The sequence below is a fragment of the Anabrus simplex genome, chromosome X (assembly GCF_040414725.1).
Source record: "Anabrus simplex isolate iqAnaSimp1 chromosome X, ASM4041472v1, whole genome shotgun sequence".
In the NCBI taxonomy this organism is placed as follows: domain Eukaryota; kingdom Metazoa; phylum Arthropoda; class Insecta; order Orthoptera; family Tettigoniidae; genus Anabrus; species Anabrus simplex.
In genome coordinates, this window is record NC_090279.1 from 11,612,722 (window position 1) to 11,684,810 (window position 72,089).

At 42.2% G+C, this 72,089-nt stretch overlaps 2 protein-coding genes across 3 annotated transcripts; one reads left to right on the plus strand and one right to left on the minus strand.

Moving 5' to 3' along the window:
• The first annotated feature begins 13,638 nt into the window (after positions 1-13,638).
• Positions 13,639-38,083, plus strand: LOC136886670 (zinc finger protein ZFP2-like). The gene is made up of 3 exons (XM_068230648.1): positions 13,639-14,158; positions 14,243-14,356; positions 37,914-38,083. The coding sequence occupies exons 1-3, from the start codon at positions 13,639-13,641 to the stop codon at positions 38,081-38,083; spliced, it is 804 nt and encodes a 267-aa protein (XP_068086749.1).
• Positions 38,084-50,720: 12,637 nt separating this feature from the next.
• LOC137503121 (snaclec coagulation factor IX/factor X-binding protein subunit A-like) lies at positions 50,721-70,141 on the minus strand. 2 transcript variants are annotated; one of them, XM_068230581.1, is made up of 6 exons: positions 70,113-70,141; positions 65,819-65,944; positions 64,083-64,218; positions 61,450-61,680; positions 57,236-57,460; positions 50,721-50,894 (listed from the first exon to the last, which is right to left on the minus strand). In XM_068230581.1, exons 1-6 carry the CDS (start codon positions 70,125-70,127, stop codon positions 50,749-50,751), a joined length of 879 nt encoding a protein of 292 aa, XP_068086682.1. In that variant the 5' UTR covers positions 70,128-70,141; the 3' UTR covers positions 50,721-50,748. The 2 variants fall into 2 exon arrangements, with proteins under 2 accessions (XP_068086682.1, XP_068086683.1); XM_068230582.1 differs by lacking the exon at positions 61,450-61,680.
• Positions 70,142-72,089: the final 1,948 nt, after the last annotated feature.

Sequence of the window (72,089 nt, forward strand, 5' to 3'; positions counted from 1 at the left end):
TTATTTTCCTAAAATTGTACATGTTCACATACATGGAAGTGCCTCCACCCATACATGTATGTGTACATATACTCTGCTGAATATTCACAAATATGTAGGTGATTTTAAATTTACAAATTTGCAATGTTCCTCCCTTTCTATGCTACTGTGTTTACTGCTGTCCAACAGTGTGTTCCTTTTCATGTTCTTATATCTCATCAATTGTTTGAAAAGCAGTGCCAAAAGGACTCAGGTTAAAACACAGCAGGTCATTGTGCAAGCTAGGTTCCAAAAAGGGTAAAAAATTAAATAAGTAAATGCAATGTAAATTTTAACCTAATAGAATTTGTATAGTATTATTTGAAGTAGTTGCACAAGTGGTATGTGTGTTGAGTATGTTTGTAAAACAGAAAACATTATGAGTAAGAGTTTGTAAATTCTATACATTTATTAAGGATGAGCTGTGTGCTTAATAGAAAAAAATAGCAAAAATTATAGAATACTGTTTTTAGGAAATTGTCTTCTTCTCTGTCCTTTTAAAATTTAGTGCTTGATAATAATGTATTTTTGTGTACCATTTACCACCAAGGTAGACACCTCTCTTGCATTTAATGGGATTTTCATTTGATTGTTCCTTTCCATTATATATTTTTTAAATGGGGGATAAGTTAATTATACTCTTCTTGTGCCACTATGAAATTTATATTCTCAGCTGTTTCTATTTTAGGCCTATATATTTTTATTCCTTACTTCTTTATTCTACTTGTCTTATTTCTTACTGACAGCCTTCCGAAGATACTAAGGAGGAAATATTCATAGACGAACAAGTTGATGAAAAGCTGTTGCCATACATCAAAGAAGAAACAAAGTACGTACAGTACAAGTTTTATACAATATGGAATATGTTGTACCTATTCACAGTTGTGTTCAGTAGTGGTTGGTTTATCTCCAAAAGTGGCCATGTTCATCAGTTCAATCCTGTCTTTACAAGGTTACATTTAAACACTAATATCTAAAAAAAATTGGTTAAAATTATCAAAAATATTCAGGAACTTTAAGGTCATATTTAATGTTACATCATGTACTCGTCGTTTTATTCAATATATATCTACTAAAAGAATCTCTGGTAAAGCTAGATATTTTTGAAGTGTATTTGTTTACAATACCTTTAAGCAACCATGAAAACGTGTTCTTTCTTTCACTTTCTCTGCATCATTTGTTCATCACATTCTTATCATCTGAAATGCTATCTGAAACTATTGCTTCCAGATATTCTGAGTAATATTTTTATACGTTCATGCCAACAGTGACACACAGAAAAAGCTATACTTGTAGATTAGAAATTAAATCTTCTAATTCGAAATTGTTAAGTTTTATGTACATTGTAAACAATAAATATTTCAAACTAACATAATCAGTTTCATTAATCAATATAATGATGGCTCAGTTCAATAATGTGATAACTCGAAGTATGTCATTTTGAAATTATTTGGTTAGATTCCTTTTTTCTGATCATTTCTGTTCTCTTGTGTGTTAAGTCAGATTCCTCCATTTGTGGACGCCAAAGCAGATAATGTGTTGTAGAAATGAAACTTTGAGGTCAGTTATGCTACATCTTCGGTATCATAGTTTTCAAATAAAACTTGTGCATTGTTGTAAGCATAAAAAATTGTGCTATTGATTTATGTTCATTCCAGTGATGTGGTCACACTTTCTGATTCATTTTAGTGTTCATTGTCAGTCAGGTGCTTCTAGTGTTATGATTGCAAACATACTTACACAATTAGTATTAACTAATAAAATGGACAGGTACAAGTGGAATTTAAAATTTGTTCAGGTTGCCTAAAAAAATTCAGAATTCGTCAATACCACATGCCCGGAGGAACTTCAGAAAAACAAACTTGTCAACATTCACCACTGAACTGGATAAATGTGTTCGGTGGATTGCTCCCAAGCACAATTACAAGCGTTTCGTAGATGCAGTTATGATGGAGACTAAGAAGAAGAGTATGCCATAGAAAATAATACATCCCTGGTTGGAATGCAGAGACTGATGCACTCTATAACGAATATCTGCATACTGGTGATGAAGACATAGCTGATGAACTTCTTTCCAGCATGGATACTACCCGGAGAGAACGGTGGATTGAAACAGTGGAGAATATCGACCTAACTCATTCCAGTAGAAGATCTTGGGGGCACCGCAGAAAACTTGGAGGAAGGACACATTTGGTGAAGGAACAGCCTGGAGTTACTCCGGATGAAGTAGCATCTCACATCGTCACAACTTCCCAAACTCTGCCGGGGTGAGTGGCTCAGACGGCTGAGGCGCTGGCCTTCTGACCCCAACTTGGCATGTTCGATCCTGGCTCAGTCCGGTGGTATTTGAAGGTGCTCAAATACGTCAGCCTCGTGTCGGTAGATTTACTGGCACGTAAAAGAACTCCCGTGAGACAAAGTTCCGGCACCTCGCCGTCTCCGAAAACCGTAAAAGAGTAGTTAGTGGGACGTAAAGCAAATAACATTATTATTAACTACCCAAACTCCATCAGATAAGAAACATACCAAATACATACGGCGCCAGCTCCAAACTCTGGAATCAAGAACACCACGCACATCAAGGTATTCACAACCGCTTACGGTGCAAGACATCAATGCTGCTCTCAATGACGTTAAACCAATTACAGCTCCAGATTTTGACGACATTCATCCAGAATTTCGCATTCATTTAGGGAAGAATGCAAGAAGTTGGCTGTTAAGGTTTTTTACCGACCTTCTACAGAACAGACAACTCCCGGCAGAATTCAAACGAACGAAAGTGATTTCCATCTTGAAACCAGGTAAGCCTGCCAATGACCCAAGCAATTATAGACCAGTTGCCTTTCTTTTTGAGAGGCTATTCCACAACAGAATCAGCGCAACTATTTTTCAGCGTATTACAGTTGATCAAGCTGGATTCAGGCCAAATCTCAGCTGCTGCGATCATGTGCTTTCACTGACATTCCACATGGAAGCAGGTTTCCAGAAACAACTCAAGACCTCAGCTGTATTCATTGATCTTACAGCAGCATTTGACACAGTCTGGAGGGAAGGATTAATTTACAAGATTCTCAGAATTGTACCCTGTAGGACCATCGTGCAGGTTATAAGCAATATGCTCGATGACAGAAGATTTCGAGTGTGTATGGGAAATAGTATGAGTAGAGAAAGGAAGCTAAAAAATGGATTACCTGAAGGATCGGTACTGTCTCCCCTACTGTTCAATTTGTATATCTCTGATCTCCCAGAAATATCATCACAAACATTTTGTTATGCTGATATAACACTAGCTACTCAAATTCGAGACCTTAGTGTGACAGAAGAAGTGCTACAAAGAGACCTGATTTCACTTGAAACATACTTCAAGAAATGGCAACTGTGTCCTAACCCTAACAAAACACAAGTGTCATGTTTTCACCTGAATAATCGCCAAGCTGGCATTAAACTTCACATACGTTTTTGTCACCAAGAACATCGGCATAGCAACTATCCCATATATTTGGGGATTACACTTGATCGCACACTATCTTACAAACAACATCTTATGAATCTGTCCAGAAAGCTCAAAACACGTAATATTATCCTTCAGGAATTGTATGGCTCAAGTTGGGGTTCATCAGCAAAGACTTTATGATCTGCTTTGGGACTGGTTTTCTCGTGTGCTGAGTACTGTGCACCAGTTTGGCTGGATAGCCCATATACAAGACTAATTGATACTCAACTGAATGCTAGCTTGCGGTTAATATCTGGTACTATCCAGTCCACATCCCTTTATTGGCTCCCAATTCTGTCAGGTATAATGCCACCTGTTTTAGAAAGATGAAATGCTCCCATCCGAGAGTTCAAGAAGATAGAAATGAACCCTCAACTGCCTGTTTTGGATGATATTCCTGTTCTCAACGTAACGAGGCTCGAGTCACGACATCCATCTTTGCATGATGCTGTCGCATTGGCTGATGGGAATTTTCACCCTTTAGAAGAATGGAGAAGTCGCTGGAAAGTTGCCACAGACAGTTCCTTACACAACATCTTTTCTGGTGAACATCATCTACCGCGTAAGATTTGGACCACTCTGAATCGGGTGAGAACAAATCATGGACGATGCAGGGATGCCCTTTATAAGTGGAAATATATCTCATCACCAGAGTGCGACTGTGGTGCATCTCGACAGATGATCCCCATATTGTAAGTGAATGTGCACGACGTTCCTACACAGGTAGCCCGAGTGACTTTTTGGAACCAACAGAGGAAGCCATACAGAGGATCACTCAACTGGACATTCTGCTATAAAACATGTTTCTTGTCTGTGTATTTTTGTAAATACTATATATTTTGTATATATGTATCTAACTTGTTGCCCTATGCTAATAATAATAATAATAATAATAGGTAAATAACGTAGTGATATAATATTCTTTCAAAATTGTAATTATTGTCACTGACCTTACAAAGTACCACAAGTGTATGTCCTGTTTTAAAACATTTAATGCAGTAGTGTTTTTGAACTGTAGTTGTGACATTGCTAATTAATTTTTTGCTGTCACACCTTTGTTGGTTACTGTGTGAAATGTTCTTTGATAATCCCTGGGAAATGATTCTATAGTCTCGGATTGGTGCTCTTAACCAAGCCCTTGTATCAGCAGGTCATGCGATGGCTAGTCATAGCCTAAGGTTTGACTTCAAACCAGGTTTGTGATGGAAACTACGAATTCTGTATGGTTTATTAGATTTTGTGAGTGGTTAGGGTCTTCTCGGCTCTTATGTGATGCACTGACTTGTTCCTACTGTACTTTCACAACTAGTGGCAAGAAATATTCATGTCGGTCCTCAGAACTACCCAGTACCAGCTCACACTCTCTGTTTCTTTGTAATTCATATGTAACAAGACACAATAGGCTACGTTAGAGAACAATCTTGTATTATGACCACCAGTAAAAATGTTGCTTATGAATCCTTTTCACACACAAAATCATATTTCTATTTTTGATGGAGTCTAAATTAGCTTTCTACTTTCTAAACATATATTGTGCAGAGACCAGCAAAGCGACATGCATTTTATGTGTCTTCTTTTTCTTTTTTTCTTTTTTCATTTTTTTTTTGCTATTTGCTTTACGTCGCACCGACACAGATATGTCTTATGGCGACGATGGGAGAGGTAAGGCCTATGAAGTGCAAGGAAGCGGCCGTGGCCTTAATTAAGGTACAGCCCCGGCATTTGCCTGGTGTGAAAATGGGAAACCACGGAAAACCATCTTCAGGGCTGCCGAAAGTGGGGCTCGAACCCACTATCTCCCGATTACTGGATACTGGCCGCACTTAAGCGACTGCAGCTATCGAGCTCGGTTTCTTTTTTCTTGGCATATATGTCAGAGGACAGTCCATTGTCTACGTAGCTTAGTCCATTTTACATCATAGATTTTAGATGCTTCTGAAGGATTCAGTCGACCGGATCTTATCTGCTACTTCCCACTTTGTTTTATATCTCACCTCAGGCGCTATTGTTTCCTCACTCTCATTTCAGCAGTCCACAAATATCATGCCGCAACATAAATGACTTCCTTTAAAATGTCTAAAATATTTGCCATGCCAGTTGGGTATTGAATTACATAAGAAAAGATTTTAAGATTCATAAAATTTCCTAATTGCTTACTTGTGGAAATACACGTATTTCTGAGGTTACCAATTAGTGTTGAGATTACCTTCCATTTGTGGAGAGACACATCGTCCTGAGCTAACTAGTGATGAGGCTTACTTCCGTTTGTGTAGAGACACATGGTCCTGAACTAACCACTTAGTTATGTGGCTTCTTTCCAGCTTTAGAGCGTTGAGTGTCACATGGCCCTGAGCTGACCACTTTGTGCCACACCTCCATGGTCTTCATATTTATAGGCGTGATCGGAGTGAAAATAACAAACTGATTAATATGATCGTCTGCTGTCTATGACGTGTGTAATATGAAATATGAATTGCAAAATTCTATTCAGGCTAGAATACACTGACGGACTCTCCTCTTGTAGGTACTGAGACAGTATTACGGATTTAAAACTGCTTTCTCAAGGAACGGTTTTGATTTGGCCAATTAGCCGTAGAAAACAGTGTCACGTTTATATTCTCAACTTGGATTTCTCCTACTTGTAAACCATCATATTTCTTAAGTAATTAATTTATTCTCTGGGACTTGCTCTCGATACTTAACTCTCATTCTGCTGTGTGCAGCCATCTGTTATGGTGTGGTCGAAACGGGACCTCGCCTCCGACCAATCAGGGAGCTCCTCGCCATCTTTTTGAACTGCTCTCTTCCAGTGGGAGTAATCGGCCATTATGAAATGAGAAGAAGCTTGACCATGATGGAGGAAGGACATGCTACTCACTCGCTCCGGCTTTTGGCCTTAGCGCACATTATGGATCCGACATAATATATTAGTGCGATGGCTTTCAGCCATTCTAAAGGTTTAATTTTTAAATTTTGAAGACCGTCCTCCTTTCTGCAGTAAATGCAATATTTTGTGATATCATTACGTGAGTATGGAGCAACTGACGCTTTGATGTTACTACAAGCCTGATTCTGCAACTGTAAGTTTCTTCTTCATTTAAATTGAACTCAGTCGCCGGAGACCGGAATGATGTTTTGGAAAACATGCCCTCTTCTAGAACTTTCGTGTGTTTAAGACCTTTGAAAAAGCCATAATGCTAGTTGTTGGTTCAAAAATTTAAAAGGCAGTAACTGTTCAAGTTTTTCGGGTTTCCTCTGTAAAAATTTATTTATATATATATATATATATATATATATAGTATACATATCCTAATGATCTGGATATGTGTGGTATGAAGGTGTATTACGTTTCATCTAGTTTGGGAAATAATGAAAAGTTATGATTATTATTAATGTGGAGTTTTGGGAGATAAGGTGTATCTCCTCTATATGTACTTCAAAGGAACTCTACCTCTTGGAAAGGTTTTAGGACCATGTGAGTTTTCTCCAGGGTATCAGAAATTTAGTTTGGGTCTCTTTTAATTTTATTCCTTCTTTTCCTTTTATTTTTTTCTTGTAAAATGAAAATGAATGAGTTTTGGAATTTCCGGGTTCCTTATGTTTCGACCATTGTTATGCTTATGCTTTGTGATTGGTCATTGCCAACTGTTGATGGCGAATGTTGGTTACTATAGCTACTCTTTAGTGATGGTAGTGGTTGTTTTTGGGATTCTGTCGCTTTTGTAAATATTTTATTTTGGTGTCTGTGTGACTTTAACACTTTATCCAAACTTTCTTGATTAGATATTTTCCCGGTTTGTGTTTGTTCGGCTGTCTTAACGTCTGTTTATTCTACTTGTGTTTATGTCACTCGAGACGTAATTACCCTGATCCCCTTGCGAAAGCTCCATGATCACACTATCCGGACGAATATAATAAGTTAAATGAAAGTAAGAGTAAATGAAGAGAAAACTTGTACTTTGAAGGTCACCCTTTGTAAAGCACCCCAAAGGCACTACTCACTTAAAGTAATTATCATGTAGTCATGTACCTTTTACACTTATTTCTGGTTGGCCGACCTCAGTTTTTCAGGAGTTTTCCTCAGTTGTTAATTACTTTATATTATTGTTAGTTTTTCTCTTCTATGGACGGTTTTATTTAATTTTATTTTTATATTAAAAAAAAGGTTGTTCTACTTTGGGTACCAAGATTAAATTATTTTACCTTCTTAAAGATATGTTGTTGTTCTTTCTTTCACTTTTTGGTGTTCTGATGTCCAGTACAGGGGTTAATTTAAATTATCCACGGTTTGTTGTGACACTTCTCCACTTGTTAAGGTAAGTTTTTCTTGTTCTCTTGTTGTTGAAAGGAGTGTATAGTGTCTGATTAAGCTTCCACTTATTTCTTACGAACTGGTGCAGTTGTGTAAATGCTAGTTCATACCTTGGGCTGGCCGTTATGGTTGTTGTTGTGGTGTTTTACAATGTAACGGCACAGTACTCATAGAATTTCACCGGATATTCAAACTGTCCTTCCCATTTAACACAGATATACCCATTTTTTATTTTGTTGAGTTATACATTTTTCTTCACAATGCATTTATAGGAGTCACTTAAACACGAAATCGAGAAGCTTTCTGCCATTCAAACACTATTTTGTGATAATAAGTTTTTATAGATATCGGACATAGGCTTTAGGGGAGAAAATTTGAACATACAATAAACTAATTTGAATGTTAGGATGTGTAAAATATCCTTTGCATTCCATTTTTGTAACAGAATATTCGTCAGTCTGCATCTGGTGGCAGGGTCCGGTGTTGTGGTTCATTGACTCCAGGTAGTTCGGTCTCAGGCCATGTCTGCATGTAGTCTTCCAACTTTCAGGCCGTTGTGCACTTTATCAGTCTATGCTGTTTGGTTCGTCCCTAGCGCCTCTTTTCACCGACTTTCTGTGTAATACTCTGACTTTCCCAATGTATCGTCCTCTACACGCAACACTTGCCCAAACCAGCGCACACGCCTTTCCCCAATTTTCTTCTGGATCCCTGCAATGCCAAAACGTTTTCTAATAACATCATTTGAAATATGATCTAGTCTAGTTATGCCAGCCTTCCACCTAAGCAACTTCGTATCCATGATGCTTATTTGGCGTTCTACCTCTAGAGCTGGGCAGCATTCGTTGCCGTAGAAAACGACAGGATGGATAACGATAGGACAGATATCAGTTCGGTAGAACTTAGTTTAGAGATGGCCCTTCGTCCAAAGTTCGAAAGGGTGCCTGTTGTCATTCTCCACTTCAGTCAGGCTTTGTATATCCTTAAGTTGACTTCATCAGTAAGTCGGCCATAATCATAGATTGTGGAGCCAATATACTTAAATATCTCTACTAGTGCTATATCTTCAACGTCAACATGCATGGTTCCAACTTCTCGACGATGTAATGCAATGTATTCTGTCTTGTTCTTGTTTAGGCGCGGGGCTTATTGCGCTAGTCGATTGTTCCAGTCTTCTGTTTGACGCTGCAGGTCTAGCTTATTCTCTTCAGCCAAATGATATCATTTGCTTAGAGAAGTGTCCATGGTATTGAACTGCGCAGGTTTGTGGTAATTATGTCCATCACAAGAATAAGCTGCAGTGGTGATAAGCCGGGGTCTTGATGGACTCCTACAGTTATGCGGAAGTCATCAGACGCTCCTGCGGCAGCTTGAACACAACTCATTTGTTCTTTGTAGAGCAATTATACCCTCTCAGCAAGGTGCTCTGGAATGCCATGTACTTGTAGGGCTGACTGATTAGGTCATGTAGTACCCGATGGAACGCCTTCTCAGGGTCCAGAAATTTGTGATGAAGCCTCTTATTCTTTTCACAGTGTTTCTCAAGTAATAGTCCGGCAGCTTGGGTTTCTCCTATTGCGCCACAATTTTACACAAATCCAGCTTGGCTTGTTGTATGTTTGGCTAAATCGCTAATCCTTTTGTCGAAGATTTGTTCTAAGTCTCTCGTTGCGAGGCTCAGAAGTATGTTCGGGCCGTGATTAGAAAAATCGCCAGGGCTTCCCTTATTTCTGAATTGATACTCCGCCGTCAGTCTGTTTGTTTATGAACTTCTTTGATGGTATGGCTGAAAAGCTTGCTTTAGCCACACTGCTGCATCCCCCCATTGAGAGAAACAAAACTCTGCTGGAAGATAATCGGGACAGATGGCTTTCCCTGATGTCATTTCCTTCAGCATAGCCTGGACTTTGGTGACGTCATTTTCCTACGTTGGACCTTCAACAGCGGAGGTGATTAGGATTGGTAGATACGGAAATTCCATGATTGAAATTTACTCAAAATAGTTCCGCCAGTGTACTCGCGCTTCCCGCCTGTCCAGTAGCAAATCGTCTGTTTCCTCATTGATGCCGTAAAAACTTTGGACTTCTGACGTTTTGCGTTGGCTCGATTGGACTAGCCGTTAAAAATTCCGCTCGAATTCGCGCATGTCATGTTTCACATATAGTCCTGCCTACCGGTTTGATTATGTTACGGCAAATACCTCCTTCATTTTACGAGTGGCAGCCTCGTAGGCATTCCAACAAGCAAGAAACTTGTGGTACAGCAGCTTCTTCAACCGTACTGCATATTTAACATCTTCATTCCTTAGCCATATGTCATGTTTAATCCTTCGTTGTCGTCGCCCTGACTTAATTGTTCCAGGAATAGAGCGAAAGGCGTCTTTCAGTTTAGTCCGGCTCACTTCAACTATGGTGATTTGTGACTCTGTAACTTCTGCAACGACGTTAGTCTCCTTCTTCAGGGGCAACCATTTGATCCAAATTTGTCTATTTCCTGAGAAGTACTGGGCTCTTGGTGACTTTATCCGCAGCCTAGATGACTGGTCGGTTTTGCATCGCAAGGATTTAATAAGGGACAATTGTTATCTCTAGAACATCTTCGAGATTTCACTCTCTCACAAGGATGTAGTCAATGCGAATTGAATGGGAGCCACTGTAGTACTGAGTAGATGAATATCACTCTTTTTGAACCGTGTATTTGCGATGATCAGTTTCTGCATAATCGCGAATTTGTTGGGCATCTTCGTTCTTTTCGCTAGTCCATGAACGGCATGGACTGTTTGTTCTTCTTTCCTCGGTCCGACACGTCCATTCAGATCAGCGGCAGCGATAAGATAGTCAGCGGTCTTCTTGTCAGGCAGTGCCCAGAACGCATCTTTGGTTTCCATGAGCACGTCAGTTTGTGGAGCGTTGCTGTGAAAAATTGGAATTTCCTTCTTTCCCCAGTGCGGGCGAGTTACATCAAGCGATTGTCAAACTATTACACCTCGGAGACTGAACCGTCAAATTTAGCTGATATGACAATGTCAACACCATGAACTGTCCTTCGGTTTCTGTTGTACACCAGTTAGTAACCACACCTCTTTTCTCATGACTTTTCTCCATTCCATCTTTTTTTCCGCACCTCTCAGATGCCTACAAGCCTTCTCTCAAGTGCAGAGTCTTATTCGCTACTTCATCCAGGCATAATTCAATGATGGGATACAAAATGGGTGTACTAGCATGGTTAGCCGTCACAGCCCGTGCGACGGTAACCCAAGCATACTTTTCATGCTGACTGGGCCCTGCCAATGCGCGTCCCTTCCAGGGACTGCACTAACCTTGGCTCCGATACCATGAGAAATATTTCTGTAATGATATAACGGTATTATTTTACGGCGGGCTTGTCTTGAGCATTTTAGAACTCATGACAGAAGGGAGTAACGCAGCTCCGGACATGGAGAACAGATGCATTTTGCAGCCACTACTCTAGAGAAGAAACGCTACCCTCTTTTCTGCATTAACTTCCAGAAATTTAGTGTACCTCTTCCGCCACCTGGTCCCTACTGAACGTCTCCATCTCCGCCAAAGTTGCCATTAAAGACTTTGTACATGTTTGGTACGCGAGATCTTTTATATTTTGCTCAAGTTCATCGGCAGGCCAGCGGGGAACCCGTATCCGTCACCTGGGACGCGCCACGAGTTACAGCAATATAGCTGGTTCGTGTAGAATATTTATCAATGCAAATGAAACATTATTTTACTGAAAACTAATTGTGAACCTGATAAATTACTTGTCACAAGGATCACGTATTCACGTAAAGAAGAAGGGTTACAGACGTTTGCACCTTTGCTTGGCGTGATATGCCACAGAACGCATGACATACAATCCAGTGTCGTATTTTCTGCCCCCTGTTGTCTAGTGGTGTCAACATCAATATCTTGTTTGATGATCAAGAGATTTAGTCTGTCATATCTGGAATCAATGTCCCCCTTTCATTTGTCCACTTATTTTCTCCAAAGAGTGCAGTAACAATATATGGTCGAGCCTCCCATTACTTGGCTTGTGAGCCAGTCATGCATTCGACTGGGCCATGTGAATTCATTTCATACAGCATGAATTGGAAAGTACCTGTTCATGTTACGATATATTTTTGCCTGCGTGATCGAATTTCCCATGTGGCAGTTCTAAGCGGATCTCACCTATAACCGTTCTTCCGTAGAATATGTAGAACTACTCTGTGGTGGGGAGACAGGCACAGAATTGGATGCTATCCAACTATGTTATCAATCCACTAAAAATAATCACGTTGCCCGTGATCTTTTGAAATAAATAGAATAACATTCCTTCCTTTACATAGCAGCAATATCCACTACAGTGCAATTCAACGTCTTGTCATCTCGAATTTTGGCTCAAGCCTTGATTTTCATGCTCCTTCTATCCGTATTGTTAAAGTAATACTTGTAAGAATATTCAAGGGCATGATAGGTTGCGTTTGGATTCAAAATCAGGATATTAGAACATTGTAATAAAACGGTACCACCAAAGCCATATTCTGTGTTGCCTTCATAATGTCTATAACAGCAGTGTCTTGAGGAGAAAAGACAGTATCAATGCTAGGGAGAGAGCCGTCGTATACTTGTTATATTTCAGCTTTTCCAGGATTTCATCAGTATTAATGGTTTCCGTGTTAAATACAGCAATTAAGACGTAGAGTGATGTAGTACATGGTAGTAATTATGAACGTCCTTGTATAAACCTACCGTCCTATATATAAGTTGGCTATGTTTGATTGCACATCAAAGATACATATTTCGGAAAAGCGACACAGTGACATAATAAAATGCTATAGTGATATGATTACAATGTACAAATACAATATGTATATTTGTGTGACAAAATAACATTCTTAAAAGATTAGCCATGTTTCAACAGATCTTGCTGAATGTCGGCAAACGTTCTCAACTTTATTAATATCTACAACACAGACATTCTCTCAAACAACCTCAAGAACAAGGTCCTTTACAAAAATTATTACTTGCCTGCGACAAAGCGCAGAGTGGTTCAACAAGATCAAAACTCCAAAGCATATGCCGTTCTTTATGTAGGAGAACAGACTACGGATTTCGGTAGAATAATATGTGCTGGATTAAAGAGCTTGTATGAGTATTTAAACTTTTAGGCTGGACCACTTCTCATGGTTTCTTCAAATGAGGTCTATTAACTCGTACATTTCTAAACCGTGACAAGTTTCTTGCGCGTGATATTGTGATTAAGAAAAGACGCAACACATTCTCGTTACAAGTGAGAGGTTTGAATTTTAAGCTCAGATAATGGTTACTCTCAGGAATGTAATGTTTATGAGTAACGAGCTCTCTGCACTGGATATCAGTGATTGGAATGTCCAGTAGCAAATCCCCTGTGTGAGAGTTGTAGTGGAGTTGGCTGTTGAACTATTGGTCACATGGTTTTAATTTGTCACTGTAGATCGAGACCCGAGGTGAGCTATAGAGATCATCAACCTCCGGAAGGCGGATCAGCTAGTTTTAGGTGTAGTGTGTGCAGTGACATCCTGGCTGGGAAGTTGGACCTCTTGCGACATCTGAAGAGACACAAGGAAGATCGACCCTTCAAGTGCGATTACTGCGGAAAGGTGTTATGTAGCCGAAGCAGCCTGTCGGAACACCTCAGGATCCACCCGCTCCAAGTGTGTGTATTATCTGATAAATGCTTTACAAAGAGGAAGATGCTAACAGAGGACACGCGATTGCATACAGGTGCGATTATAAACGAATGCTCAGTATCTCATAAAAATTTCAGGAAAAGACCGGACGTTATGCGGTCTCACACAGGCGAGAAGCTATACCGCTGCAATATCTGTAACAAATCATTCATACAGAAAGGCAATCTAACCAAACATATGCGGACCCATACAGGCGAGAAGCCATACAGTTGTAATGTCTGTGGCAAATCATTCATAAACAGAGGCAAACTAACCGATCATATGCGGACCCATACAGGCGAGAAGCCTTACAGTTGTAATGTCTGTGGCAAATTATTCGGGAAGAAAGGCGGTTTGACCGAACATATATTGATCCATACAGGGGAGAGGCTATACAGTTGCGGCGTCTGTGGCAAATCATTCATACAGAAAGGCAGTCTAACCAAACATATGCGGACTCATACAGGTGAGAAGCCATACAGTTGCGGCGTCTGTGGCAAATCATTCATACAGAAAGGCAATCTAACCAAACATATGCGGACCCATACAGGCGAGAAGCCATACAGCTGCCATGTCTGTAGCAAATCATTCATACAGAAAGGCAATCTAAACGAACATGTGCGTACCCATACAGGTGAGAGGCAATACAGTTGCGGCGTCTGTGGCAAATTGTTCATTCTGAAAGGCAATCTAACCGGTCATATGCGGACTCATACAGGCGAGAAGCCATACAGGTGCAATGTCTGTGGCAAATCATTCGGGAAGAAAGCCAGTCTCACCGAACATATGTGGACCCATACAGTTGTAAAGCCATACAGCTGCCGTGTCTGCGGCAAATCATTCGTACAGAGAGGAAAACTAACCGATCATATGCGGACTCATACAGGCGAGAGCCTTACAGCTGCAATGTCTGTGGCAAATCATTCATAAACAGAGGCAAACTAACCGATCATATGCGGACTCATACAGGCGTGAAGCCATACAGCTGCAATGTCTGTGCCAAATCATTCATAATGAGAAGCAAACTAACCGATCATATGCGGACCCATGGAGGTGTTAAGTCATACAGTTGCAATGTCTGTGGCAAATCATTCATGAAGAAAGGCAGTCTGACCGATCATATGCGTACCCATACAATCGAAAAGCCTTAGAGCTGTAATATCTGTGGCAAATCATACTTAAAGAAGGGCAGTCTGACCGATCATATGCGGAACAATACAGGCGTGAAGCCAAACAGCTGCAATGTTTGTGGCAAATCATTCATCCTGAACAGCACACTCACTGTTCATATGTGGACACACTCAGAAAGGAAGTCATCCTGATGCAAAGTCTGTGGCAAATCATTCAGCCGGAAAGACACTCTATCTCATCATATGTGGACCCATACAGGCGAGAAACTATACAGCTGCAATGTCTGTAGAAAAGCATTCTAATCGGTCATATGTGGACCCATACAGGCGAGAAGTCATACAGCTGCAATGTCTGTGCCAAATCATTCATAATGAGAAGCAAACTTACCGATCATATGCGGACCCATGGAGGTGTTAAGTCATAAAGTTGCAATGTCTGTGGCAAATCATTCATGAAGAAAGGCAGTCTGACCGATCATATGCGTACCCATACAAGCGAAAAGCCTTAGAGCTGCAATATCTGTGGCAAATCAAACTTAAAGAAGGGCAGTCTGACCGATCATATGGGGAACAATACAGGCGTGAAGCCAAACAGCTGCAATGTTTGTGGCAAATTAATCATCCTGAACAGCACACTCACTGTTCATATGTGGACACACTCAGAAAGGAAGTCATCCTGTTGCAAAGTCTGTGGCAAATCATTCAGCCGGAAAGACACTCTATCTCATCATATGTGGACCCATACAGACGAGACTTTCTGTGGCGAATCCTTTAGCAGGGAATACAACCATGCTATTCACATGCGTTCTCACACGGACGAAAGCCTAACTCTTGCCATGTCTGTGGCAAGTTATTCGGCAGTAAATCCGTCCATGCTATTCACGTGCGGACACACATAGATGAGAAGCAATAATGCTGCAATGTCTGTGGCAAGTAATTCAGCAGTAAATCCGTCCAAGCAAGTCACAGACGGACACACACAGTTGAGAGGCCATACTCCTGCAACGTCTGTGGGAATTTCTTCTGCCAGAAGTCCATCTATGCAGGTCACATGCGTACCCTCACAGGCGATATACTACACTGCTGCAATGTGTTCGGCAAATCATTCATCCAGAAACGCGAGTTAGGAGATTACATGCGGACACACTTAGGCGAGAAGCCATATTGCTGCAATATCTGTGGCATATTCTTCAGCATCAAAGTCAGCCTAGTAGTTCATATGCTGACTGGCACAGGCAAGAAGCCAATCTCATGCAATGTTTGAATCAGGGTATTCAGCAGGAGATCCCACCTAGCACGTCGTATGCGGACTCACACGGGTGTAAGGCGCACTGCCGCAATATCTGTTGCAAATCCCTCATCCAGAAAACCGACCTACCAGTTCACATGCGGACTCACACAGGCCAGAAGCTATACTGGTATGTCTGTGACAAATATACAGCCAAGAAGTTCCCTTCAACATTTCAGATCAGAACACACACGAGTGCTCTGTTTTGCGATAAAATGTTAAGATAAGCATTTAAGTTAACCACGCATATGTAAACCACACTGGTGAGATGCCGCACTCCACCGTGTTTCTTGGCAAATCGTTCGCACGCAGCACCACGCTGTCGGTTCACACGGGCGATACGGCGCACGAGTGTCACGTCACGTCGTGATTAAGCCGCACGTGATTTAATAACAATGTTATTTTGCTTAACGTCCCACTAACTACTACACAAGTTTCCGGAGTTCCACAAGACCTCCAATTCCGGAGATGTAGCAAGGCGCATGCGATCGCACACAGCAGAGAAGTAGTAAGCTCTTCAGCTAGAACAGCACCTTTCCTGCGACCTCATAAAATACATTGGGGAGCGGTCCATCCTTTTGTACCATTTTCTCTGAGAGAAAATCTTCAGGTAACATAATGCTAGGTCCGTGTACGAAAAGAGCAAAGGTCATTTCATGAATTATCTCCTCATCAACCACAGATATATACAACCGCTTGTTCTCAACCATGGACGACCCTTTTTATTTTTCGGACCAAAGTAGAAGTGTGCTTATCAACAATCGTTTGGGAGCCGTCCTGGAATTAATTCCGATGAACACGGAAGGATCCTATGACAAAGAAAACTGGTAAAAGACTAGAAGCGCATGAAAGAAGTATTCAGACTTATGGATAAACAATTCAAGGGAATTAGCAAGTGCCGAATCAAGTCATAATACGACGCAATTTAAGAAATTGTTGCTGAAACCTGAGCATATCTGTGCTCCCGTTTCCTACATGTCGTGTTTTCTTCTAATTATGAGTAGACCAGTAGCTCAAAACTGTACATGCTCCCTCGGCACTTGTACGATAATATTGTTTCTGTTAGCCGGTTCTGAATGCAAATTGAAAGTTCTACTTCAGTGCCCATAGCTATTCATGAATGTCACGTAATTCTCGAGGGGCGTCTTTAAGTAGGGACTCGTATGTTGACAGCTGCAGTATACTTTTGTCCATTTTAGTTTACCTGGGGGCAGTTAATTGGCCTCTCTCTTTTCTCTAACGGGGCCACAAGGAAGTTACTAAATATCTCTTATATCTCAACGTTGCAAGTGTTGAAGAGACATAGTGAGTAATGAACCCTTTTCGTCATGTCAAACTGGTGTTTGCCTGTTCCAGGTCTTCAGCATGAATTGTTAACTCTTGTATCTCAGGGGGTGTTAATGGCTCTTCGTCACTTCCAGACATGACTATTGGGTTATCAAGGAAGGCCTACATAAATTAAAAGCCTACATAATCTAACTATTTTATTCAATAAAATACAATGAAGAATGATGGCGGGTTTGTTAACAAATATGGCCATAAACAGTGTTCTGCGGTCAGTGATATTAATATAACGCTGCGGCTGGACGATTTCGAGTTGAAATTAATATCCACCACAAAAAAGTCTGAAGGGCTATTCACAGAAAACTAGTTTATGGTTAACTAGAAAACAACATGAGATTCAATCTGCTCAGCTCCATAAACAACTGTGCGTTATGCATCCGATTTCTCGATCGTCTAAATATGAGGAAGTGTTTTCGATACCTTCTTAATTTAGGCCATCCACTGACAGTCCATCAGCATAGGACGAGATACCTGGACCCTCAATGGAATCTGAGAAACGTCGAAAGTGACCAAAGTGACCTATCGTTGAAGTTAATTGAATGTGCGTGATGACCACAGTGACCCTCCAAAACAAGTGGACTTCAAGTGCCAGTGAATAATAGCGTAATATTATACAACATAAAATAGCGTTATTTGTATTGACTGAATGATGTTTCATGAACCGAAATATCAGGTTGAAGTCAGCGATTGGAATAAATTCATGAAAACCTGTGAAAAGAAATTCTGTTAACATTTAGTTATAACCGTCAGCCAAACCCCAAAATAAACTCGACTCATGTATAACCCTTACATATTTTAGGTCACGGAGTTCAACTGCATCCACTTATAGTCCTGCTAAAATATAAACACACAAAATATTACAACTCCTTTATAAACAACATGGCAAAAATCATGGGTATCCCATGGACTAATGGCAGGGTGCTACTACACCCTATGGAATACTAAGTGGTACTGACTCATTGTGTCAAACAAACCTGTCATCTAGGAGCAGTTGGCTAGCTACGTAATTTCACGATCCTAGCATGGGCGAGCAATCCCAAGAATCCCTTCCATGCACTTCAACCACCATCCTGCTTTCCACTGAAGGACACGCCATCGGCAGTCCTTAACACCTAGCTGCACTATGAATATATCAAGAAATGGAAATCTTAATATCTAAGGACAACCTTCTGACACCAAAGTAATTATTTAAACGCTCAGTGGCAATACGAACTATGACTGTGTTATGGAAACATCGAAACTAGAATACATAGTCAAGTGTTCGGGAATGTTACTGAGAATCCACTCTGTCATTTGCCCATGCAGTAGAATTGAAATTCAAATTACTCCCCATTTATTGTAACATCAATAATGTTGTAACACGGGCCTCTATTTCCTAAGAGGTTCCGCCGCATATAAATGTGAACACCTGTTATCTCGTCAAACAGGTTTATACCTGCCGCTCTCCACTGGCTTACACAAGTGAGCAAACCGATCTCGCCACGGATGGCCTTTTACTACAGCACAAATCTTCGTCCAAATCCTTGTATTATCACAATATATCGGTCAACATTATTGCCATCACGAATTATTTCAAGTCTAATGGGATCTGTAGAATTTGATATGCATTTCACTGGTACTAATGGAGTAATTGGATGAACAAAGAATCCCTCTGAATGTACGAACCTGCTCCGTGTTCAAACCACGGACCTTACCATATTTCAAAACACTCTGTCCTGATTTTTTCCGTCGAGCATTTTTACAAAGAAACCTCGGCATTATCTACACCATTACCTCTGGAGATTCTACTAGGAGCATGTCTCACAAACTGAGTCGCATGGTTTCATAACTACATGGACAAATAGAACTTATCTACCACCGACAGTTATGGACAGTTACGAAGTTTCTCACTTCACTTGGAAATACAATAGTCCAGACGCATATGACACTGACTTCAACATAGACCCCAAACCTCAATACACCGAACCCCGAGCTATCACCTCGTGACAAATGTATCGCAGACTGACACTTCACAAAAAAGCATACCACATGGATGGTAACTATTACTCATTCCATTACTTATTATTATTATTATTTCAAAATGTTTTGCCCCACTAAGGAGCGCGATTGTACTTATTTTGCAGATGGTTGTGCTTTCTTCTCTTGCCAGAGTTTCTTCCCTCTTTGTTCTTTATCATCTGTTCTTCCTTCTGTGTAACTGTGTACTCATCTTGTGTTGTCAGCAAAATGATGTTTGTTCACCAACGTTCTAAAGCTAGCCGTGTCCCATATAATTTCATCTGGTATGTTGATTTCTTGAAGGTCCTTTTCAATTTCGATTATCCAGTTATTCTGACTTTAAGCGAGGAGGCATTATTAAATTTTTTAGTGAGTCTTTCATCATCTATTCTTTGAATATGGCAATCAAACTTCAATCACATTTTCCAAAGATTGTATCTGATATTTCCTCAATATGTTGATATAATTCCGGAGACCTCCTATTCATCCACACTCCTATGCATACTGGGCCATGGTTTCCCTGAGGACTTCCCTATCTTGTTTTTCGATCATTTTAGATAATGATCTTTCTCGACTGATCAAGGTTTCTGACGTGTGTAATGTTTGAGGCTTAATTACGGTGTTATAATGCTTTAATATAGCGTTGCTTGATACTGATATTTTGTCGTACTTTTCCATGTGGTTCTATGGCCTACTTGTAATATAGAAATCTCTCTCTGTTTTCCTCATGATTTAATGCAGATTGTTGGATGATTTCCCCAAGTATTTGAAATTATTTACCTGAGTAATTTTGCGAAAATGAGTTACCAGATTTTGTTTGTGTAATTATCGAGTAGATCCTCCCATGTACTGGGTTTTCTTATAAGAGTTTTAGATTCGTTTTAGATGCAATTGCACAAAGTTTTCCAGGGACTGAATTCGTTCCTGCCTATTGTTGGATAAAATAATGAGACCTTTTGTGAAGGCCGAACATTTGATATGAAGTTTATGATTAACTAGCTTCACGGAAAGTGTCTTGAGGCAACCTCAGATGCTAAATATCTTAGTTATGCTGAGATACATTAAAATCGAACTCTCCCCTGTCTTCAACTTATTAGCGTTATGAAATCAATTATTGTTATTAGTATGAGATAATATTTGTAAATATTATTTGTTTTAGTGATGTAGCCACACGCCAAATAAATAAATAAGTAAATATTGGAATTACTGACATGTGCAAATTAGAAGTTGACCAGAACTTTCCAATTTGCATACTCAACTGATCCTACGTCTGTGGACATACAATCTCACAAATTAACACACTTAAAATTCCTCTAAATTTCACTGCTATACTGCAAACATGTTCCTCATTACGTCTGAACAAATTTTATGAGAAATGCACTCAATCTAACGTCCCATCCTTAAAAAAATATGGATAAATGTCGGTTATAACACAGTGACACTTCTGCCATACGCAAGCATCGTAAATTTCTACTTGTGTCTTTTCAGCACAAAAATTAATAGCTGAAACTGTGATAAACATCCACTAAAATATTACAAGGTCAAATCAGACCTACACATAGCAAAATACACCATGCTGCGTTGTAGAAGTTACTATAAAAATAATTTCGTGTGGCTATTTCTAGCCGAGTGCATCCCTTGTAAGGCAGACCCTCCGATGAGGGTGGGCGGTATCTGCCACGTGTAGGGAACTGCGTGTTATTGTGTTATGTGTGGTGTGTGAGATGCAGGGATATTGGGGACAGCACAGACACAGCCCCCGGGCCATTGGAATTAACTAATGAAGGTTAAAATCCCCGACCCGGCCGGGAATCGAACCCGGGGCCCTCTGAACCGAAGGCCAGTACGCTGACCATTCAGCCAACGAGTCAGACTGTAGAATTTACTGGAATACACAGACTATATTTAACTCTTATCAGCTCCCATTTTCTGCTCAACTTCGTCCTCTGTATGTACAGGTATACTGGTTTATGTTACTCAAGTTTTCATAATAATATTTTGCACTTTGATTATTTTATTTCTATTATTCACTTAATTTTAAGAATCTGAAAGACAACACAAAATATATAGCCTTGCAATTTACTGGACACACTAATAATATGCATTCAGGAAAGTCGCCGAGACTAGAATCTTCGCCGTCCAAAATTCAAGGTCATGTGTTTAGTGTTTGAACACCCTCAGTGCTATCCAACATCCAGATCATCTCCCGTGATGACATTGAGACTCTCACAGTAGAGCTCAATCAATAAGCCACCAGTTACTGTATTTAGATTTGTGGAGCCTTCCAGCATCAACATGTGAATTTTTTGGTTGGTGACATCAAGAGTCATAATACAACATGGGGCTACCCAGGTACCGAAGAAAGAGGAGAAGCTGGCGTAGAATGGACAGATTCGTGCAATCTATTTCTACAGCATGATAACAAACTTCCAGTATCATTCAACAGTGCGAGATGGAGGATGGATATTATCCAGATATTAAATTACAGTATCTGCGTAAGCAAACACATATCTCGGTTTTCAGCGAAATCAGAGGGGCAAACAATCCCTCATCGTCCTGTTATATGCCAGATATATGCTGCAATCAGACCGCAGACAGTTCCTTTTCATACATACATCTTCATTGCAGACTTTTATGCCTTTCATCGTTCAGTCTGCGACACTCTGTTAATTTACAAAATGCCACCACAAAATTATGTTTGCAACTAGTTCTGTGGCCTCGTCTTAGTTCAATACATCTTACCTTTAAATCGTTAGAATCTGAGTGCCTTTTCGAAGATGATGTCATTTTAAGAAGGCTGATTGGGGGAAATGTATTATTTCACTGCACGAGAACATTCTGAATATGGAGCATTTTCCTTAATGTGATGATTATGTAAATATCGTGAAATTTTTCTCGTATCTCAATTCGCTGACGGTGAACACTATATACAAAAACTATTGAAATATTGAGAAACTATCGTGATCTCTTTGACAACGATCATTTGAGATCCGATACCGTCCAAGCTGGGGAAGATTTCTTAAAAGCGATATCTAATAACAGGAGCGATGGGGACACTGATCTAATCAAGGATAGCCAGAAAGGCTGGAGGTTTCTTAAACGTCTGAGTTGTAACCAACCAGTTACAGAGGGTCATGCGAATGTTACAGCTAAACAGATTGCCCACCAGCTCGTGGAAAATGGTAAACCTCACCAACAGACTTCAAAATGTTACGGTCAGAAGAATTAGAGTCTAGTCATCTTATGTGGCTTTTCTGTATGGCAGCCATTGGCAGTTGTAAGAGCGGTAAGGGAGTGGGGACACACGACATCAAGTAACAGCAGATTATCCACGAACCTACTACGCTGCCGTAGCATGGGGAGAGGTGTTACTCCCACGTGCTGCGTCCCAGGTGGCGTGTAGGGGGTTCTTACCTGGCTTTCCAGTCGACGTGAGCGAAATAATATAGCTCTCGCGGACCAAACACACAGATCTCTGTGCGTGGAAGACGAGACCAAGGGATGCTGAATTTTGAACCAAATTACTTGTGCTTAGTTCCACTATCCTTGTGATTAGTACCACAAACTGAGGAATACCATGGGTCTGTTAGAGGATCACTGTGTATTTACAGTACCCATCACTATGACGGAGGCTAACCCTTTGCCTAGATTCGGTTAGAGGACCCCAGGGAGATAAAAGAAGCTAACGTCGCTCGGGTGTCTCAGCATCTGGTTGTGGAGACATGGGTGTGCGTTCCGAGGAACTCCACCGGATAGTACGAGTCCCAGAGATTTGTACAACTATATGACGAACACCATGGGATAGGACGGGTCCCTGTGATTAGTTCCCACTCTGTGAGGAACACCACGGTATAGTACGGGTCCCTGACACTTGTACAACTATGTGACGAACACCATGGGCTCGCGTTCTCAGGATCACCACTGGTCTGTGTTTTACTTGTCATTAGTACGCACTATATGAGGAACACTACGGGATAGTACAGGTCCCTGTGATTAGTACCAATATGTGATGAACACCATGGGATAGTACGGGTCCCCGTGATAGGTAACACAATGTGAGGAATACCATGGGACGGTACGGGTCCCCGTAATTAGTTCGCACTCTGTGATGAACATTACGGGATACTACGGATCCCTGTGAATAGTACAAATGTGTGAGGAGCACCACGGTATAATACGGCTCCCTATTATTAGTACCGCTATATGAGGAACACCAGGGTATAGTACGGGTCCCTGTGATTAGTACCACTATGAGAGGAACACCACGGGATAGTACGGGTCCCTGTGATTAGTACCACTATGAGAGGAACACCACGGGATAGTACGGGTCCCTGAGATTTGAACAAATATGTGAGGAAGACCATGTGCTTCGTTCCGAGGAGCACCACGGTATAGTACGGGTTCCTGTGATTAGTTACGCTATGTGATGAACATCATGGGTCCGCGTTGCATGGAACACCACTGGTCTAGGATTCACGTGAAATTAGTACCCACTATGTGAGGAACACCACCGAATAATACGGGTCCATATGATTAGTACCACTATGTGAGGAAATCCAGGGGTTTGCGTTTTGAGGAAAACCACAGGTCTGCCGTTTACCTGTCATTAGTACCACAATATGAGGAACACCATGGGTCCGCGTTGCATATCACACCACTGGTCTAGGATTTACCTGAAATTAGTACCCACTATGTGAGGGACACCATGTGCTTCGTTCCGAGGAGCACGACGGGATAGTACGGGTCCCTGTGATTAGTTACGTTTTGTGAGGAACATCATGGGTCCGCGTTGCATGTAACACCACTGGTCTAGGATTTACCTGTGATTAGTACCCACTTTGTGAGGAACACCCCTGTATAGTTCGTGTCACTGAGATTTGTACAACTATGTGAGGAACACCATGGGTTTTCATTCCGAGGAAAACCATGGGATAGAACGGGTCCCTGTGATTAGTACCCACTTTGTGAGGAACACCCCTGTATAGTTCGTGTCACTGAGATTTGTACAACTATGTGATGAATACCATGGGTTTGCGTTCCTAGGAAAACCAAGGGTCTCGTGTTCACCTGTCATTAGTACCACAATGTGAGGAACACCATGGAGAATCACGGGTCTCGGATTTACCTGGCATTAGTACCCACTATGTGACGAACACTATGCGATAGTACGAGTCCCTGAGATTTGTACAACTATGTGACGATCACCGTGGGTTCGCGTTCCCAGGAACACCATGGGTCTGGGGGTCACCTGTCAGTAGTACCCACTATGTGAACAACACGACGGATAGTACTGTTCCCTGAGATTTGTACAACTGTGTGAGGTACATTTTGGGTTTGCCTCCGAGGAACACTACGGGTCTGGGTTTTACTTCTCATTAATGCCCATTATGTGAGGAACACCACGTGTGTGGGTTTTACCTCTCATTAGTACCACAGTGTGAGGAACACCGCGGAATAATACGGGTCCCGGTGGTTAGTACCAACCATGTGGGTAACACCACGGTATAGTACGGGTCACTGTGATTACTATTCAATATGTCAAGGAATACCGCGGGGTAGAACGGGCCCTGTGAATATTACCCACTATGTGGGGAACACTATGGGTTTGAGTTGCCTATGGGTTGCGCCCTTTTGTGTGGAACACCGAATGTTTACGTTATTTTCTAGAAATACCGTTCTCACAACATAAGGTAAATGTCAAGAGTGTTAGCACGACCAGGGATAAAATAAGCAAAAGGACGACTTACGAATTATCCCAACAGAAGGCCGTCGCTGATTGAGGAAGCTCTGGACACAAGAGGCCTAGCGAATCAACTAAAATAAGCTTAATTAACTAATTGGCTGAAATAATAACTCAAATTAAATTGATCAAACAAAATTTAATTAGGTAAATAATTTAAGAATCTTCGACCTCAAAACTATTTTTTTTTAAAATCAATTACCACTGCACAATGAACGTGAACACCTTTCAGAATAATTAATCAAGGATATCAATTGAAAATAAATTATTTTAACACTAACTCAAATTGCCAGGAGGCAGAAAATCTTTTTGAACAATAAGCAAACGTAGATCAATAGAAGATTAAAATCTTAAGACAACTATTACTGAATGAAAGCTGAAATTTCCTTAATGAATTTCTCGGTTACTCCAGGGCTGCATTAAAATTAAATTAAATCCACCAAAAAGCATAACTTCAGTTAACACCATGAAATCATCCGAAACATGGACATAAATCCATAAATAGGATAAATAACCCTAATATTCTCCAAGGTACGGTAGCTTAAACCAAATGAGTTAATCAAACTCATCAGAAAAACCTTCCATATGCACGAAGATCCACACCAAAAATCAGCTGAAAATCAAGTTACCAACAATAATTCGATACTCAAATGTCAAATTCAACACAGCATGGCCACGGTATGTTTTCATTCTGTTACACAGAGTGTAACAGATGACGAGCACCGAAATCAAAACAAGCACTTGAAGTACCGAGGAAGTCATTAGAAGCCCTACATTAAAGGCACAATGTTTCTCTATTAGTAGCCCGACATTTGATTGAAAATATTATAATAATAAACATAACTTGTTTTGTGCACAAAACCTTAATTATCTAAAGTAAAGAAGATAAACAAATGCCATAATGACCATTACAACTTGAAGCCAGAAAATATTACCATATTACAAGATTATTATGAGGACCTGTTTTAGGAAGTCAATTTCTTTTAAAACCACATGCAGAATTTCAATTTTGAGGTTAAATATCTCCGCGTATTAACACTATTAACTAATCCATTCCTTGGTAGCTTAGTTCAGTACAGAAGATGGATGCAACTTACTTACGAGGTCGAAGGAAACAAGATATATTAAATATTCTAAAAGGATAACCAAATGTTCAGGCCTATCGCCTAGATGGACAATCCATCATCCAGGGTCTAATTTCTCAACCCTCTCCTCTTCTTGCATCATGATTTTCTACTCTTCTTAAGGCAAAATCAGCAGAGAATAGGTTCCAGCGTCTTCAGGTTAAGAAGCAAAAATCAGAACAACTGCTATCTGCATTGTCGACTGACTACGACTGAGAAAGCTTCACTTCTAGCGCCCAGATAGCAGCACAACTTAGCTACCTCGCTGCTTAAATTCCAAGTCGACCGCTAGATAGCACACCATCACCAATTAGAGAAAGTCCATGGAATCCTGAAGTTTGAATACACGGTGGGCCAGACAAGAAAATGGACACATAATCAATATGCATCGTATCATCGCGAAGATTAATTTTAAATCCATTACACCGTGGTTCTTCTTTACTAGCGATAGGTACCTTTATGAGGGGCCATTCACCTAGATTTTCGACCTCTTTAGACACAAAGCATAATCGATTCAAGGATGTGCTTTGGAAGCAGCTCCTAAGTCAGTATATACCATTGTTATAAGTTAGCTTCTGGATAGGTGCGCCATTTCGGAGCGGATCCGCTGATTGTTTTAAGTTCATAATAATTGTTCATCGTCGTGTTTTTATTTGTATTCGTAGGATTGATTATTGGAATTCTTCTTAATGTTTAATATTCGAGTTGGATCCGCTGATTATCTTGGTTTCGTATTAGTCCGTTCATTATTCACAATCAAGATATGAATTCCGGTCAGAGGTTGAATATTTGGACATTTAAATTGTTTTTACATTTCGTATCATTAGGGGCCAAGGAGCTAGATGCTAGGCCTCTTTAAATAATAATCATCATCACATCACGAAGATATGGAGTATACTTGGCTAATTGTTACTCACGTTGCAGTTCCGTCATGAGGAAGGTAATCACTATACAGCTCAGGAGATTTCTGGGTGTGACTGTTGTATGTTGAGTGCAGATTGAAGTATGTATAGATGGCCGAGTAGTAAACAGTCCTCCCTCTGTTATACATAACGGAAAGGCGAGGTAAGCTGAGCCACAGCTTGTAGGAACACGTCATTCTACTCGACGGACACAAGCGTTACCAGATTCCCACTTTCACGGCAGTTTCATTTTGCTACATCTTCAGAACTACACCAACAAAGTGTTTTATGTTTCCTTTCAGGTAAATTTCTTGCCGCTTCGGATTGCTCTTCCATTTACTGGATGCCACACCTTCAGTACTCTACCGACCTTCATACGGGATTCCTGGGAATGCCCCGCTCAGTTTCCGGTGGGACATAGGCAACTACTAACGATATTCGACCACGGCATACAGCCAGGACACCGGCCGTGAAAAGCTGAACCGAGAGTCTCAAAGAGATCAGGAAGCTCTGGAGCCTAAGGAGCAGGCAGTGGTGAAGTGACTGCCCGCATCACCAAGGACATCTTAAAATATCTTCCTTCCAACATATTGACACAAAACTCTAAATTCTCTTGGTTTCTTGCCTGTAGCTCCACATCTCCCTTGCCAGTGTCCTGGCCAGGCATAGTTCACCATCTTTCGGGTCCCAACGTGTACGCTCTGGATGCGCCTCAACTCGCAATGAGAACGAGACGCCCCGGGAATGCGGAGCCGCACAGCAGCGCGGTCCATACTTCCCTCGGTCCGCACGAGGCGGGACCTTCACTTTCATTGCGTCTTTAGGTTTAGTGTCAACCCAATGACTCGCGCACAGGTTAGACTCCTTGGTCCGTGTTTCAAGACGGGTCGTGAAATTACCCGAAGCTTTTGCGCCGCTGACGCGAGTCTAAAAGATTCTTTTGTCCGAGGCATCCCCAAACAAAAAGCTGAGCGGGGCCGGAGCCGGGCCGGAAGTCCGTCGTCCATGCCACGCGCCCTCGCTTCTTAGGTGCCGGACGCCTGCTCCGAAGGGCGGCGAATCAACTCCGCGCGCGCGCGCGCGCGCGCACACACACACCGTCGAGCCGTCGGCCGGAACACTGCGGGTCTGTCCGACGAACACGCCTTGCGACGCGGACGAACAGGCTACACACCCAGGCCTTAGACCGACACCCAACGGGTCGCGACGTCCAACGAGGGGAGAAGTGCGGCCCACCGACCTCCCCACCACTACCCGGCCGAGTAGAAACCTGTTACCACCCTGACGCCGGATTGCTCCGTGCAGGGGGACAGACCCATCTGGCCAAAGCAGGGGAAGAGGCGCGGATAAGGCTTGAATCTCCCCGGTTGAGGTATTTTCGGGTTTCTCACGTTTACCCCCGAACGGTTTCACGTACTCTTGAACTCTCTCTTCAAAGTTCTTTTCAACTTTCCCTCGCGGTACTTGTTCGCTATCGGTCTCGTGGTCTTATTTAGCCTTAGATGGAGTTTACCACCCACTTACGGCTGCATTCTCAAGCAACCCGACTCTAAGGAGAGATCCTCCCGGAAGCCGCAGCGGTCTCTACGGGCCTGGAACCCTCTGCGGAGCGTGGCCCCATTCAAGAAGGACTTGAACTCGCCGCAGGTTCCCTGTTAAGTGGACCCTCCCAAACATCACATTTCCCGGCAGGGTGAACCTGCGAGATTCGGTGCTGGGCTCTTCCCTGTTCGCTCGCCGCTACTAAGGGAATCCTTGTTAGTTTCTTTTCCTCCGCTTAATAATATGCTTAAATTCAGCGGGTAGTCTCGCCTGCTCTGAGGTCGTGTTTGGCTTGTGCGTGTCGCACAAAATGTTCGGTCGCTGCACACACAGCACACACTTTCGAGCTTGGTCGCGGGGCAAGGGCGGCGAACCGGCGCCAGCAGACACAAAGACGCTGCGCGGACCAACCCTCCCGTCTCACACACTCTCAGTGGTGGTGTCGACCGGTCCAGCTCCACCGGGGTGAAGCTCTCTTCAGGAGACGCGGCGGCGGCCGTGGCCGCACGAACCGCGACGCTCCCACCTTCGAACGCAATGTCGCGTTCAGTTTTAGCAACCGACCCTCAGCCAGGCGTGGTCCGGGAACGGAATCCATCGAAATGGTGCCTTAAATGAAGACTTCCAATTTTGACACCAAGTAGAGGCCCATTTCAACCAGGACCTATGTTCCTATCATAAGGGTATTGCTGACTTAATTTGACGATAAAGATCAGGGGACTTGATAGCCTATTATCATTGTCGCTGAGCTGGCTGCGGTTGGAGTTCTGGCCACGGAATTCGGGAGTTATACGAAGTACGTCCAGAAAGTAAGTTCCGTTTGGTAATAAAACTAAATTGTGTACAGATACAGAAAAAATATTTATTGCACAAAATTCCACAACTCTTAAACTACTTTTCCTCATAACTGCCGAAATTTTGCAGGCATTTGTCATAGCGGGGCACACGTTTTTGTATACCTTCTTCATAGAAGTTTGCCGCCTGTGTCTTCAACCAGTTGGAAACAGCACTAATGGTAAACCTGCGGTTTTCCCGGATCTTGTCATCAATTGCGTGAACCAGTTCTTCTGTAACCAAAGATGGACGCCCACTTCGTTCTTCATCGTGCACGTCACTACGTCCTTCATTGAACTGTCGGACCCACCTTCTCACCATTGAATCACTCATCGCATTTTGTCCGTAAACGTCGCAAATTTGCCGATAAATTTCAATTGGTTTCACTTTCCTAGCATTCAGAAAACGAATCACAGATCTGATTTCACAAGCGGCGGGATTTTCAATCAACACCGACATTGTAAACAAGCACAACAAAGCGTACGTGGCTGACAGCGATCTCAAAATGGCACACGCTTCTTCTCCTTGATACAGAGCGTCTACCGTGCATGTGCGGACCTGCGATCGCAGCGCTGCAGCGGAAATAAATTGAAACGGAACTTACTTTCTGGACGTGCCTCGTAAAATGAAGACATCCTCTGGTTCGGATTCCACATTACACTAGAAACCCTTGGTCATGATCAAGCTATATATGTTCATGAAAGACAGGAAGTTTCCTTGCAGAAGAGACTAATTCATCTTGGTGTTGCTTTATTCCCAGTTGTCCAGAGACTTCTTTGGTTACATGGTAAAGTGACTATACTATATGATATTGGTCTGAATGGAAAAGATACGCGAAACGTTGCCAACCTGTATTAACATCAGTTCGCATCTCTTAAGGTTGATAACACCAACGCCTTTGCTATTGAAATAAAGCAAGGGATGAGGCAAGGCTCTGTTATAACTCCACTCCTTTTCAATAACTTCTATGAAAGGGTGCTTTTCTGATATCAGTATTGTTAAAGGAATCGTGAAAAATAATCTGCCATATGCGGATGATACCCTTCGGTTTGCAATAAGTGCTGATGGTCCACAGATATTAGCGAACTGTGTGGTCAAACAGAGTTGTGCGTTTAAACACGAAAAATACTAACTTAATGATCGTAAGAAAACATGTCATTCAACCAATAAAGTTGAGAGTAGCTGGCACATCACTAAAGCAAGTCCAGTACTTTAGGTCTCTCACCTGCATACTTGATCACAGCTTGAGCAGTCCTGTTGAAACTGGGTGCCAAGGACTGCCTTCAAGAGAATTATTTAAATCCTCTGTAACAGGGACTTCATTTTCTCCGTCCATGTTTACTTCGGTGCTGTGTATCTCCTGCCTTACTTAATGTTGTTGAGGCCTGAACACCATCCTTTGAGATGTGGGGCTACAGTACTCCGAGCTGGAGGTCACGTACAATATCAGAATCAATATCATTCGTATTTATTTATTTTTTTTGCTAGGGGCTTTACGTCACTCATTCGAAATTATGAGGTACTGCAGTGGTTTACACGTTTAGAGAATAATAAGTTAAAACCAGATCCATGCTTTTCACGTGAGGAATGAAGAAGCATCTTGAAACTTGCAGATCAGGTGGATGGCAGAGGTACTGGAACACAGTGATACACCTATGTACCTCTGGCCACACTTTGCAAGTATCACTGCGCCAACTCCGAAGCAAAACTTCTCTCTCACGATGCTTTGACATGATCAGGCTGGGCTCCTCATCCAGATCGCCTGAAACTTGCGAAACTTGAATAGAAGTTGCTCCGTAACTACGGAGAGCCCTGGACAACGGGGAAGTCTTCAAAGAGAGTGCGAATTGCGACAACGTAAAGAATAACATCCACCTGATACTAGTGCTCATATCTGGCACTAGGCAGCACCACTGTACTATGTATAATCTCTCTTGTAATTTTTACTGTATTATGCGACTGACACAAATAAATAAATAAATGACCTCCTTTAATTTATCCCAAAGATATACTTTAAGGAAAGAGGTGTAGGAGAAGAAGGAGAAAATCTTGGCTACGGACTGTACGAGAATGGTATGGACTCGGTACCCCAACTTGCTGAGGACAAGGGTCAGATCGCCCAGATGACAGCTGATATGATAAGGATATTGTAGAAGAAGAACAAGAAGATGAATCATTGCTAGATTTATATTGTGAATATATCTGTACAACGTAGAATGGAATAAGCCTGAATTATTCCGCCTCGTGTGGCTTAAATACTGTTTTAATAATAGACATGGCCTAACTGTCACTGCTGAATGTTTCATACGGCACAGCGACACACTGCGCACTTCCGTCTCGGAATCCAAGAGAAACAGTGCTTCGCGATGGCGTGGTGGAACATGAACCACGTTTCATAGCTAAGTCTAATTCACGGACTAAAATGTTCGACGTTGTAATACAGATAAAATATGAGGATCATGAAGTATTTAATGTGCAAATGTACAACGTACAGTATGATAAATATATAATGCACAGTATTGTAGTACCAGTATATATGACCGGTAATATACAGCGTTTCCTTCCTCATTATACGCTTACAATGGTACTAAAAGCAATCAATTTTTCCGTTAAATGCACATTAAAACAGTAACTAATGTGAATAATTATAAAATGATTAACGAAATTTTAAAACAGTTCAAAATAGTTATTCTATGTATACGTAATTCAGTTGCAAAAGTAGTCTAAGTAAGTGGACCAACTTGAATAATTATAAAATGAGTAATTAAATCTCAGAAGAGCCCAAGATCGGTATTATGTGTACAGTAACAGACTTGGTCTATTCCAGTTTAAAATTTTAATTCAAATTGAAGTTTTTAAAACTAATTTTAGAAACATTTGCGACTTTCTCTTATAATATGACCCTGCTTTGAGAACAATAATGTAATGTTTACGTGTGAAAGACCTTACATTCTGGAGTGCATTGTTACTTTAATCATTTGACTGACGATTCGGAATATAAAGGGTCTCGGCTTATCTTCAGGGCAATGTCACGCGGAGTGAGACGAGGTGATGAACAAAGCACCGTCACTGTTTCAAAGCTGTGCTGTTCCGAAGCATCGATGGTTCCTGTTCACGCGACATGACACACGAAGTGATCTCAATGTTTCGAAACAGTGAAGCCTTGATGTGTTGATTGCGCCGGCACAGTGTTTCGAAGCCTACTGAGCCTACGGTATAAATGTAAGGTAATCTAGAGGCACCTTCTCTGAAATATAAATGCAAATTTTTCGCTTATGAACATTGAGAGCGGATGGCAAATGTTCATACATCCCTGTAGCTTGTACCGTCACGCAGGAGTGTTGGCAGATATCCACCTCGTTAACACGGGGCGCATGACAGTACCTCGAAGTGTTTCGTCGTAGATTAGTACAGAAATATTACGGCAATCACCTCACAACACGATGGCAGCTGCTTTAACATTTTAGCTATATTTCTTTATCTTCTACTGTTCCTTTTCTAATATTAAATTTTACACTTTGCTAAACAAATAACGATTCAGGTAAAGATCTGGCTTGTTAGCTTGGGTACAATGTTGGAAAAATTAGATAACAATAAATTAACAATATAAGCATGAAGCTCCCTAATTACAATTTTTAAATCAGCGCTACTGATCCTTTCAATCAACTGTGAAGGAGACGGATCTTCCAATTTCTACATCCGGGGAAGAGCTTTTTGTTCTACAAATTCACATTTTTGTAGACTATTCTCGAAATTTACAAGTTCCTGGCCTATCCAGGCACAACCTACTTTTAACAAAATGAAACAGTACTCCCTGTCCTAACTGCTCAACAGTCTAACTGCCTAAAAATGAAGTGAATGGTGTTAACTGTAACAGGGGTAACAAGTACCCATCCTACCTGACCTTTGGTAAAAACAAAAGGTAAAGTTACTGGCCGAAAATCGAAATGGTAAGGAGGCGAACACATTCACTACTTGATATTTACATGAAATTCTTAAAACCCTATTTGGGCTTATGGCCCGACGTTAGAGAGATGACTACATGGAGAAAACATTTAAGTTACAGAAATGCTAGGTGTATTTTAACGGTTACAAAATCATGGTCACCTCAATGTCAACTTGAGAGGGAATACATGAGAGTTACTCACCCTCTATTCCCTGACTTGTTTCTTTTATCTCAAAATCTACTTGTAAATTCTTTTCTCCTGAAGTTGTTTTTTCCACATGTTTGAATACATCAGGTATTCAGAGGGAAGCGATAAGCTGTGACACGTGACCAAGCTGTGTATCGGCCATTTTCTCCTGCAGCTAGCGGCGTCTGGCGTCATTTCATCCCTGCGCATCTTGGAAGGAGGAATAAGGACAGGCTTGATACAAACACAAATTACTGTCAAAGTGTGTCTTATAAGTACTTCTTAATTTCCAACTGTCACGTATTTTGCGTTCAGTCTGCAACTCTCTGTGGTTCATTTAGTTTCATAGCTTTAATCTTTATCTCGTTAAGAACTGAGTCTAACCATCGTCGTATTGGTCCTCCCTGTACTTCTCTTACCCTCTATTGCAATGTACATTATTCTTCGCCACACATGACCCCACCACCAAAGCCACATTAAATCAACAGCTGTACTGTACGAATTGGGATTGAACTACCCTCATTCCGAGTATCCTCCTGCCATTGTTTCCACCTCATTGTACCAGCAGTCATTCTCACTACTCTCAGGTCTGTTACTCATATCTCATAAACAATGTACCCCTACATCCACCCAGCTTTCACTCCCATGCAGTAAAGTTGATGTGAAAACAGACCGATGAAAAGATAGTGTGGTCTGGGAATTATTTCTCACAGAATGCCGTTGATCAAACTCTGAGCTCACTGCAGTGGCTTTTAACAGGGAGGGCTACAACTCAGAATATACTTGAGGTGGCCACACCTATTCTGTAACAACTTGTATCCCGAACTCAGGACCACTCATCTGTTGAAGTACATGACTACAGTAACCTACACCATGAACTATTAATATTGAACTTATAATGTGCTACTAAGTTTAAGACTTAGCGGGGTAACCGCAAGGACTCTGTAGAATATAGGCCTAATTGTCACAAATCCACAATTCAGTACAAGTGTTTGCTACCACATTGAAGCACATTGCCTGTGATATATTTCCAGCTGAATGTAGGAGATTTATACCAAGGTTTAGCTCGTCCCTTGGATACAACACTACAGCTGCAGAAGGGATTTCTGGAGATTATGATACTAGACACGTGTTACGTCCTCTGACACCTTCAGACAATAGGATGCCGTTATCTTATGGAATACTGTCGAAAGAGGCTACTAAAAGAGATGCCTGTCTTGAGAGAGCATGGGTTAGCGAACTGGGAGCTTTAGTTGAGTCTAGGCATGATGTATTCTAAGTTGTTGTGTATCTAACCTCCCTTGGCCAACTCTTGTAGGGAACTTTATTCTGATGTTGTGGGGTTCTAAAAGAGTAAAGCTACTACAGGGGTAGCCTTGCCTTAAGTAAGAGCCGAGCAACCTGTGCTGTTGTTGTGTCTGCATTGGTGAACTAGGGGTATTTAGTTGAGTCTAGACATGTTGGGTGGTAAGCTGTTGTCTATCTAACCTCCTGGGCCAACTCTTTTAGGACACTTCATTCTGATATGGTGGGGTTCTATAAGAGTAAAGCTCATCCAGGGGCACCCTTGCCTTAGGTAGGAGCCGAGCAACCTGTGCTGTTGTTGTGTCTGCATTGGCGAAATAGCGGGCATCTGTATCTGAGTCTAGGCATGTTGTGTGTTAAGCTGTCGTCTATCTAACCTCCTTGGCTAACACTTGTAGGGGGCACTTCAACCCTAGGTGAGCAGAGTAAATGTCACTCCTCAGGATTCGAACGTGGAGTGCCGGGCTGAGTGGCTCAGACGGTTAAGGCGCAGGCCTTCTGACCCCAACTTGGCAGGTTCGATCCTGGCTCAGTCCGGTGGTATTTGAAGGTGCTCAAATACGAAAGCCTCGTGTCGGTAGATTTACTGGCACGTAAAAAGAACTCCTGCGGGACTAAATTCCGGCACCTCGTCGTCTCCGAAAACCGTAAAAGAGTAGTTAGTGGGACGTAAAACAAATAACATTATTATAACATTATTATTATTAAGAACGTGGAGTTGACATAAACTCAAAAACTAAAAGAGCTTAAGTGCATTTCAAATATGCTCACCCTGATTGAAATATGTGTACGATGAAGATGTACTGACTACAGTAAATGTGGAGACGTGTACATGTCAGCAGAAAAAAGAGAATGACTTTGCGAGCTAAGTTGTATTTTTCCTATCTGGCGTAGTAAAGGAATGCGGCAGTGTGTTATGACTTGAGAGAACTTGGAGTCTTCAGCTACAGGTCAAAGCTTGTTCGCGGTGACGTCACTACAGCTTTTGCTACTATGATGACGTCACTCCACCCAGATCCCCTTTTTTTATGAGGTGAGATGGAGGGGTAGATTTGCATCAATGGTATATTGCCAGTCGCAAGGGTGACTAAAAGGGAGGGCTAACTCAGGAGGGCGCTCTGCTGGGACACAGGGGTAAATAGGCATACACAGAGCCTTATAGAGGCAATTCCCTAAACCCTTCTTCTTCTTCTTCTTCTTCTTCTTTATCTGTTTACCCTCCAGGGTCGGTTTTTCCATTGGACTTGCCGAGGGATTATACCTCTAGCGCCTCAAGGGCAGTGTCCTGGAGCTACAGACTCTGGGAGTCGTGGAATACAACTGAGGAGGATGACCAGTACATCACCCCGCCTCACCCACGCGTTAACATCTCGAGACCTAATTGCTGACGTGATTATGGTCAAATGTGCTAGGTTAACCCATGCGTTTGACGCCAGGCTTAACTTTACAAGGGCGTTACAGTCTCAAGTTTGAGATTCGACTTTGATCCTGAGATTTGTGGGAGCTGATGGCTACACATAGGACTAGGGATATGGTGTAATACAAATGTTTTACTCATAGGGGACGTAATATTGGGAAGCATGTTGGAAATTCTAGAAACGGTGAACCTAGGATGCACATATCAGCAAAAAAATAATTGCTCGTGCAAGTTGACTAGTTTGAATGTGTTTGCTGACCCATGGAATACAAAGTTCATTTTTTCTACATGTTCACAACTTAGGTACAATCACGCAGGAAGACCTAACCTATTTTTATATTGAATACCCAATATAATAGGTAAAAATAATGTAGTGCCGGAATTTAGCTCTGCAGGATTTCGCGTATTATCAAATTCCCGAATACAGAATAAAATCCCTACCTACACTTCACGTTCGATGCTCCTGCAGGCCTAACGTCGCGTTGGCCACGCATTAAACTCCTAGGACTTGACATGGTACTAGGGAGATGGTGTAAGTCTTAATACACAATTTGCTTTATTCATTGAGGCTTAACGCTGAAAAGCGACCTTAGGTCTTGGGGAGTGGAAGGACCGCGCAAGGTATCAGACAAAGAAGGACAAGAGCTACGAAAGGCGTGGAAATTAAAGACTCCTTAGCCCTCGTAAACGTAATAGCGTGGGGGTTGGAAAAGAACAAGGGTTAACCGAGGAAGGTCGGATAGGATAGATGAAAGTAAGTGGCCTGACACAAGTAAGTAGAAGCACGCGTATACAAGGGCTCTTATGACACTAACTCGGTGGAGGCTGTGCTAGGGCTTTTTTTCATGTATTACCCCAATTCGAGGTTCTATCCTCCTAACCGGATGCCCTTCCTAACATGTGACTCTCTGTGGAGTGATGTAACATAGGTAGGAGGGTGATGGAATACTGCTCTAAGAAACAACTAAAAAGGGGTGTTATGAGCTCTTAGCTTCCGAGCGTGGTATCAGCGGCTAGAGGACCTCAATCTGAGTCTGGCATTAATTATAGTTGTTTAACTTTCATTGAATAGGGAATCGAGGGTTGCTATTACTTTGAAAGGATGAACTATTCCGTAGACAAACTGAGCTGCCAAAATAAACCTAACACAGAATAACATAATTTTAATTAAAAATATATTAACTTTAAAACTAAAATTAAAAAGTGTAGAATATCAATTTCTCTCACAGTAAAGAAATCTCCAAAAATTCACATCATAGATAATTGACAGGTCGTAACAATCCTAGAAGTAAATATTCAACCGTAAACATTGAGAAATACAGGTAGTTCAATATAAAATGTGTGGCAGGTGAGGGCTCTACATTGCAAATAGATTCAATGTTTAAATCATCCTTTTAGCGTGCAATTTATTCTTTCTTTCTTTGTTGGCAACCTGACTACAGCGCCACTCAGCTGACGAAGTAAGTTTCTAGAACATTGTAATAGGGTTGCCATGTCTGCAGCACTTCGTAACTTAATCAATTTCCTTTCAGGTAATTCTCATGGTGGCCACTTTCATTAACATGATCCCTCGTAAACCGGCTCTAAGGAGGAGGGCTATCTGTTAATTTGTGGTGTTATTGCGTGTTCCAGACTCGGTGCGACTGTGTGCGGCACTCTATGGGTTACTGGCAGAACATGTGGAGAGGAGGGAGTTGCAGCCGAAAGATGATACTAGAGTGGTGGAAGAATTGGGGAGAAGCCCTAATGAGACAGAGAACAGCGCTAGTTCATGGGAAGATGTGCTGAAAAGGAGATGGTGATAGAACAGATGGAAGAGGCGTTTGAGAAGAAAGCAAAGGATGTGGAGAAAGCGCGTAAGGAGAGAGAAGAGGAGTTAGAGAGAGTATATAAGAATAGAGAGGACGAAAAGGAAAGTGCATGTAAGGACGGAGAGAAGGTTGTTGAGAAGAAAGAGCTGGCGTGCGAGATGAGAGAGAAACTTCCTCTCCAGAGAGAGAAGATTGGCGGAAAAGAGAGGAAGGTCCACAGTGGCGGGAACTGGTCTTCCAGTACGAACCGGGTCACGAAATCCTTCAGCAAATTCTATATTGGGCCGCTGATCAGGGATATATCAATGTGGTGAATTTCCTTCTTGCAAGAAATCCCTGTGTGGACAGGATGCGCACCGATTTGAACCATGCTGCAGAAGGGGACAGCTGCATGTTGTGGAGGCTCTGGTAGGAAAGGAGAAAATCGAGGTCTAGAGGACTGTCTCTCCCTTGGAAGGAGTGTCATTTATGTGAACATTGGTACCCACAGACAAGGAGTGCCTGCACTTTCCTTGTCAGCCATACATGGCCACGTGGAGGTGGTAATGTACCTGCTGGAGGAGGCAGGTATTACTGGGGAGTTGCTGGGTACTACTCGTGTACAAGCTGCTCAGTGGGGTCACCTCGATATAGTGAGGTATCTCACCACACTATAACCTACTAGTCTCAGCGTTAAGACTATTGATGATTACCCTCTACTACATGTGGCTGCATGTGAAGGTCACCTTGAAGTAATGATGTACCTCACCACACTAAACCACACTAGTCTCAACGTTAAGACTAGTGGTGGTTACACACCACTACACTGGGCTGCACGTGGAGGTCACTTTGAAGTAGTGAAGTACCTCACCACACTAGACCCCACTAGTCTCAATGCTAAGACTAATAGTTGCACAGCACTGACCCTTGCCAAACGGAGGGGGGTAGGCACCATGAGGTGGTACGCTTCCTAGAGCAGTGCTCATTGAATAAGTAAGTTACTTGGACACACAACAGTAATCTAGTGTGTCTCCCTCTATCCGTAGTACGATCCTTACCTGCGCCTTGAATGTGAGGAGGAGCCCTTCCTCCTCTCAGGAGGTTCAGTGCTACAACAGTGAGGGATCCTACCGGTAACAAAGAACTCTGTGTTGTACCGTTGCCTGGAAGCGAATGGTATTCTGTGCTAAGGCTTGTACCAAGGTAAATAAATTGTTTCAATGTAATAAAACTGTTAAATATGAGTTAGTGTTGGCTCCAGAACCATCTTCCTTGTGATTAAATTAGCAGCTCTCTGCCTCCTTTGTTACTAAGGGTTGCAGACCGTATGACGCTCTCTAATTGGGAGTTGAGTAGAGCAATATACTTGCACAGTATCGTCGCATTAAGTGGTTGAAGCCGGTCTACAAGCTGAGAACAGTGTGGATAGCCAGCACCATAGAACATCCAGGTATGTGACCTCGAGGAACGTTTCCGTTAAAGACACTGGCATCGAAGTATATAGCTTGATCTCACTTAGGTGTTTAACATTTCAAAGGTTAGCAATGCAAGATGGCGGATGACAGCTGTCAAAAAAGCACGTGGATTTGTTTACCTATTCAAATCTTGCGCTAGTAAGGTTAAGTTGGCAGCACTGAGGTTTAGGCCCGTTAAGATGGCAGCACTGAGGTTAGCGATGCGTTGTTGTCGAAGACAGCTATCAAAAAGCACGTGGCTGTTAAAAAAGCACGTGGCTTTGTTTACTAACAATAGCACGTGGTGATGACGTCATAGTCACGTGACCGGAGTCAATGATCTCAGGGTCAATGACCTCGGTGCTGACTCAGCAAAAATAATGCTGACGAGGTGGATTGGGACACCCACAGCTCCCCTACTTCTACTGACTGATAAAATACAATATAAACATAGACTATCAAGCTGGAAACGTGTTGAAATCTTGTTCTAACGCCAGCTTGGAAGATTTCCAGAAGTTTACTATCATTCTAAATGATTATGAACTTTTATAAAATTAATTAATTAATTAACTATCACATTACTAATTCATCTTACATTTGACAATGCCTTAATTGTTATCTCGATCATCATTGATGTAAAGTGCATTACAATAGTTTAATAACCACCATTTAAATCTTTATTACTGACAATTAGTGTCACCAATTATTGCATTATAATAAATTATAATTTTACATCATGGATTATTAACTTTTCATTTTCTTGGAACATTCCAATATAGCGGTTCCATTATTGTATCGTGGTTGCAAAGTTGATCACTGAATTTGAAATAATTCTGACGGCTTGGGTTGGAATATTTCGGACTGAGTGACGTGGTTGAGAAATTGCGGCAAAACTGATTGTCCCGTGTTTCACTCTATTAACTGTCGGCCACACATCTAATAAATTTTCTTCCTCCACTATTTACGCTTTATAAATCGGAGTATTATTCCCACAAAATTATCTGTAACTTCTGATTGATAGCCTATAGTGACTAATAAAATAGAGCGCTAACACTGAAATACTTAGAATGGCGAATTTTCATTGGCTGAGGTATTTTGATGATTGTCTGTCTGGACGATTTCACTTCGTTTTTAGGGGTTTCAGGAAGGTATTTCCAACTTCTCTCTTCGTTGCTCCGTGGTTCCTTGTCTCGCAACCAGCGGAAATTTCCTACACGTCTGGGTGGGTTGTCCTACTTTCTACACTATCTAGTGCGCACTGGTGAGCTGTTCTTCGCCGAGATAATTGTTTTATTGCCACAAACAGAACGTGATTTTAAGAAACTTGAGAGGCTTAAGGATATTCTTTGGCGGTCTTTGTCAAAATACTGCTGTAAGAGCTCTGAATTTCGCTTTATGAAAAAATTCACATTTTTATATTCGATAAAGTGTTATAATGATCAAATGAGGCTCAATTCGATGGGAGCAGAAGGTTAACATTTACCTAAATTAATCTGTGGTTTCGTATATAATGACAAACTACGATGGTGTGAGAGGATTATATGCTTTATAAAGTCGTTGTCAGGTGTCTGTACAATACGAAAAATCACGTGTAATTTTTTCTTTTTGGTTACAGTTTCAGTTTCCCGGGTGCTGTAATTATAAATATTGTGCTTTAATTGATTTCAGTTTTCAAGCTAATGAGGCAAGGAAGAATATGGGTAATTGCATTAAGAAGGGATAATTTCTTGCCTGGAAAGCATTCAACATTATGCTCGAAGCATTTCTCACCGGAATGTTTTCATAACGAAGCTCTTGATGTGGGAATTAAAATGAAGCCAAATTCAGTACCAACAATTCTTAATTTCCCACACCACATTTTACCAGCAGGATGTTTCTTTTCTTCAGCGGTTCCTATTTATAAGCCTATTTCAAATGTGGCATGCGCATTAGTTATAATGTGCTTTACCAAGCCGAAATTAGTAGGTGGAGTGAAATTTCACCTGTGTTGCTTTTTATGTATCCCTTTATTATTATAATCATTATTGTTGAAGCAGCATACTATAAAAGACTCATATACAACCAGTGCCAATTGAACTGCTGTTGACCCTAGTGTGTTGTGTATTTTCCGACTGATGATAAGTGAACATTTCTTGTTACCTGTTTATCTTTTGCTCCTGAGAGTTCATCTGTTGGCGCTGTACGCTACTCGTGTCCGTTTCTGTCAATATTTTGCTGTGTTTGCGCATTGCTTGGTGTAGATATATTTCAGTACACCAAGAATGGTAAATACAGTTTTTACAGCTGTTTGTGAAAGTTATGAAGTGTTTATTTTAGATGTCATTCTCATTAATATTTAAAATTAGGCTACATTTCCTTATGAAGATCTTTCATATGTTACCCTCAACCATTAATCCGAATAATATGATGCCGTAATTGGAAAAAATAAATGTCCCTTATATTATAATAAATAATTGACATTAAACAACAAATACTTACAAAAATACGATCATAATGAGATTGTAATCTATGGTAGGTCACCTTCAGGAAGGACTTCCGCTGCAAATATCCATTTATGTCCACGGTTTTCATTGTAATTTACGCTTAACCAGAGCAGCTAAGTAAGTACCTCCCATGTTCCGAATTCATGACCTTTTCTCATGCCACTGTTTGACAATTAACCATATATCCCCTCAGAACCTATTTCGAATCCCCGATGATCTGATAATGATATTGGCCTCACGCTGCAACATTCACTCTGTGTATTAATGCTCTGAAGGTAGCATTGAAGTATAATTCTAGGTGATTCGCCGATGATTGAAGTTTAAGAATAATATCGCCTTGTCCACAAAGTGTAATATTGTTCAATTTACAATATTTTATACAAAAAGTCATGAAGTATGATTACCGGTGGGTACACCTGCCCCGCTCATTTAAATCATGCGCATTGTAGAACGACATCTTAAATTGAAGATGGCAACAATTAGTGCAAGAAATTTGGACTTCTCCCTATAGATGTCTCTATTAAGAAGGAACTACTAAAATTCTGAAGATATTTGTTTTTCCTAGGTTTCCTAAACTGAGTTGATTATGTTTTGTGTTGTTATGTTCAAAGGTTTACTACACTTCTGTCTCTGACCGCCGACTTCCAATATTGACCAATAGGAAATTTATATATTTATTTCAACCAGTAGGGATTTTCATGTACCTATGAAAATTATCCAATAAGAATTGGAGGGGGGTGTCGGAATTAACCCCAGTGTTTTCGGAAATCTTCTTCTTGAGTGTATAAGCTACCCATTTTTCGAGCCACTTTGTCTTGCTAATCGCTCTGGTCTAGTGTGTGTGTGTGTATACTAAGGAGGCGGGGCCTCGCCCATCATGGAGTCGTTGAGCATCTACAGGTAATGACAGTCCATCCGTATTAAGTGAAAGCTTACTCGAGGGGAAGGTTTCCGAATTGACCATGTAACGTAAATTGTTAAGTTCTACTTCTATAGGAAATTTCTAACAGCTGTATATATTTTAAACTTCATTAGGGAATAGAGAATGAGTTACTCTCTCGACTTCCCTCTCATGTTGATTTTGAGGTGACTAGAATTATGTAACCTTTTCAATCTTTAAATTCTGTGACGTAAAGATTTACTTCAGCTAGTCACTTCAGTAGTTAGCCTCTGTATCGTCGGGCCACGAGCCCAACTAGTGTTTTCAAGGAGTTCGATTGTTCGCCTACACTTCACTTTGATTTTGGGCTCATAACGTTAACCTGTTGTGTAACTCAAGCAACTGTACAGGCTGGGATGTAAAGTATGTATTGAATGCCAGACAAAGTTAGTAGGTAAACGAGCATGCACTGACGTAAGGTATGGATCGATGGCCAGAAAATATTACTTATTAACTATTAAGCGTGAATGTAGGCATTTTTCTATATCATTCAAATAAATATTGATAGTGTCCGTTTGATGATTATTTCATTAATGCTGGAAAACGTAACATTCCAGTGGTCGCGTGAATCACAATAGTGATCCAGCCGTTTAGTTTCTTCGCTACCGTTTGTTGGCATCACTGTTGACCCTGAGCATCCCTGTACCTTCCTCACGCCTCGACCCCTCTCTGACACGCAGTAGTCTGCTAACCCTTAACTGATGGCCGTTGCGTTATAAAACAATTTATTCTTGTGGATCACAACTGTGATCAGTGCGACCACTAGCGTGACTTCTTTTGACTTTGTTCGTTTCTTATTACGGTGTCTAATCTCAGTTCCTGTGCTTATGTAAGCACCGTGTCATGAGTTTATTGGTATATAGGAGCAAATTGGATGACTGTGAGAAAATAAATCTATGAGGAAGGTAATGGAGGGAGTGAGTGAGACAAATCACAATGCCAGTAATTGTTCAGGTGTCTCTTATAAATGCACACATAATAATATTACACTGTACAGAAAATAGAGTTATTTTCACAATGCAATATCATATTCATTGAATAAGTAGCACAGAACAGCCTCATATCACAAAGAAAATATGGATCGCAATTGTGATCCGCGCGACCACTGACGTTACTTTCCTTCGCGCAGACTGTAATGTGAAGTGTGGATGGATGGCCATCCAATATCACATTGCAAACTTGCAGGCTGTGATGCAAGGTATGGATGGATGGCCAGACAATGTGCAGTAGTAACTGTGCAGGCTGTGTTGTGAAGTATGAATGCATGACCATACAATGTTACCCAGAAACTGTACAGGCAGTGTTGTGAAGTATGAAGGAATGGACAGACAATGTTTCCCAGAAATTGTTCACCACAGGGGGTGTGACCCAACCAGGCCGTTAATTCTGCCATTTGACTATTGCTATGCCAATGAATTGGCAGACAATGTTACAGAGAAACTGTGCAGGCTGTGTTGTGAAGTATGAATGAATGGACAGACAATGTTACCCAAAAATTGTAGGGATCTATGTTGTGAAGTATGAATGCATGGACAGACAATGTTACAGAGAAACTGTACAGGCTGTGATGTGGAGTATGGTGGATGACCGGACAATGTTTCCAAACAACCGTGCACGCTGTGGTATTACGATGAATGGATGGCCAGAAAATGTTACGTATCAAATATTAAGACCGTGAGGTGAAGTACAGGGGATGGCCAGACAATAATACCTATCCACCATGCTGGATGTGATGTGAAGTGTGGGTGGTTGGCCAGACAATGTTACATAGTACCTTTGCAGGCTGCAATGTGAACAATGGATAGATGGTCAGGAAATGTTACATAGTAACAGTACAGGCTGTGAGGTAAACTACGGATAGACGGCCAGAAAATGTTACCTAGTGTAATACAGGCTGTGTTATGAAGTATGGATGGCTGGACAACGTTGCCTAACAAACGTGCAGGCTGAGAATTGATGAGCAGAAGATGTTACCTACCAAGCATTAAATCTGTGATATGAAGTATGGGTTGATCGCCCGTAACTGTGGAGGCTCTGATCTGAAGTTTGTGTGGATGGCCGGACAAGGTTGCCAAGATACTGTACAGGCTGTGATGTGAAGTATGGGTGGATGGCCAGACAATGTTGCCAAGATACTGTACAGGCTGTGATGTGAAGTATGCGTGGATGGCCAGACAATGTTGCCAAGATACTGTACAGGCTGTGTTGTGAAGTATGGGTGGATGGCCAGACAATGTCACCTAGCAACCACGCAGGATTTGATGTGAAGTATGGATGCATGGCCAGATAATGTTACCAAGAAACTGTAAAGGCTGTGGTATGGAGTGTGGATGGATGGCCTGAAAATGTTATCTGGCAACAGTGCAGTCTGTGATATAAGGTATGGGTGGATGGTCACAAAATGTTACCTAGCCACCGTACAGGCTGTGATGTGAAGTATGGTTTGATGGCAGGAATATGCTACCAAGGAAATGTACAAGCTCTGATATGAAGTTTGAATGGACGGCCACATATTGTTACCTCGCAAACGCGCAGGCTCTGATATAAGATGTGGATGGACGGCCAGACAATATTACCTAGAAACTGTGCGGACTCATAAATGTGAAGTATGTTTGGATGGCCAGAAAGTTTTCCAGAGGAACTGTACAAGCTCTGATATGGAGTATGGTGGATGGTCAGTCAATGTTACCTACTAAGTGTACAGACTTTGATACGAAGTATGAATTGATGGCCGGAAAATGTTACGCAGTAAACGTGCAAGCTCTTATGTTCAGTATGAATAGATGGCCAGAAAAGTTTACCCAGTATACATGAGGCTGTGACGAGAAGTACTTCTGGATGGCTATAAATAGTTATCTGGTTACTTTGAACGCTCTGTTGTATTGTGCGGATGGGTGCCACAAAGTTCCATCTATTAATCTTTCAGGATGTGATGTGAAGTATGAATGGATGGCCAGAGAGTGTTACAAAGAAACTGTACCGCCTGTAATGTAGAGTATGGTGGATGACCAAAAATTCTCACCTAGCAATTGTGCCGGCAGTGACATGAAGTTCGGATGGATGGCCAGAAGATGTCACGTAGTAACCGTGCAGGTTGTGATGTGAAATATGGGTGGATGCCAGCCAACTTTACATAGTAATTGTACAGGCTATGATGTAAGATGTGGATGGACGGCCAGGCGATGTTACCTGGCCAACATGAAGGCTGTGATGTGAATAATTGGTGGATAATCAGACAATGTTACCAAGATACCGTGCAGACTGTATTGTGATATATGTATGGACGGCCAGACATTGATACCAAGAAAATGTACAGGCTGTGATGTGGAGATAAGATGGATCGCCAGACAATGTTTACATACAACCATGCAGTCTGCGATGTAAGATTAGAATGGATGGTCGGACAATGTTACCTATCCACAGTGCAGGTGTCAGTGTCAATACTGGTAAGTATGGGTTTTAAGGACCACTCTACCGCCCACACGTCGCACAATACACGGACACCTTACACACCATACCTCAATACGGTAGCATAACAGCCTTCCTCTCAGGCCTACGAGCAAGTGTTCAACGCCTCACCGCTAGAACATTGATCTCAGTCAGTCACGAGACCGATGATGGGCGGCCGTGATTGAGAGACGTACAGAGCGAAACTTTGATTTTCCTACAGAGAAACGTGACACCAGTTTTAAACAATTTATAGGCGGAAAGCTCAAGACATGTGTACTTCATTACAAACTGAGCTGTTATTAGTTCTGAGGAGATGTGTTGCTTGCAGAGGAATCTCGCAGAAAGTACCGTTTGCTATTTAGCGAAAAAGCAACTTTGAAAGTATTTAGGACATGTCTGCTGTTTATACATTCTCTGTTACTGCGGCGGATAAGGTTGGATTCATAAAAATTACTTGTTTCCCTTTAAATAAAAATATGTAACAATTCATCACAGCGACACAAAGACCCCAGATGTCAGAGATTATCTTGTGAAAAACGAAAATGAATTCTAAAGATCGAGACCGCAGCCCTGAGGAGCTGCTCTGTTATCCGGCTCACCAGACCGCCACCAAGAGTCGCACAGTAGATCCATGCAATTTTTCTCTCTTCAGAATATCGGAGTTGTTTCTGGTGTCGCTGTTTGCTCTTGGCCGGAAGATGATCCTGTTGCTCGGCAAAGCAAGATCATCTGCTTGTCTTCAACTAGGAGGCGGGTCTAGACCTACAATATTATAGACGATCCCGCTAGAAAACAGCTGTGTTCCACTGAGAGTAATAAAATCCTCGGTTTCCAAGAGACTAATGGTTCAGGGCGTAGTGCTAATATCACCACCTGTGTCATGTGATGTGTCGTCCTTGCTGGGAATGCTGAAAACTGTACACTCGGACAAAATCGAACATTCCAGAAACTGAAAAGCCACGAAGTGACTGTAAATACATTAGAAACTGCTTCCGAAAACAATGATGCTTCAGATAGAAGTCACTGCCTTCGGACACGTTAAGCAGAAGTTAAAGTGAAATATCCGTCAGAACCGAGTTTTCGGGCTGGTTAAACCTCTGTCCGAAATGTGTCTCTAATCACAGTTCCCCAAAAACCACCGTAAAGGTCTACTTCGGCATCTGCTCAAGATGAACCATTTTAAGAAGAGCAAAGTAACATTTGGCTGTACGTTCAGGTTCACTAATTCTTCAGTGACAATCCGACAGAAAGTCAGTGCTGAAGTAGAAGACGTTGGTTTTACTTTTGTTACAATAACGACACACAACAATCCTCCATCTGTACTAAGCGTGGAAACTGTGCTTCATGGGGTGGTGGTGGTGGTGGTGGTGGTGGTTGTGGTGGTGGTGGTGGTTGTGGTTGTCGTGATGGTGGTGGTGGTGGTGGTGGAGGTGGTTTTAATTTAACCACCCTCTATTAACACTAAACAGAAGTTAAATTGATAATGTGGAAAAATGAAGGTATCAGCGAAAGAAAGACACGGGCCACGAAGCCTTGAAAATGAAAGACACCGCAGGCCCCGATACCAAATACCTAAGGGGTCAGAAAAGAACTAGTGTTGGCCAAGGAAGGTCGGGTAAGACAGACGTAAGTGAGGAGACTTCCTATAGTAAGTTGAAGCAGTGCTAGAACTTAGCTAAGTGTGCAATGGTCGTCAACCAGCGATCCCAAATCAAGAACCTCTAGGGCTCCTTTTAGTCGTCTCTTACGAAAGGTAGGATTAACTTGGTTGTTATCAACCGCTTCCAGCCACAGGGGGTGTGAACCAACCAGGCCGTTAATTCTGCAATTTGACTATTGCTATGCCAATAAAAATTGAAGAGTGTCCTTTTAGTGTCAGACGTACATTGCCTCACAGAAGCTCAAGAGGCTGTACGAAAGCTGCAGAGTGGAAGTCTGTTAGCTTACTGATAGAGAACCATCCTAAATCTAGCAATGTTCAATGTCACAAAGACGGTCCAAAATTCCTCTAACGAGAACATTGCGAGAGTTCGGTCAGTGGAACTGTGAATCTCAGCACCGGCTTACTCAAGCCTAACCACATCAACCCAAAAAGGAAATATAATTCTCCCGCCTGACCACTGTCTAGCTGAAGGTCAAGGAAAGGCTTCCTCAGGTTCCTCAAGGCTCCATGGAACCAACTGAGTCAGTAAGTGGCAGGAAAACGGAACGACAAGACCAACAGTTCTAACTTCGCTTTAAGTAGAAAAGTAGAATTATTTCATCTCTTTCATCAGTGAACAGCGCCAGCCCTCACTTTGGGAGTCCTGCAGATTTCAGTGATGCAGGCAATTTGCTGAATTTAGGTTGTGCTACTTTTGACTTGAAACCTGAAGTACGTAAGACTTCTTGGATCCTCCGTAGTTACAGTGGAGTACTTTCCAGTTGCGTTCCTTCCCTAGCTCTTCAATGTAACGCAAACTCAGATAACATCACCATAGCAAATGGATGGCGATAATAAAGACAGTCCGAAGTGCCGAAACACGGCCTACCTCATGGGAAAACTGGCCGTAATTTTCCAAACGCCAAGTGATTGCGGGTCTGTTGAAAACCACGCTGGGAATTGCGACTGCGGCAGAACAAACAAGTGTTTCCTCCTGCGGCATCTCTCGCAATTAGTCAGATGACCGAACATATAGTAATTAAACACCTACGGCCTAAAGGATTCGAGATGGCAGGTATAGTATATGTCTTCCGTGACGGCACATACTCCATCATCGCAAGTGTGGGCAGAACTCCCGCGTATCGTCGGAGTACACAATTCACCTACTCATCTCCATCTCCCGTCACTTTCGGCAGGTATGTTCAGTTTTGGCTATAAAGCGCGAGGTTGTGGCACACCATCTCAGGCGCCCTTCATGGAGATGGACTTGAGGGGTGCAGCAAAGCGTCTCCTGGGCCGTACAAAATCCATAACCATTTGAGTGACTGATCAACAGCATATGGCGTAAGGGCACTGGGATTCCAATTGCCAAGCCAGGTAAAGATTATGCTTCTGAAAGCTGCCTGTAGGGATGGATAATGGAAGACTTTTGCGGGCCTTCGATGAGCGAGGTTTCTTGACGTGTGTGACGGTCTGCCGTGGATCACAGTTCAGGAGGCTGCTCCTCGGCAGTAGCACTTAGTCGCCGTGTTTTATTTTTACCTGGGAATGTCCTAGAACGGTACCTGGTTGTATTTTCACCATAAAACGGAGGGGATTGCGGCGACTTCATGTCCCTCATGCGTTTTCCGGTTCGTGTATTACGTTCAAAATCATGGAGATCTTTACTGAATGCCGCTCTGTTCGCAGTCGTTCCATCGCTGTACGTAGACTATCAGCTCTACATTTGAGCTCCAGAATGATGACGGTCCCTGAGTAAAGTGTCGAACGAGTCGAGAGACAGTAGAGAAAACCACAGTTGCACACTTCTATCAACAATGGCGTGAAACCTCAATGCCCACTACATATGCCAGATGGCCTTGTATTTTATAAAAGAAGGTAACTCATTGCATGTCTCATAGCTTTGTTGTTTTTAAGGGAAAGCTGAACATAACGGGTCTGATGAACTTGCTGATTTTCAGGGAAGGTAGAACATCATGTGTCTGGTGACCATGTTGGTTTTAAAGGTTGGTAGAGCACTACTTTTCTGATGACGTTGTTGTTTTTAAGGGAAGGTAGAACATTACATGTCCGATGACTTGTTGTTTTTAAGGGAAGGCTGAAAATTACGTGTCTAGTGACCTTGTTGTTTTAAAGGGCGGAAGAACATTATGTGTGTGATGACCTTGTTGTTTTTAAGGGACGTAAATAATTGCATGCCTGATGACATTGTTGTATTTAAAGGATGGTTGAACTTTAGATGTCCCATGACCTTGTTGTTTCTAACAGAATATAGAATATCACATGTCTAATGACCTTGTTGTTTAAGGGAAGGTAGAACATTACATGTCTCATGACATTGTTGTTTCTAACGGAATATAGAACATGACATGTCTGGTGACCTTGTTGTTTCTGAGGGAGGGTAGAAAATGACATGTCTGCTGACCTTATTGTTTTTAAAGGAAGGTAGAACATTATATATCTGGTGACCTTGTTACTTTTGAGGGAATGTAGAACATTACATGTCCGATGACCTTGATGTTTTAAAGAAAGGTAGAATATTATATGTCTGATTACCTTGTTGTTTTTAGGGAAGGTAGAACATACACGACTGATGACCTCGCTGTTCTGAATAGTTTCCCTGTAGTTAGTGTTGAAACAGGAGAAAGAACGTCACATCTTATTTACAAGTATCTTTATTATATATCAACTCTGTACATGAGATCTGTTCACAGCGGGATCTCGCAGATGAAGGACCGGCGTTCTGCACAATTGTAGTTCAACAGCAGACCTGTCCTGACAGCAAGGGCGCACTTTTTACCAGCGTTGTTATTCGGGTAACGAGGCCTCCACCAACTGCTGAGAGCAGGCTCACCTGAAACACAGGACACAAGTGTCGTACACTCGATCCATAACACTTTATCCTTCTTCAGATTATCCCAGTTATTTCCGAGGTCACTGGAACACCCCAGGCTCATTTTGGTTTTCGCCTCAGATTTACCGCCAGATGGACTTCCTGACAACACGCGCATTTCTGGATGAAACCATCAACCCAGTATACAGCGGGATTCGAACCTCAGCCTTCATAACCCCCAATGGATTTGGGAGTTAGAAGAGCACCCACGTTATCCCCTGTTTCTCGTAAGAGGACACTAAAAGGTCAACCACTGGATCTCACTTGAGACCGTGGTTTGACGACCACGGTTCCTCTAGCTGAGCCTGGCATTTTCCCCACTAAATTCTTGTCAGGCTCCTCTCTCTTATCTTCCTTGTGCGACCTCTCTGGGTTAACACTTGTTCTAGTCCGACACCGACGGCCTTGGGAGTCTTTCATAATCACGACCGTCGTGGGGCTTCTCTACCTTTCCGGTACCTTCAATGGTCTCCCAGTGGTATTCCTATTAAAACAATATTCACTGATGTTCTACTTGACTGCACTGTTAAGCCACCAGTAATCTTATTCTAATAATAATTTCTATTGATGGCAACAACTTACCACGTGAGCGGTTCGTCAAACTGGTATTACATATTGCTATCATGAAGTCAACCAGGTCCGTGTAAATGAGATCGGAATATGTTCACAGATCCACGAACTGGAGCGATGTCAATTTTATCTACGCCTTTAACAGGCAGCTGACGCACTTTGTGGAAATTTATAAAGAAGTCTTGGATGTCATCTCGTGCTCCAGTTATCAATCCGATAACTTTGATGTTACGAAGCTGGTACTTCATGTCGATACGCCGTGTGCTGCCAGTCAACTTCTTCCTGCACCTGGACTCTATTACGTGCATTTCCACATTCTGTTCCGCTCTTCTGTATTGAATTGTATTCCCTATCATTACGCACCGCGGTATTTCTATTCTGATTTTATGTACTTATTCTTACAATTCTATTAATAAATAGTCTGTCCCTTATAAGACACAGTAATCGCTTTCGGTATATTTTCAACATTTTCAAGTTTCGTAATTCTTATCCGTGTGTTTTGAGGTTGCGACAACATTGTTGTTTTATTTTCCCGATAAGTACGACCCCGTGGCTAGGGACCTTAGAATACATCTATGGTATTCCCTGCCAATCGTAAGAGGATAACAAAATGCGCCCAAGGAGCTCGTCATTTTGGAGCGCGACGTAGTGACCGTGGGGAAGTTAGCTGAGTCCTGGCATTACTTCCACATAATTTTGTCAGGCTCCTCACTTTCATCTATCCTTGGTTAACTCTCGTTCTTGTCCGACCACGGCGATATTACATTTTCGATACCTGAGGAGACTTTCATCTTCCCCTTCCCTTTCTTTAGCCGATACCTTTATCTCGCAAAGTGTCGTACCTTTTCATTCTTTTGCTTCATTGGTGGATGGCTGCCCAATTGTAGTTCCTCCTGAAATACAAATACCACCCAATAATTGAAAACAGTAGTAAGTAACACATGCCGACATAAAATATTGACCGAGCTACCTCAGAGCGAGCGAGTACCGAAAAGTACATTCTAGCCGTGAAAATGGAAATATGGATATTCTAAGCAATTTTCTGGGCCTTGCCTCACGAATTACTTCAAGTGATTCAGAGAAAATAAGGAAATGTTTAGTAATCGGTAAAACACAACGTCAACTATAAATAGAGATCAGAGTAACTGACAGCTGCTGGTCATTGGTAGTGTGCGTGAAGAAGAGAATAATAAAATATGACGACAGGCCGTACATTTAAACAGGAAGCGACACATTCTTATTCACTCGGGCTGTTTGTCTACGAGCTTTACCTGTAATACTTATCGTCGCACATGTGGGTCCTCTTCTCGCCATGAGTGTGTTGGTGATCAAGAAACACCCTGTCCCTGCTAGTTGGTAGTAACATTTATCACTACGAGAACTCCATGACGAAGAATTTTTATTAAATAGGATGTGCATCACTAAATGCCATTCCTTCTTCTACGCGATGCAGGAGCATTCGCACCCGTTTCCCAGGTGATCGACCGTCTCATGGTGAGAGATATTTCCAAGGCGTTTTTGACGGCTGCTTCGTTGTTGAACCTCTTTCGTGTCTAACCATGACCCCAGGGTACTGTTGTCGTGTGAGTGACTGCAGTCACGTCCTAGTACTTGAACTATGGGCAACGACTGAGGGGACGAGTAAATTGTACTGAGAGTCGGGAGTAGTATTGAGTATCTCGGACATATTCTGAGTCATGGCCCTCCTTGAGTCGGGAGTAGTATTGAGCATCTCGGACATATTCTGAGTGATGGCCCTCCTTGTGTCGGGAGTAGTATTGAGTATCTCGGACATATTCTGAGTCATGGCCCTCCTTGAGTCGGGAGTAGTATTGGGCACCTCGGACATATTCTGAGTCATGGCCCTCCTTGAGTCGGGAGTAGTATTGGGCACTTCGGACATATTCTGAGTCATGGCTCTCCTTGAGTCGGGAGTAGTAGTGGGCACCTTGGATATTTTCTGAGTCATGGTCCTCCTTGAGTCGGGAGTACTATTGGGCACCTCGGACATATTCTGAGGCATGGCCCTCCTTGAGTCGGGAGTAGTATTGAGCATCTCGGACATATTCTGAGTCATGGCCCTCCTTGTGTCGGGAGTAGTATTGAGTATCTCGTACATATTCTGAGTCATGGTCCTTCTTGAGTCGGGAGTAGTATTGGGCCCCTCTGACATATTCTGAGTCATGGTCCTCCTTGAGTCGGGAGTAGTATTGGGCACCTTGGATATATCCTGAGTCATGGTCCTCCTTGAGTCGGGAGTAGTATTGAGTACCTCGTACATATCCTGAGTCATGGTCCTCCTTGTGTCCGGAGTAGAATTGAGCACCTCGGACATATTCTGAGTCATGGTCCTCCTTGAGTCGGGAGTAGTATTGAGTATCTCGTACATATTCTGAGTCATGGCTCTCCTTGAGTCGGGAGTAGTATTGAGCATCTCGGACATATTCTGAGTGATGGCCCTCCTTGTGTCGGGAGTAGTATTGAGTATCTCGGACATATTCTGAGTCATGGCCCTCCTTGAGTCGGGAGTAGTATTGGGCACCTCGGACATATTCTGAGTCATGGCCCTCCTTGAGTCGGGAGTAGTATTGGGCACTTCGGACATATTCTGAGTCATGGCTCTCCTTGAGTCGGGAGTAGTAGTGGGCACCTTGGATATTTTCTGAGTCATGGTCCTCCTTGAGTCGGGAGTACTATTGGGCACCTCGGACATATTCTGAGGCATGGCCCTCCTTGTGTCGGGAGTAGTATTGAGTATCTCGTACATATTCTGAGTCATGGTCCTTCTTGAGTCGGGAGTAGTATTGGGCCCCTCTGACATATTCTGAGTCATGGTCCTCCTTGAGTCGGGAGTAGTATTGGGCACCTTGGATATATCCTGAGTCATGGTCCTCCTTGAGTCGGGAGTAGTATTGAGTACCTCGTACATATCCTGAGTCATGGTCCTCCTTGTGTCCGGAGTAGAATTGAGCACCTCGGACATATTCTGAGTCATGGTCCTCCTTGAGTCGGGAGTAGTATTGAGTATCTCGTACATATTCTGAGTCATGGCTCTCCTTGAGTCGGGAGTAGTATTGGGCACCTCGGACATATTCTGTGTCATGGTCCTCCTTGAGCCGAGAGTAGTATTGGGCACCTCGGACATATTCTGAGTCATGGCCCTCATTGTGCTCAAGAGGCGAGGACTATACAATCAACCATAGGTCGCTAACCTGTCAGAGGAGAGACTCTAACTTGGACTATGTGCAAATAGATTAGCAGCCTGCTTCACATAATTTACCGAGCTGAGAATATTTTAAGCAAGCCGCCGGGAGTAAAGGATTTCCAATTAGTTTTGACAGTGCAGGATTCTTTGGAAGCAAAGAGGTGAAGGAAATGGTATTCGATATTAATCTATCGACCCACAGTAATGGGGAAATCGTAACAATTAAAGTAGAAATGGGCGAGTTAGGAAGAGTTAGGAAATAATGATATTTCGGCAGGCGGTGATAATGAGGAAGGGATAGGAGGAAATCAAATGCTTTTAACAAGTGTTGAAAAGGGATGGGCAGTGTGTGGGGTACGGAGGGAAAAAGGAAAAAAATAATGTTTTGGATTAATGTGGTAAACTCATAGTACTTCCGAGCAAATAATGGTACAGGTGGAAGGAATATAAGAGGAAATATTCATCTTGACCCCGCGAACAACGAAGCTCACAGAGTAATAAGATGAGCCTGGAAAGTTAGTAAAGGTCCTTCTGATTTGACGAAAGCAGTAATTGCACCTATTTATAAGCAAGAGGACTGCTAGAACCATCAAGGTACTTCAACGACACTGATGATGGTGATTCATTCGTGCACCGGGCAAGGTATTCACTAGTATTTCATGAGGGAGAAACCAATAAATGTCTTATACTGAGTTGGATGAGACCAGTGTGGTTTCAGACCTCAGAGGGGTTTTCATGGTCAGGTCTTCAGTATTCGTCACATAAGTAAAAAGTGCTATGATATGAATAGCAAGTTGTGTTTATGTTTCGTAGATCTAGAGAAGGCATATGACAGAGTAGTTCAGGGAAGGATGTCAGCCACACTGAGAGAATACGGGATTAAGCCTAGATTATTGGGAGCAATAAAACTCACTTATGTTGACATTGAAAGTTGATGGTAGAACGAGTTCTTGATTCAAGGTACTTACAGGGGTGGGATATGGCTGCAATCTTCAATGTTGTTGTTCATAGTTTACAAGGATCATCTACTGGAAGATATAAAGCGCCAGGGATGCTGAAATGTCGTAAGCATTTTGGTGTTAATGGCAGACAGTGCTGAAAGCCTGCAGTCTTATTTCTTGGAATTTGAAATAGGTGCAGTGAGTACGACATCAGTATTGGCATTACCAAGAATAAAGGGGCTCCCTGGCGGAGGCGGTAAAGGCGTACTTGGTTCGCCCGGAAGGACGTGGGTTCGAATCCCCGTCAGAAAGTCGTAAAATTTCCACTTCGTGACGTGCATATGGCCCTGAGGTTCATTTATCCTACATCAAAAATGAGTACCAGGTTAATTCTTGGGGGAAAAGGCGGCCGGTCGTAGAGCTAACAACTCTACCCCATCAAGTGCCGAGGTTACGAATAGTGGAAGCCTTTACCTTCCACCACTCCCAGGGCCTTCATGGCCTGTACGGAGATGTCTTTGCTTTTTTTTTTTTTATTACCAAGAATAAAGTCATGTCAGTGGAGAAGAAAGTTTCGAGAACTGAATGTCAGGTCGGAGATACAAAACTGGAACTTCTCCCAGGAAGCAAGGTGCAGCATAATTAATGCAGTGAGCTCTGGGATGAAACGGTCTGTTTTCAGGAAACCTTCGCTGTGTGGGAGTGCAAGCTGGGTGGACTCTGGATATCTCGTCCATACGCTAGTTGTAATCTACATTGAAATAACGAGAATGAAGTCTAGAAACACCGGGTGGGAACAATGACAGAAAGGTACCCAGAATGAGAAGATAAATTTTAAGTGATATATAAGTTCGATGGATGAAGGGGTACTCCGGTGTTGGGGTCGCGTGAGGTGAATGGAGGATGATGGGTTACCTGCGAGAATAACGGAGTCAGCCATCGAGGGTAAGAGCAGCAGAGGAGACCAGGTCTCAGTTTCTAATTATTTAAAGACAAGAGGTGTGTAACTAAACAAGGCACAACATTCTATAATGATGATGTCCCTACCACGACCCCAGTGTGTCCTACTCTCTATTTGACGTCCGTGATAAACCTGCACGTCTTGGTGCGGCACATAGCCTAATCCTGTCAAAGAACACCGAGAGGTCTGCTCAAGGATTAACGTCCCCATCCGACAGATGAATGTCCTCATACCCTCACTTTGCGACTCTTTCCCTTCATTTAGACAAAACTAATATTATTCACTTTATGTTCCAGTAACTACATTCGTATGGTTTGGGAGACGCCAACGTGCCGGAATTTTATCCATCAGGGTTTATTTTATGTGCCAGTAAATCTACGGACATGAGACTGACATACCACCTGACTGAGCGAGGATCGAAGTTGCCAAGTTGGGCTCAGAAAGCCTGGGCTACTGAGGGCAGGACTTCTTCATTCCTCCCCTGATTATAGGCAATACGGTGTGGTCATCAGCAAGTGACATCGCTAACTACAGCTAAATGTCGGCTTCTGTTGTTTAATATGACCAATGTCCTCCATCCGACATTCTTTAATTCATGAGGAGAAGAGAGCTAGAGAGAACTCACCTTTCACAGACACCCAACGATCTTCACCTTCGGGCTTGTAAACTCCCATCCAGGGGCTCCGGCTCACATGCTCTTCCATTGGAGGGAACACCTCTCTTCTCTCCCGTTCACTTTCCGACACCATCAGATCACCTCCGTCTCTCTTGCACTGCTCCCTGGCGTCACTCCAGATCTTCCTTTCACTGTACGTCTTATAACAGTTGAAACCTTCAAACAGTCGGTAACCTGTGGGCAGATAGAACATCACATTAAACAATTAGATCGCACGCTTATATTTTAGACCATCCTACGGGTGAAAATGATGATCCTTCATTACTTGTCGTACTCTTCGATGCATGACATGGTCAGGAGACACCGTAGCGTACAGAAGAGGAGTTAATGAGATGAAGTGAAGGACGTGAGGTACGATAGCGGAAAAGGAGAGGGTGAAACGCGGTGCCGACATGCAGCCTACTTCGGTCATAAAACAGCAAGCGATTTGCTCAAGGCTCACCTTCGCCCTCCGTCATAAATGCGACCTATGCCCTCAGTCTAAATGAGCAATGTGGTGAGGTTTGTAATGAATCCAGGCTTTTGTACGCTATCTAGCAGCACCTCTCCCACCCGACTGGCCAACATTGTGATGGTGAAACTTGTTTCGACCAACGGGACGCCTTAAGCATCTTGCCCAGCAGGCGGACCAGTGCTTCTATCTACGTGATAAACTGATTTGTGCAGCTCATTTCCGGAGCTGGATCGTTCGGAGTATTTTCGAGATGATTTAGCTGTCTTGGAAACAGCCACCTCTCTTCGTATTCCGGAGATGTGAAAAATTAATAATCAAGAACATCACCGTCGTATTTCCTGTACATGGTCATGGATACTTAAATATGTGTGGCGCATCTGAAAGTACACACAGGGAACAAACATGAAACCAGAGCATGATATACCAACTGATCTTCTTTTTTCTGAGGTAAATGCTTCCTAATAAGAAAACCTTCACTTGTAATGATTCAGAGTGAAACATATTTCCTTCTTTAAGCTTTAGCTCGTGTAGTATCAACGTCCATGCTCCTTCTTCCACTCAAACTTTGCACTATGGCAGCAGTAGCACGATCATTTAATTCCCTTCACTCAAATGTGCTTCGGTAGGCAAAGTGGCGGTAAGTCGTGATGATTAAGCGGTGCCGAAAACCACTGGGAGATTTTGTTTTAAAAGAAGGGAATCCAAGGCAATGCATTCCTTTCTTAACTTTCAGTTGATATTTCATTAACATTGTATAGAATATAATTATTTCCTATTCTTGTTGTTTTATGTTCAGATTCGGAATTTTTATAGACACATCAGTCCGCGTGGAATGTCCCTTCCCTTGAGAGTTACGTTTCCTAACTGTCCTCCGGAGAAATTTCATCGATATCCGTAAATTACTTTACTTTTATCAAGAAGTAATGCTACAAATTGGTATCACAGATACAAACAAATTATGAGTCGGATGTGTGTCTTTTCCTCGGACAGCCTTCTCCCACTGCTCTAAATGGCTACCTAAAGATGATCGGTTATGTGTACGAAACATGCGGCACTGTCTTCAAGCGCAGTAAGACATAACGCAAGACGCACTACGTATTAATGACTTCCTCTTGAATTTAGTTGCATTTCCCCTGTTTTGTTGCCACCTCCATTTGCTCACTATTAATAACTCTGGAGCCGCCTAAATCTACATTAATCACTCATTAGAGGGGGCTTTTCTCCAACTGCAACGTTTCTACTATGTACAGTATTTCCAATAGTTGCGAGCAATAGAACCACTAGAATGTGGTCCACATTGGATTTCTTAAAAGTGAACGACATATTACTAACTTCATCATTTGTACAACTTTTGGTTAAATTACACGAGACATTATTTTACAATATTTTAAAAGTTAAATCTCAGCGGTTGGCAACACTGCATTTATGAGTATTTCTACCTCATTACACCTTGATTAGTCACAAAATGCAGCTATTTTGTGTTGGCCTGCGAGACCCATGTTATACATTAGTGTAGAATAAACGAGCACTTACACAAAACAGGAGTACATATGACAGTCAGTAAAACTGAGAACGTCAGCACTGATCAACGGCATCCACACTTGGGAAGAACCGTCGTTCTCAGACCGAATTATAATAATACTGTGAAAGAAAACAAAGGCCAGGTCATGTCGTCTTAGAATGCCCTAAACCCGCACATATTGTGCCACTCATCGGAAAGGCATCTGCAGTTATACCAAGTAAAGTAATGAGAGTTACCGAGCGCAAGAGATAAATGGAGAACTTCTGCTTGACCACTGTCTGCCTCAAGGTCTATAAAGAGCTTCCACATGTTCTCCACGTGCCCAAGGAACCGCGAGGGAAGAATGGAATAACTGACAGAGGGATGACCTATAATTCAAACTTCAGCAAGTTTTATATACAAAAAATTCACAAGATTCACGTGTCTCTTGATTTAATATTTCAGAAAAATGTCTTGATAATTATTCTTTTCATACGTAATATTGATCATCTTTATGTTTGTGTAATTAAAATTGAAACATGGCGTGACATGCGTCACTGGTGTGTAACCATTCAGGGTTCTGTGAGAGGGTGCATGTGACTTTAGGGTCTTCAAAAGGACTAATTCTCTTTAGGGAGACATAAACAGTTATCCGCGTTGACGTTATGTTCACTGAAATGTATGGTGAAAGAGAAGTTGTAGCAATTACAAGTTTCGATCGAATCGTCACATACGACTTAATTCAGAAAATGATGTTCTGAGAAAAGCACGATCAAAGTTTTAGAATCTCAGCCAAACGAACACGCATATATACCGGCTATTATTTTGAAGTTATATCACTAGTATAATTCTTTTCTAGGGTTAGTATGTATTTACTTTAACTCGAAATATTGTTTATTTAGTACATATGTTTAATCACAAAAGCAATCAATAAAGTAACTGTTATGGCACCTCGCCCAATTACTCTGTCATTTTGATGAAGGCGGTGCCCTTCAGAGTTTTTCTTAATGTTAATATTATTTAGTCAGCGAATCTACCAAAAGGGCACTTTGCTACCTCCTGCCTTTGGTGTATTTATCAATGTTAAACTTTTCCTTTAATTAACTGCTATTGGCATTTTACCAGTTTTTCTCTCTCGTTATAACAGAGGCTGTGCCTCCAACTAAAATTATCAAATGTAAAATTTATGCAGCGCAGGTTTTGACAAATTGCAAGTCATTGAATTAAACTTAACCTGGCAACATTTCATGTAAAAATATTATCCTCTGTTTTTTGTCAGACATATAAAACGACTTGTTTTAAAGTGGTGTTGTAAGGCTTTCGACTTATTTACTATTCAATTATTCATGTGAAAAAAATGTCAGTGATAAAACATTTTTTTGTAAACTAAGTGATAATTTTAAATCTGTGGTTCTGACATCCTTTCTCTCCAGTGGATCCCCCAGGGGTTTTGTTTCCTATTTCAGTCAAAAACACCTACAAGTTGAATTCTCCATTCGAGGAACGGTTACAATCCTAATGTGTACTGTTCGCAGCTCTCAAGGGCGCCCCGAACAAGTTGAGGAGGGAGACGAGCCTTTCTCTGAGAGTCCTGTGGAGTTCAGCAAGGACTGATAAGGATGGTTGCTAAATTTTGTACGTTTGCAATTCACCTGGAAACAAAATGTAAGTATGGATTCCTGGTAGTTTTATTGAAGTAGTTTCCAGTTGCTTTCCTGCCCAAAATCGTGAATCTATCTTAGATAATGATATAATGACTGCGTGCCGTAGGAAAGAGCCATAAACGGGAAGGTGCCTTACTAAATGTGCACATCCAGATATTTGTCTCATGCAAAACTGAGAAGCCACGGAATCACCTTGAGGGTTGTCGAACCCACAACCTCTACGTGATAGTATCATCGGCTCGCGTGTGGGGCCGCTGTGCCGTACGCTGCGATATGTGGAACACTCACCGGGTCCCAAGACGCTCTCATTTCTCATATTCTCTCTACTCGTGCACTCGCTCTGCAGACTGCTGCTCCAAGCAAACACCTACACAGTAACTGCAGGGTGAGTTCTTTATCTGTGGAACGTGGAATACAACGATTAAGAGCTTTACTTTTCTACCTGAACAAACTAGATCAAAATCTCCAAGAAACACATGTACGTTCGTCTCAAGTACACCACTCATAGATAATCTGATTAACTTCTTGAGAGTTTATCACTCACCTGAATGAGGACAGGACCTTGGTTTCGTAGCAGTAGTAGTAGTAGTAGTAGTAGTAGTAGTAGTTGGAGTAGTAGACGTAGTTGGAGTTCTTGTAGTAGCAGCTGTAGTAGTAGTACTAGCTGGTGTAGTAGTAGTTGGAGTAGTGGTAATAGCAGTAGTCGGTGGAGTAGTGTAAGCTGGTGTAGTAGTTGCAGGTGTGACTGGCTTCATATATTGAGACGTCGAAGTACCTGGAACAAAAATACGCATGAAATATGCAATTTCTGATAAATAATAATCCTGAAAATCTATCGCAAACTGTGCAAATAAAATCCGTATGGAATCATTTTACGGTCTCCGACAAGGCCTACTTCAGATTATGGTTATGTTCAAAAATTCGCCTGTACCAAGATTATTAAAATAGTGCGTGTGTCTCTTACTTGTAATGATTCTATTTTGTCCAGTTGAAACACTACTCATCATGATAATGCCGCTCCAGAAAGGTGTATATGGTTTGTTGTATCATTCAAGAAAGTAAAGAAAGGTTAGATTCCTTACGTAGGTCCTTTTGAACACAATCACGAGTTTAAGAAGGAGGAGGTTAATTTTGATTTGATGACAAATAAAGATAATTTGTTTACACTTTATATTATTACTGTATTTTCAAAGCCGAGTCATACAGCAACGGACTTGATATAATTTATATCTCCTACACACATGGCATTCGTTCCAGAAGGAAACTCAGTTTGACAGCCAGATCTAAATTGCCTATTGATGCCACGCTTTCCACATCGCTGATTACCTAATGAAATATTTCCGCGTCTGCATCAATTCATCCGTACCTGTACACCGCAAAGAGATGAGCCCTATACCTAGAACTTAATGTTTCTCATATTTAGCTTTTCTATACCATAAAAATACTTCTTCCGCCGGTATAAATACTCCCCCACCTATCGATTTGATCTCATCTCTACAAAAACACTCCAGTTTTGGAAGACATCCATTACGTCACTTCTCAACCATGAAACAATTCCTTATACAATATCTGGTAAATATGAATCTTATAACCACCATGTCCACGTACTTTCACTTCCGCTGCCTAGTCCGCCACGTATCCTTTCTAAACAACACACGCACTCCCCGTCCCCCCCACATAAATACCCCTTAGATTCATTTATATTACCCTCTCCTAGAAAGTATCCCACTGATAATAACCTCCTCTCCATTCAACTTCATAACAGATCCCACACTATGTCGTACGTTGTTCGTACCAACATAGAAAACTACCACACCCTTTCCCCATCTTCTGTCTTAACGTAATTCCTCTACCTTGGTTCCCTTTCCTCCGTGCACCTTCTCCCCGAGCCTAACTATGGAGTCCTCGATGACCAGAGACTCGACCTCACTTATTTCATTATATCCGCTTCCCTACTAGTTTCAATAGTCTTCCCTGATGTTTACAGACCATACCTTCTCCTCCACCATGTTCCACCCCCTCTGCCCCTCCACCTACTGTACCTTTTCTCTTACCCCCACATTCCTGAAACAAGTTCATTTCCCCCTATATCCCTCTGTGTTTACCAGCGGTTACTCACGGATACCCTAGTGATAACTGCCCTTGACTTTATCCCTTTGCCCTCAGTGTCCTCCCCCTTAAACTATTAGCATATCTGTCTTTCAGAACTTCTCCTCCCACCGCACCCTGTACATTGTTCCTGTTTTCCGTCAACAGCCTAAACACTTTTTCATACTTATCCCATATCCCCCTCCCGTCACCTGCTCTTTGTTTGGGCTATGATCGTCCAATCTCACCTCAAACTCCGTAGAGTAACGGTTAGCACAATTACTTGCAAAGCACGTGGTCTACGCGTTTTCCCACTACTTTGAGAAACGTAATGTTGGCAGGACTGCTGGTAGGTAGTTAAATATGATCACCTCGATTAGGAGTGCTGCTGGAAAGAACTGCATAACCTCGGAAAAGGACACGAGTTCCCATTATTACCAAAAGCATTCTCCTGTAACACCACATTTCAAAGGCCTCTACTCTATTTCTCTACTTAGCATGACTCTAACGTTACAAACAAATACTTCGGAAAACGACGGCCTGGATTGTATATTTATGGTGAGTAGAATGTTTCGTTTACAAGATGGCTTCCTTTAGCAAATATTCTTCTTCGGTAATGAACGGATAGTTTCTCCTTTCATTCGTTATGTTACTTCCCAGCCACCCAAATTCCTCCACTTCCTTTATCAGTGCATTTCCTAGTCTTATATCACGTGCTTCACCTGACCTTATCTACTACATTTAACTGCTCTTGACATCCTCCAACGATGACGTTCCTCCATATCCAATATTGCCTGCTCTATACACAGATTTAACTGAAGGAGAGGCATACCACGCACCTGCCTCGCTCGCTGACCACTGCAGTTTGTGTTACTCTTCGTTCCCTGTAATTCCAATCCTCTCAAGCATTTCAGAACGCCTAGTCCCGTAGACAATATCGAATAGGGAGGAGACTGACGCAGGCACGTTCCCTAGCAGATTGCCCCTGGACACGGAGGAGATACCGCCCACAAACACTGGGGTCCTACTTCTTTGGGGTAAGGAACACCGAGTGTGAATGAGAGTTCTATGGCAACGATCAGGTCTTACCGTGTACTGGTCGATGTACAGAAGTCACCGAAACAAGCTGCTCAACTTCACTGCTATCACATGATCTTCTTTGTTGGTGGACATTCACGGCTAATTCCCATTGGTTCTCCGTCGATGTCAATCGCCGCGTATCAACCTGTAACGAATATTGAACTCTTAAGACATAGAAAATTATAGCCCACATTCAGTTCACAATCCACTATAATTCCAAGGTGAGTATGAAGCACCCATTTGAAACAACCCTTCCTACTCACTTTCCTGTTTCCTTCCTCGCACGTCACATGAGATGCCATTATGCCCAACTACCATACCACACAACCACAACTGGTGCTTTACTCGGAGTTTCGCCGCACCATATAGTGGCAATCGGAGCCGTAACTTACGGAAAACCTATAACGTACTCCCAGAGATGCTGTTTGTTCGTTATTCTTAGATATTACTAAAACATCCCAGTTTCATTTAATTCGGTACAATTGTTCGTGTGTTTTAGAACTGAATGTTTAAAGCACGGAATTTCGGTATTTCTTGACATCATTCTCGTGCTGTAAAAAGAGACAATATGTCCAAAAATAAATTTATTTTTCAATCGAGACTTCTGATGTCTCCAAGCTCGGCTTCAGTGACCATAGTTTCGAGATAAAGGAAGTGGAGTGGACGAAATCACAATCACATATCAGAGTGAATATAACGGAGAGATTCAGGGATCGGTTCGGGAATACGGTACCGTAGACGTAGATGCGTTTCCAGGCGGTGTAGCAGTAGATATGACCTGACTGGACTACTTCTTACGGCTCCAGGCAGTGTAGCAGTAGACATGGCCTGGCTGGACTACTTCCCATGGCTCCAGGCATTGTAGCAGTAGATATGACCTGGCTGGACTACTTCCTATGGCTCCAGGCAGTGTAGCAGTGGACATGACCTGGCTGGACTACTTCGTACAGCTCCAGGCAGTGTAGCAGTATATGACCTGGCTGGGCTTATTCTTACTGCTCAAGGCAATATTGCACTAGATATCGATTGGCAGGACTTCTTCATTAAACCCAAGACGGCGGCAGTCTCCACTTCCACGGAGCTCTCTTTTTCCTCAGGGTCTCCATCTGGGCCGGACAAACTTTTCAGACTTCATCGTAAATCCGGGGAGGACCATTACGAGATATTTCCAGCCAGACCGATGTTCCTGGAATGATTTCTTAAAGGAAAGGTCTAGTTTCTACTTTATTTATTTTCCATAAACCCACAACCTGTGTGTTACCGTTATTATATTATTTAACAAGTTCAGGCTGTTTATCACAAAGACAAACTGTGTGAAATGTCTGTGAAGTATAAATTCAGTTAACGACTAAGTTCTAGCGCCTCCTGTGACGATCTCTCGAACTAGCTGGCTGCTTGTCTTGGGGCAAGCATATTAGCAACATGCAGATATTATTTTAAACACGGGACTTTTTTCCCAGCAATAACAACACAATCGTGAGTAATTACGTCTGCTATGAGTTACTCCACTTTCTTAAGCCGTTAGTGGTTAGCACATGCAAAGCAGGTTAGTATTTGATGCACTATGATATCAAGGACATATAAGATTACCTCCGCAAACTGTACTGTGGTTTGAAAGTTGGTTGAAATTTGAATGGTGCATGCAAATATTTATTATACACAGCACTAAGTTACGTGTATTAATCACATACAATATTATCCATCCAACACGGAAACACAACTCTGAATTTGATAATACACGGTACCGTTATTATCCAATGTCCACTGGCGTTCTTGTGGCCATGCACAGACAGGTCCAACTTCGAGCCCACAGACGATGCACAGTGGTCTGTGCTCGCCAGTGAAACTGCTAGCGTCAGGGGCAAGAGAACCTGGAACAAGTACAAAGTTCAACAGTTAACTATGAGTAAAATTACAGACAGAAAATATGGTACTTCAACGCAGAATACTGATTACAGCTTCATTCGCTATCCATCCTCAGTCAAACAAACACATTACCTTAGATCGTCAGCCCCACTTGAAAACTTTGATGGTCAGTTAAGAAAACAGCCCGCAATACTTTACTGTGTAAATTAATCGTCCGCTTCCCTTTACAATTTTAAGTATTCTGACAGGATTTATTAACATGTTCCTAAGTATTTGTTAATTATTGTGACGAGAGCTTCATGAACTTGGTTCTAAGTACATGCTAAATGATCTGACCATTTCACGGCCCTTGATACATTTTCCTCTGTCGTGGCCAATATTCCTATAACGGAGCCTTGAAAACTACAGCCCCGACTAGTCCAAGTAACGAGTGCCTTGTGCAGAGACTCACTGTAGTTAGGGACAATGGCGGAACGTGAACCAACAAGTTGAAATGTAAAATGAGGAGCTCGAAATCTCTGATACTTTACAACATATCTGCGTCTATCACAGTCTGATGACCCGCAGGCTTGCCTTTACAAATTGGAAAGACATAATTCACAAAAAGAAGCCGTAGCTTCCAAAGCACATTACCTAGGTCAGGTCTCGAATCGAGAAGTTCACTTTACATTTGGGTTTAAAAAAGGTACTGAGAATCGGTAGGAGCAGTTGCTTCTAGTTTTACATTAGACGGGGCTTGAACCTCCAATTTTAGTTCACAATGATTTTACAATACGCCCGTTGTCGGGGCTGTAAAGTACGTTACACAGACCCTTAAAGCAGAAGGGGTGTATTACTCACATAATTAGTTATACCTGGTTATCCTCTCTGTATTAGTGGAACCAAACAGCAGAGGATGGGACCTTCATTAATTTCAGGGAAATGCGGACACACTAACTGTTACAAGCTTACTAAAATTTCTAAATCCTCCCGAGTTTCACACGCAGAATTTTCACATAATTACATTTCTGCCATACCTTGTTAATTACCTGCTCCCCCGTCTCCTCTCCCTTATTACACACACAAGTCAATCAGTACCAGACACATTTAAATATAGTATCAGCCGATGTTTCCTGAAGGATTTACTTTCATACATTTTGAGTGAATAATCAATTTGATATTATATCATTTGATGGGCTGATTGAATTGATCGCAGTTTTGATAACTTCTGAATGATTAAAAGAGTAACTTACTGCCTATAGGTTACCCAACTTCAAAATACCACTTCTCTCCCAGGCTGATAAAGTGCTTTTAACACCAGGGAGCAGTCCAAAATCGATCCTAGGGACATATTGTCCCGGAAGTCAAATTACTAGAATATCTGACGGTTTAAGGCATTTCACACAGGTAACAGCATAGTCAACTTCACGAGGCCGCAATATCGAAACAGTTAACGTAAATGCCGGCAATGTCTACAAGTTTTCCTGTAGGATTCCACCATACACCTCTCTAAATGTGTCTATATTGGGCATAACAACTTATTTACTTTGGAGCACCTCCCCATTTACTGTACTTCACTGTTTGCATGAAGGAGCTGTACGAAATTAGCTCAGAGTTTCTATAGTATCCCCAGTTTACAAAAGACTAAGTAACAAACATATAAAGGGGATAGTTATAGGCCAGACAGCTTGACATGTGATGCACGTAAGATAAGGAAATCATTCCTTCCTGTTACATTGCACACAATGTTTCAAACTGCTCTGATAGAAGGAAATTTGTGTTTAGCAAAAGTCATTCCACTAAGGAAGGGTTCAAGCAAGATATGGCAGATATTTGATACTCAGGAGGCCAAATGGACTGCATCGCTATTCATCTATGCAACGTCCATTGAGAGAGCAGAACAAGGAAGAGAAGGCCGTTGGACTGGACAAGGTGTGACTGAATCGGTAGCTACATTTACAGAAAGCAAACTCAATGCCTTAGAATAGGTGGAACGCTGTCGGGTTATACTATGATTAAGAGTGGATCCCGCAAGCCATGTTAATTACTGCATGTTAATTACTGCGTCGATTCTGTGAAAGCAGCACATGGGGATAACTGCAAGTACCTAGGTGAGGTTTACAGATCTCTTCATATGGTTATGGGTGTATTTAGGGGTTGTAGTAAGAATGTGAAACAGAGGCGTATAAGTCACTGGTAAGACCCATTCAGCGTTTGAGAGACTCACCAGATTTCTTGACTCAAGAACAACATGAAAATATCCAGAGGGGAACAGCGCAAATTGCTCTGGGTGGCGTCCGACAAAAAGAAGTGTTATGTTGGAAACTTCGGGCTGGGAAGACTTGAGAGTAAGGAGACAAATATTTTCAACATTATTTTGATTAGTAATACATCATCACACTTAACTCTATACCTAGCAATTGTCAGGGATAGAGATTTAAGTGTTATGCCTGCATGACCTAAGCGCCATCACAGTCCTGGCTCTGTGGCCTCTTAGCACACTTTGTACTCATATTCTTTGAGGAAAGAATGCTGTGGAAACAGACTGATGACGTGCAGCAGATCTTGATGAAAGTTGTGGAGACATGTGAAAACCTTGGTCTACACCTGAACTTAAAGAAGACCCAATACATTATTGTGAGCAAGGCCCTGTGGGTCAACGGAGCTCCGATACTGAGAATATCGCCGTCAACCAGCGCTGCAGCTTCGTCTTAGGATAGCGCGGTGCTGTAGAGTCCTGGACTGTGAGGAAAGATTAGGAGCATTTGAAATGTGGGTCTGCTGTATTGACCAGGAGGTGTAAAACTGTGCTGGACTGCTAAGGTCATGAAGCTCTCCTACTCTGGCCATATCATGAGGCGCCCTCCTCCAAATAAATATACAAGGGAACATCGAGAGAAGAGGGGTCCTACGAGACCCCGCACGTCTTGACTGGGGAACCAGCGACTGTGGTTAAGCCAACGGCAAAAGTAAGATCGCCAACGTCCGATGACGGATACGGCACTAGGACTCTGTCCAGTGTGATGCTAATTATTCCGGTAGACTGAGCGTCCAAAGAGACGGGAGGATAAAAGTGGAACATGCATTGAATAATGTACTCTTAATAACGGATTGTCCCTCTATTACTCGTGTGGAGAGACCGCACTAAACTGTATAGCTTGGTGCCTGCTGAAAGCCTCTCTTTGCTCTCCTCCGACATATCTCCTACACTGACAGTACACTCACGTTCCCTTGTTTGAACATTCATCAATCACAAGTTATCCCACTCAAATTCTATGAAAATTCCATTACTCTAAAGAGATATTCCATCCTTAAATTATCAAGCTCCATGGCGAAATGGTTTGGTACAACGGGTACCGGGTTCGATTAGCTGCCGTGTCGAGATTTAAACCTTATTCGTTTAATCGGGAGCCGGGCGTTTGTCACGTCTCCTTAAGTAGGAGCCGCATGCCCAGAGACATGGAGATCGTTCATTAGACCTGCACAAGGCCTGCTCGGGGGACATTCGCCGTTATTATTATTATTATTATTATTATTATTATTATTATTATTATTATTATTATTATTATTATTATTATTATTATTATTATTATTATTATTATTATTATTATTATTTATCGAACACTTGTCCCGTTTCACTACGAGGTCGGGTATGAGTTGAGATGAACCTGTCGTGGCGGGTTCTTTTTTCTTTTGACCGGATATCCTCTGACGTCAAACTTATCAGAGAAGTTAATGAGATGAAATGAATTACCTGATATGATAGTAAGGAAGGAGAGGGTGAAACCCGGTGCCGGCACATAGCCTACTCGTGTCGAATAGCACCAAGGTGGCTGCTTATGGTTGAACGTCTCCACCCGACGGTCGAATCAAAGGCAACAGCGTCATAAGGCCTCAGTCCGTATGAGCACTGCGGAGACGTTTACAATTTAATCCAGGCATTGGACACGCAATCTAGTGATTAGAAATTGCATGCCGCCAACACCTCTACCCTGCCGGCCAACATTCGAGCAACGGGACTCGAACCGAATAACCGCGGTGTCACAGCCTTTATACCTCAAAGCCTCAACGATCAAGACCAAGAGGCGGGTTGTTATTATTATTAGTAGCAGTATTAAATTTCCAATCCAAGCCTGACATCACTTCTCCCTTGACCCCTTGTTATCAGCTACAGAGAAATAAACAAACACTCACCAAGAGAAGCGACATCCTTACGAGTTCTGATAGTGGTATCTTTAGCTCTGGCTCGCTATTTATTTCATTGACTTGAGTTGTAAGAAAGTCCCGCATGCTGAAAGCAGCCAGCTTGTTGGCCGACTCGATGACCTCTGAGAACCTTTGCCGTCATGTTCCGATAACCGAGAGGAGGTTTACCACGTAAAAAACTCACTGTGCGAGCCTGTAACAAAAACTACGAATAATGAGCAGATTTTAACAAAACTCTTTCATTTTGTGACTAAAAACTATCATTTAGTCTATATTAAGTTGATAATTAGTTTAACATTAGGTTTGATTTGATCAGTAGCAAAATATGTGCGGCTCTTTAAACTGTGTAGGCCTGAACCCTCGGTGTCGGCATTCTTTCCTAAATTTACAACTTTGTGGCTTTGTTAATGAGTTCTCGAGCTCGGCTCACAATATTTGTACCCTAAACCAGCAGCGTCTTTGTCTGCGAAGTAAGATGTAGGTACGAGGGCGACCGAGAAGTTTGATTTATGGAACATTGACAGGAATAGGTGCAAGTGTAATTTAGTAGCGAATATTCCACGCAAAATCTTCGATTACCGCAGCCGTTTTTACCACCTACAACTACCTCAAAAACCAACTGAACAAATCCTGCGAGTCTTAAGATATGTCCGATCATCCTGCTTCTTCTTCTTCTGATCAAATTTTGTTAAATCGTCCTTCTCTCGGCTATCCGATTCAGTATCCCTTCATTCTTCAGTCAATCTGTCCAACTCATCTTCTATAGCACCACATTTCGAAAGCTTCTATTCTCTTTCTTTATCGTCCATGTTTCACTTCCGTACAATACCATGCTCCATAATTCCTATATTATTGTTAGAAGTACGACTTTCTTGCTTGCGCTAGTCTGCTCCTTACTTATTCCTTTCCTAATCTGCACTCCATTCCTTTGTACATCTTGTACTCCTCCAAGACTCTGTCCATACCATTCACCAATTTCTCCAGATTCAGATAAAATATCATCGACAAACCTCAGAGTTATTACTTCTTCTTCTAGGATAGCGATTTATTTCCCAAATTCTCCTTTTGTTTCCTTTATTGCCTGCTCTATGTAGACATTGAGAAGGAGACGGGACGAACTGCAGCATTTCCTGACTCTTTTCTGGACTGCTGCTTATTTTTTTCACAGCCTACGATTCCTATCTGTACAGACTGCTTTTTGTACAGATCGTAGAATCATTCTTGGTATCAGTACGCGATCAGCTTCAGAATACACTGACTGACAGAGCAAATGCTACACCAAGAAGGAGTGGTCAGAACTTTATGCCAATTGCAGGGTAGACTGACGTCACTGAGGTATGCTCATGATGTGAAATGCGCCGCTGTGCTGCGCACGTAGCGAACGATAAATGGGACACGGCGTTGGCGAATGGCCCACTTCGTACCGTGATTTCTCAGCCGACAGTCATTGTAGAACGTGTTGTCGTGTGCCACAGGACACGTGTATAGCTAAGAATGCCAGGCCGCCGTCAACGGAGGCATTCCCAGCAGACAGACGACTTTACGAGGGTTACGGTGATCGGGCTGAGAAGGGCAGGTTGGTCGCTTCGTCAAATCGCAGCCGATACCCATAGGGATGTGTCCACGGTGCAGCGCCTGTGGCGAAGATGGTTGGCGCAGGGACATGTGGCACGTGGGAGGGGTCCAGGCGCAGCCCGAGTGACGTCAGCACGCGAGGATCGGCGCATCCGCCGCCAAGCGGTGGCAGCCCCGCACGCCACGTCAACCGCCATTCTTCAGCATGTGCAAGACACCCTGGCTGTTCCAATATAGACCAGAACAATTTCCCGTCGATTGGTTGAAGGAGGCCTGCACTCCCGGCGTCCGCTCAGAAGACTACCATTGACTCCACAGCATAGACGTGCACGCCTGGCATGGTGCCGGGCTAGAGCGACTTGGATGAGGGAATGGCGGAACGTCGTGTTC

Coding starts and splice junctions, on each gene's coding strand:
- LOC136886670 (XM_068230648.1), top strand. CDS start 13,639: ATGCGGTCTCACACAGGCGAGAAGCTATACCGCTGCAATATCTGTAAC. Junction 14,159..14,242: donor ACATGTGCGTACCCATACAG/GTGAGAGGCAAT, acceptor GGACTCATACAG/GCGAGAAGCCATACAGGTGC. Junction 14,357..37,913: donor ATACAGCTGCCGTGTCTGCG/GCAAATCATTCG, acceptor TGCGTGTTCCAG/ACTCGGTGCGACTGTGTGCG.
- LOC137503121 (XM_068230581.1), bottom strand. Junction 64,219..65,818: donor GTGGACATTGGATAATAACG/GTACCGTGTATT, acceptor TATTCGTTACAG/GTTGATACGCGGCGATTGAC. Junction 50,895..57,235: donor TCGTTGGGTGTCTGTGAAAG/GTGAGTTCTCTC, acceptor CCTGTGTTTCAG/GTGAGCCTGCTCTCAGCAGT.